The sequence below is a fragment of the Hibiscus syriacus genome, unplaced genomic scaffold, assembly GCF_006381635.1.
Source record: "Hibiscus syriacus cultivar Baekdansim isolate YM2019G1 unplaced genomic scaffold, ASM638163v2 tig00111409_pilon, whole genome shotgun sequence".
In the NCBI taxonomy this organism is placed as follows: domain Eukaryota; kingdom Viridiplantae; phylum Streptophyta; class Magnoliopsida; order Malvales; family Malvaceae; genus Hibiscus; species Hibiscus syriacus.
Genome location: NW_024063086.1, coordinates 2,215,589 through 2,287,677, shown reverse-complemented (window position 1 = coordinate 2,287,677; position 72,089 = coordinate 2,215,589). Strand labels below are relative to the sequence as shown.

The 72,089-nt window shown below is 33.8% G+C and overlaps 1 long non-coding RNA gene across 1 annotated transcript; it reads right to left on the bottom strand.

Moving 5' to 3' along the window:
* Positions 1-13,269: 13,269 nt before the first annotated feature.
* Positions 13,270-40,941, bottom strand: LOC120162890. The gene is made up of 5 exons (XR_005519585.1): positions 40,930-40,941; positions 27,461-27,468; positions 20,801-20,816; positions 19,471-19,476; positions 13,270-13,382 (listed from the first exon to the last, which is right to left on the bottom strand). It is a non-coding gene; the product is annotated as an uncharacterized LOC120162890 (long non-coding RNA).
* Between the last annotated feature and the right edge of the window lie 31,148 nt (positions 40,942-72,089).

The following is a 72,089-nucleotide window of genomic DNA, read 5'->3' as shown; positions in this document are numbered from 1 at the left end:
TCAGGTAACCCATACCAAGGCATATCATGTCTCCTAGATTGGCAAGTATCAGATCTCCAATCAGTGAACTTCTTGCTCAGATAATAGATAACTCTTTTCTTTTTTCTAGACTCATTATGTAGCCTTTACACATATCTCAAAGAATTTTCAAAGACGTTTAGCCTATCAAGAACTTGTGCCACTATTACATATGTATTAAATACTAACATGATTTGATAAGATCACGAAAAGATGCCTTTGGAATCTTGGAGCAACTCTGCTAGCTCTTACATCATTTCATGTGAAAAAAGTAAAGCCAATTTCTATCTCTCTTTTTTCTTTGTTCATTTAAAATCTCGATTACTTCATGGTTAGATAAGATATGTTCATTCTCCTTTTCCACCAGCCTCAATAGTTTGTTAGAAACATTACATTCTACCTAATTTTTGCACTCATAGATTTTTACTAAACACAAGCCGCTCAAAATTTATCTTATGATTAAAGTTCAGAAATATTCATGTTATTAATGATTAGGTCATCTGCAAAGAAAATTTGGAACAAATATATACATTTGGAAAAGTAATAGACATTTGTATACAATGAATGAAATAATAAAAAATGACAAAAATGAAATAAAAGAATGTAAAGAATGATAAAGAAAATAAAAATGTATAAAATGATTGCCACTTGAAAAATGAAGGAAAGCATCTTCAATTGCAAAAAAAGTCTAATTTACATAGAAGCCCTTCACAAAAGATTCCTTAATGCTCGCGGGGAAAAGCATAAGGGTTAATTTCGAGTATTACTCTAAATTTCATCTAAAAACTACAAGGAGATCTTCTGTAGTCCATTTGTTTAGTTATTCTTTAGGGAAATATGGTCAGATTTTAGTCAAATTTTCCAGCCTCAGCATCTTCAGGCTTCTTGCTGACATACAACTCTTGATCTTTCCTCTTCTCTTCTTCATCAGTTGCTTCCACCAGATATGGTTCAATATTAACTTTTCCAAAATGGAATGTATTCTTCATATGTCCCAAAAAGCTAACCTCTTTCTCATTTTCTTTCTTGTTTATCTCTTTCTTCCCTGGTTGAAAACTGGGCCCAAATTTTGATCCAAAACGATTTTCGTTGAGGATGATAGCCTTGGTTGGGTTTTGAACAAAAGTTGTTGTAGCGATTGGTAGAGTTTTTGGCAGAATCTTTGAAATTTTTAATGACCCACTTGTTATCAGAAAATTTGATATAGGTGTCTGAGATGTTTTGGGGCTTGCATTTGACCAATTTGTTCCCAACCCTATGGGTCAGTCTTGGATTACATCCACTAAAGCTTTCTTTCTTGGATTTTCTTTCTCCTTTTCTTATGCTCTGTAGCCTTTACATAACTTGACTACATTAATCTCTGTTCATAAAGAAATTTTTGGGCATTGAATTCTGGACTTTTTCTTCTCTACCTTGGATCTCTTAATTTCTCACTCGAGAGGATCTTGAAATTTTCCTTCAAGATTATTAGAAACCTTAGCTAAACATTCTGGGGTTTCAACCTGGTTTATCCAAAAAATCTCCTTATAGGACCATTTCTCATTCAAAGGCCATTGTGGAAGAGTCTGACAGTTTTTGGCTTTCTTGATCAATATTTGGGCTTCCTTTATGCCTCTCTACTTTGAGTGAGATCCATCTCTCATAAGGAGACCTTCGCCTTTCATTGCTTCTTCATTTGCTATTAATTCAATGATGCCTCCTGGGACCACATCTGATTCCTGGAGCTGATTCGAGTTACCTTGATCTTTATCAGGTTCTTGATCATTTATCGTTGTAATTTTGACCCCATTACTCTTATTCATAGTCTTTACAGCGGGATCCTCTAGTGGTTTTTCCCCATGAATAAAAATAGTCATCATATGCATACATCAATTTAGACATTTGTTCTCTTGACTAATCTTGGAATTTATTTCCTCGATCAATCATATCTTGGTGAGTATTGATAAGATACTCTAGGAGTTTCTCAATTCTAGTAACACATGCTAAAATCTCATACATGGCTATTATCATTCTCTAGAAAGACGAAGTTGCCTCCAATTTGTTTTTTAGAATTTTTGTCATGGGATACTCCACAAATTACTCCTAAATTTTCATGATCGAATAATTGTAAAAAATTTGAAACAAACAAAATAAAAATGCATAATGTAATAATGAAACTGCGAACATAACGATGCAAATATGCGAATGCAAATGCAACGAATGTGTTAATTCTAAATTAATTGTCATAAAACAACTTCAAAAATAGACAATGTCTCAATACACTTAGGCAAATGGAAACTAAAAATCACGTCATATTGCTCGACTTCTTTAATTTTGTTTGAATATGCAATGAAATAATCTTCTTTTAGCATTGGCTTGATGGAAAATTCCAACGCTTCGACTTCTTTTCCAGAAATGCATTTGTCGAGCGACCATATGCGACTGACATCATCCATTGTCTCGTGTTGGTTATTGTGATGCAAGCACGTTTTCAACTTTAAAGGTAGTACTCTTGAACATCCTTTTTATGTATTTACTTTATAATAACCTTATAATATATACTATTATATTACATATCATTCTAAGGATATTAGATATGAAGTTAAAGAATAACTTAGTATGAATACATCCTGCACATTGTTATTTTGTTATGTTAAGCATGTTAGGATAGCTTTATAATCATATTAAGCATGATTATTATTTATACATCAAGGCAGCATACTTATAATGCATTTCATTAGTTCATTTGCATTCATATTAGCTCTTAGGCTTTATACCTTACCTTACACATATTAGAAGATGATATAATTAGCTCATGACATTCAAACTTAGCTTACATTACCATATTCAAGCATGGCAGCAAGGTATTTAGCTCATATCAGCTCAATGCCATAGACTTGCCTTGTTTCCTTGCACATGTAGGTACATTGGAGCATAATAAACGTTAAGATAGCTTGGTGAATAATTTGGACTTCATATGTAGCTCACAATCAGCTTACAAAGTACAAGGCAGCTCATGGAACACTAAGGGAAGCTCGGTTCAGCTGGAAGAGCTTAATGCTAGCTAAACTTAGCTAGTTGGACTATTTGGAGCTGAGTTGCCAAAAGTGATGACAAAGGTAGCTGAATGTAGATGAACATAATATTGAGGAGCTCACAAGGACTTAGGTAGGAAGTTTGTTCACAAACAGCCCATGTTTGCTAGCTAGCTTCACAACTCAAGCTAGCTTGAAGAAGACACATGCACGCCCAAGAGAGAAAGCACATGACCAGCCATTATTCCATGCACAAGGCTGCACCACAAGGTTTCCTAGAACACCCATGTGCCTTGCATATGACCAGCCCCCATGTGCCTTGCATGAGGATCATTTAGACGCCAAGATGAAGAGTTCTCTCCCTATTCGGCCAAGCCATGTGTTTTGCATGTGAACAGCCCCATGTGCCTTGCATGTGGTTTATTTAGGCGCCAAGATGAAGAGCTCTCTCCCTATTCGGCCAAGCATCATTTCCCATTCAATTTGGTGCCAACTTGAGGGAACACAAGGACTATTCGGCCAAGGATTATTTCCCTCCATAAAGGACCAAAACATTATGTCATTTAGCATTTAATTATGTCATTTTATAGAGGCACAAGGGCTGGCCGAACCACCATGTATCCATTCGGCCATGCCCCTCCATTTCCTATAAATAGTAAATCACAATTCATTTGTAAACTGAACATTTTTATTAATCAAAGTGAGATTATTCTCTTCCTTAAGTCATGGTGACTTTTTATCGACTTATCAAGTATTTTATACTTGAGGCGTCAATCCTTTCTTTCATCTTGATACTTCTGGTTCCTAGTTCATATAACTAGTGGGTCAAAGTACTTAACACCACCCCTTGAAGAAACAATATAAAGATTGGGTCTTTGTTCTCTATAGCATTAGTTCTTCTTTGAGCGTTCTTCAAGATACTATCCTCACAACCATCCTTTTGTTTCATCGCCATAACCATAACCATTTCAATCATATTCCGCTTCCATCTCTCATTTATTAAATAGTCTACCTATTAAACCATACGTTTACCACCCTTAACCATTTTGTTTTGAGCCATTCACTTTGCAGGTTGTTTGCTTCCTTCCTAGATCCACAATCAAATGAGAAGGTAGAAGTACCTTACATCAAGCGGTAATCAGAGCTTTGGTGGAAGAAAGCAACGTGCAACAACAACAACGAAGAAAAATACAAAAAAAAAGAAGTGCAGTGAAGTGCAAAAGTGAAAGAAAGCAAGAAAAAAAATTTAGCAAAGAAAACAAAAGCACTCAAAAGAAGAAATTGAAAGCACTTGAAAAAGAAAGAAAGAAAATTTGGAAGCACTCATCAACAATTCTCATCACCAAGCCATTCAAGTAAGCCTTTAAATTTGATTATGGTGATAGAAGGTTGTAAAGTGACTTGTGTAAGTAACCCCTTTTGTTCTTTTCTTTCTATTTCTAAGTCACCCTTTCATTATATTTTGCTTTCCATTCCTACTAACCATTTGAAGCCGACGCCAAACAAGTAAAATTTACTCGATATAGTCTTGAGTAAAAGTTTTCTAGAACTTGAGACAAGAGAATCAAGAGGAAAAAGGCTGGAGCATGTGTGAGATCATAAGAGGACAAGTAAAAGCCATTAAAGTCCTAGAGTGCAAACACGAGCGGATTGAGTGACATCAAATTTTCTTGGAGTGACTCGTGAGGCTTTTTGAGAGTATATTCTGGTAAGGTCTTTTACATATCTTATTCTTTTCTTATTTCACTAACCATGTCTCGGAGTTCAGGACGATCCCCAGAAAGAGAAGCCCCTAACTTGCAGACACAAGCTATTATGCACGAAATGACAAGATTGTTGAAATTAGAATTGGAACCTTTGCAAGATCGTATGGATCAATTAGAAGCATCTTTAGGCAACCGTAGAGTAAACCGCCCTAGAATGGAAGAAGACTTAGAAGAGGAAGAGGCTGAAGTAACATCAGTAGCAAGGAGAGATGTTCATCGAAATCAAAATGACAACTTCAGCAACATCAAAGTGACTATTCCTCCATTTCAAGGACGAACTGATCCAGAAGCCTATCTTGATTGGGTAATCAAAATTGAACACATTTTTGAATGCCAAAACTATACGGAGCAAAAGAAGGTTAGGCTCGCTACTATGGAATTCGTGGACTATGCCTTAGTTTGGTGGGACCAATTGGTGAGTTCAAGAAAACGAAATGGTGAACGCCCCATCACAACATGGGATGAAATGAAGGCCATTATGAGGAAAACGTTTTTTCCTACTCACTATCACCGAGATCTTTATCATAAATTACAAAATTTGAAACAATGAAGCAAGAACGTTGAAGATTATTTCAAAGAAATGGAGATTGCCATGATCCGAGCCAATGTGGATGAAGATATAGAAGCAACAAAAGCAAGATTCTTATCTGGCCTAAATCTTGATATTGCTAACCTTGTTGAACTTCAGCATTATGTAGAGATTGAAGAAATGGTGCATGTGGCCATGAAAATTGAAAGACAACTCAAAAGAAAGTCCTACACTAGGAGCAGTCCAAATTCGGCCACCAAATGGAAGCAAGAACCTATTACTTTCCGAAAGCAAACTCCATTCTAAACAAAGGATCGTGCAGAAGTACCTAAAACTACACAAGTGGGCGAATCTAGCAAGGGTAAAGAAAAGCAAACCAGCACTTTTGAGAGATCAAGAGACATCAAATGTTTCAAGTGTTTTGTAAAAGGACATGTTGCTAGTCAATGTCCCAACCAAAATACCATGATGGTGCTTGACAATGGAGATATTGTATCAGATTCTGATGAGCCTATTTTTGACGAGGAACCTGAAACAATACAAGAAGAAGAAACGGAAGAAAATGCAGATCATGGTGAGATGCTTGTTTCAAAGAGGTGCCTACAATCACAAACATCCCAAGCATATATTCAAAGAAACAATATCTTTCATACAAGATGCCATGTCAAGGATAAGGTTTGCAAAATGATTATCGATGGAGGAAGTTGCACAAACGTAGCCAGCACTCTTATGGTTGAAAAACTTGGATTGGCAACGTCAAAACATCCTACTCCATATAAACTCCAATGGCTCAATGAAGGAGGTGAGTTAAATGTTACCAAACAGGTTCTAATTCCTTTCTCAGTTGGTAGGTACAAGGACGAGGTGCTTTGTGACATTGTCCCTGTGCATGCTAGCCACATCTTACTTGGGAGACCATGGCAGTATGACAAAAGGGCCATTCATGATTGTTTTCACAATCAATAAACTTTTAAGCATGATGGACGAAAGGTGACCTTGATACCTTTAACGTCAAAAGAAGTACAACAGGATCAATTGCATATGCGAAAGAGTGTACAAGCATGGCGCAAAGACAAAACTCTGACGAAAAATGAAGAGGAACTAAACAAGAAACCAAACTTTTTCATAGAGATACATGATGGTTCAATACTGAAAAATGAAGGGTCACCTACGAAAAGTGGTGATGTTTGGGACTTAAATTCACAACTCTTCGCCAATGATTTTAATCTACAAAATATAAGTACCCCTTCATATGAAACCTTTTCTCTCCTCACTTTTCAGGACAATTCACGTGAAAGGTCACTTCCAAAAGGGATATCCCTAGATAAAGATCATTCCCAAAAGGTACTGTTGGTAAATCATATTCCAAAGAAAGACCTAAAGGGAAATCTTACAAAAGGGTATATAATGGAAGAACACAAACGTTCAAAGGATACTTTCTTTTAGCAAAGAGGCATGAAGCTATGCAAGGACAAAATGGACTCGATTTGAGGACAAATCGCCCTAAAGAAGGGGGGTGATGTAAGCATGTTTTCAACTATAAAGGGAGTACTCTTGAACATCCTTTTTATGCATTTACTTTATAATAACCTTATAATATATACTATTATATTACATATCATTCTAAGGATATTAGATATGAAGTTAAAGAATAACTTAGTATGAATACATCCTGCACATTGTTATTTTGTTATGTTAAACATGTTAGGATAGCTTTATAATCATATTAAGCATGATTATTATTTATACATCAAGGCAACATACTTATAATGCATTTCATTAGTTCATTTGCATTCATATTAGCTCTTAGGCTTTATACCTTACCTTACACATATTAGGAGATGATATAATTAGCTCATGACATTCAAACTTAGCTTACATTACCATATTCATGCATGGCAGCAAGGTATTTAGCTCATATAAGCTCAATGCCATGGACTTACCTTGTTTCCTTGCACATGTAGGTACATTGGAGCATAATAAACGTTGAGATAGCTTGGTGAATAATTTGGACTTCATATGCAGCTCACAATCAGCTTACAAAGTACAAGGCAGCTCATGGAACACTAAGGGAAGCTCGGTTCAGCTGGAGGAGCTTAATGCTAGCTAAACTTAGCTAGTTGGACTATTTGGAGCTGAGTTGCCAAAAGTGATGACAAATGTAGCTGAATGTAGATGAACATAATATTGAGGAGCTCACAAGGACTTAGCTAGGAAATTTGTTCACAAACAGCCCATGTTTGCTAGCTAGCTTCACAACTCAAGCTAGCTTGAAGAAGACACATGCACGCCCAAGAGAGAAAGCACATGACCAGCCATTATTCCATGCACAAGGCTGCACCACAAGGTTTCCTAGAACACCCATGTGCCTTGCATATGACCAGCCCCCATGTGCCTTGCATAAGGATCATTTAGACGCCAAGATGAAGAGTTCTCTCCCTATTCGGCCAAGCCATGTGTTTTACATGTGAACAGCCCCATGTGCCTTGCATGTAGTTTATTTAGGCGCCAAGATGAAGAGCTCTCTCCCTATTCGGCGAAGCATCATTTCCCATTCAATTTGGCGCCAACTTGAGGGAACACAAGGACTATTCAGCCAAGGATTATTTCCCTCCATAAAGGACCAAAACATTTTGTCATTTAGCATTTAATTATTTCATTTTATAGAGGCACAAGGGCTAGCCGAACCACCATGTATCCATTCGGCCATGCCCCTCCATTTCCTATAAATAGAAAATCACAATTCATTTGTAATCAGACCATTTTTATTAATCAAAGTGAGATTATTCTCTTCCTTAAGTCCTGGTGACATTTTATTGACTTATCAAGTATTTTATACTTATGCCGTCAACCCTTTCTTTCATCTTGATACTTCTGGTTCCTAGTTCATATAATTAGTGGGTCAAAGTACTTAACACCACCCCTTGAAGAAACAATATAAAGATTGGGTCTTTGCTCTCTATAGCATTGGTTCTTCTTTGAGCGTTCTTCAAGATACTATCCTCACAACCATCCTTTTGTTTCATCGCCATAACCATAACCATTTCATCCATCTTCCGCTTCCATCTCTCATTTATTAAATAGCCTACCTATTAAACCATACGTTTAGCACCCTTAACCATTCTGTTTTGAGCCATACACTTTGCAGGTTGTTTTGCTTCCTTCCTAGATCCACAATCAAATGAGAAGGTAGAAGTACCTTACATCATATTGTTTTTGCTTGATGACTTCAAACATATTACTTCTTTTCTACTAGTTGCATCAATATTGTCGTAACACCCTTAAAAAGCTTATTTTACTACATCATTTGAGCTTCATGTATTCAAACTTGGTGTACCTTCTTCAACTACTTCCTAGAGCACCCCTCGGGACCACTAATACATTTTTGTAGTTATACTCTACCTCTTCGAGAGACATTGTCGTATTGAAAGACTTCTAATGTGACTATTAACTTGGGAATCAATACCTTCTATGACATGATATGTATGAAACATGTGTTAATTCCAAGGTACTTATCCTATAACAACTTTCAAAGAACTCACAAAGTCCCGGCATGTCAAAGCAGATAAAAAAATATCTACCCATTTGTGTGTCGTTGTCGTTTTAAAAGCCTTCTAATTTGATAATTACCCAGGAATTAACACCAGGTTTATGCACAAAATAAAGAAACATGACAAGGAAAAGATGTTAGTAAAAATAATAATCAAAGAAAGGAAATGTATGGTAGTGAAATATGAAAAGATTAAATTGAACTGGAAATGAACCATAAAAACAGTGAATAAAACACATAGAGGAAATTAAAACCCTAACCGCATAACTTCTAGTTCATATGCATTTATTCAAAAATTATTTATCGAATAAATTAAAATATGAAGGTTAGAGTTCATTTCTCCTTTGTGTACACTTATTTGGGTACCTATGGACATAATTTCATCATGGTCTTAGATCAAGTGGGTTTTTATAGTTTATTATATGTAGATTTTCGGTTCTATGAGTAAATGTACTCGAATTGTCCTTGTTGTTGCCCCCTTGGGTGAGATCCTCGCCCATTATAGGCATAAACAGGTCGATTTCAATTCGAGATAGCACATGTCCCTATGCCTGACACGAAGAATAAATCATCATGAAGAAATAGGGCATATGAACCCTTGAAGCTACTTGCTAGGTCTGACATGGAGAATAAATTCTCATGAAGACGTCGCTTTCACTCCCACTTAAAGTGGAAAGAGCTTGAGTATAGAGCTTATGTTATGCAATACAAGTGTCGTGTGTGAGGAGAAATTCTCAAACCTTTGACAAACAACTACACTAAAATCGAACTAAAACGAATCCAAAATTTTAATATCTGAAAATCAATCAAATACAAACATTAGTATAGAAGGATATAAAATAAAATAATATAATAAAAGAATTGAAAGAAATCAAAAGAATCGTGAATTAAATAAAATTGAATTCTCAATTTTCATCTATAGGGACAATATATAATCGATTTAGGGCTTGACCCTCTAACATCCCCAACAGAGTCTCCAAGCTTTCGTAACTGATTTTCAGTGATATGACGTGTCTCAACTTATTTGTGAAAAAATTGATTTTTGTAAAAGAAATGTTTTGGAGTCGCCATCGACCTTTTCGGTTAAGTAGGTCAAATACCCATAAACCGTCCGTTAAAAGAGTTTTTTAAGAAAACATCATTTTAAAAGATGCACCAATCTACGTGTAACCAGAAATTCATTATTTGTTAGTAATAAAAAAGGGGTTTGGGGGTCGATTACGCGTGGAGAATGATAAGTAACCCATAACTCCCAAAATTGGTACCCGTCGATTATAAATTATCTCTATCAATGGAAATCTAAGAATTCAAATATAAATTTAGGTTACAATCCTGTTATTCCAAATTCAAGACAGAAATTCTAAGGAGAAATAGAAAATATCCTAATATTTCCAATTAAAGAGTAAATAATCCCTAAAATACTTTAGGACGAATATTTCTCTTTTCAACTGAAATAAAAAGAATATAATAATTTCTCCCAAGAACTCGATATTAAAATAATTTGCTTCGATCAAAAGAATTAAGCCAATTTGGACAAATTTAATTAATCACGCTAGATAATGAAAGTTTAAACTAGAATGGCAAAAAATATAAACACAATAAAAAGCAAAGACCCAAAAATAAGTATCACACAAATATAGGTGCTTAAATAAAATCATAAATAACATAAGGATCAAAATGCAAGATAACAAAAATAAGGCATTCAATGTGATAAAAATATTAAACATGCATATATATATATATATATATATATATATATGGGACTAAAATAAAATAAACAGTAAATAAAGTTCAATAATTAAAGGACTAAAATTAAAGTACTAAAAAATGAAGGCAAAAAAAATAAAAGATAGGAAATTAAAGTAATGAAATTAAAGGACTGAAATTAAATAAATAAAAAGTAAAGGGTATAAATTTAAATGTGCGTGAAATTAAAATAATAAAAATAAAAGAGAAATAAAATAAAGTGTTAGTGTTAATTTTTAACATTTAACCCAAACCTTAAATAATGTGATTCGTACCCAAGGACGTGTCGTCGCAAGGTCGTACTATGGTTCGAACATAAAATAAATAAATAAATAAATAAATAAAAATTAACAGTTAGTGGTTAGTGTTAGAAATGTTATGAGAGTCCGGACCATAATAATGTAGGTCGTACCCCAGATCCGGTCACTGCAAGGTCGTATAATAATTCAAACAAATTAATAAAAATTAACAGTTAGGAGTTAACAGAGTCTAGACCATAATAATGTGGATCATGCCCCGGATCGTATCACCACAAGGTCGTATAAACATTTGAATATTAATAAGCAATCATTATTAAAGAATTAGTGATCAGAATAAAATAAAATCAGCAAGCTAACTTAAAAATAAACAGAAAAGCATATATGGTGACTAAAATTGGAACAACACAACATAATGATGTAATCAGAAACAAGCATCAAAATAAGGCTCCTAGTGACTAAAGTGTAAAAAGAAGGCTAAAGTTGGAGGAACTGCGGGTGATTAACTCACGAAATGGTGACCTAAATATAAAAATAAGCTAAAGGTATAGGGACCCTATCATGATTTACCCCTAAGAATGGTAACCAAAACGTAAATATATGCCTAAAGTATGAGGACCTAAGCTTAATTAACCCTTAACTTTGGTGACAAAAACATGAAGTACGCTGGAAATAGGGGACCTGGAGCCTAATTTACCTAAAAATTAAAACTAAAAACCCCTCTTTATTCTTTCCAATAGCACGATGAACCCAAAAAAACCTTTCTTTCATTCTTCTCTTCAAGCACCAAACTCCCCCTTTCATTTTATCTTCTTTCTCTCAACCCCTCTTTCTCCCCAACAATGGCTGGCCGAAACACCCATTTAACGTCGGCCACCAAAAGAGGGTTGCCACCTCCTAGCCAAACGACGACTGCGACCGAGACAAAGCAAAAGTAAAAAATGCTCACTCTCTTCCTCTCTATTTATATTTCCTTGCTACTAATTTTAAACTACATGTAGGGGTGTAAAAAGCTGACTCGGCCTGCAAAACTAACTGAAACCAACTTGAGTCAAAAACTATTTTTAACCTGCGCTGTAGCGATATGAAACCGACTCGAGACGGAACTGGTGTTTATCTGAATCTGAGTTGGACTTTGAAATTATGGATCCGAACCCGACTTGTATCCGACTGATATGAACCCGAAACCGAGATTGACCTGGTAAATAACTGCTATTACCCGACCTGTTTTCAACCTGACCTGTTTTCAACCTGACCTGTTTTTAACTTGACATTTTTTTAACCTGACCTGATATTTACCTGACTTATATATTACCATGGACGAAATTATAAGATTTTAATAAAATTATGAGTTTTTAAGTTTATGATGTAATTAAAAATTAATATAAATACTTTTTAAATGTTATAATAAAATATTTATTATGATAATTAAATTAATAAATAGACCTATTATATAAAATTATTTAAATGTATAATAGATAAAACATGATTAATAATGCAAAGGAAAATTAATATAGTTTAATTTATGTAAAGAAAAAAATATTAATAATGAAAGTATTTATTATGTAATATATATTAACGTTTTACATTATTAATATAAATAATTTTGGCAATACATTAGTTTACATAGACTCAATACATAAACCCACTCTTTTATTACAAATATATATTCATTAGTACTAGTCCATTTATATTAGGGTTTAAGGTTTAACGTTTAGGGTTTAAAGTTTAGGGTTTAGAGTTTATAATTAGGGTTTAAGATTTAGGATAATTTATATACTTTATTACTTTATATAGTTTATGCATAGTAAACTATATAAGTAATTTACTTTATATAGTTTATATATATATTCTTTCATTGGTGCTACTGCTTCGGATAGCAAAAGCCTTCATGTCTTTCATTGGTGCTATCTGTCTATCGTTTACCCTACTATTTCGAAGCCATTTTTATCTTCTTCTCTGTTCCTTGAAATCGTAATCAATATACCCACTTCTCAGATTCATCTTATAAGCTAAGCTCTCAAAGTAAATCGAGCTTGCAGAGATCTTCTTCCCGCTTGGCTATTAGATCGTTTTTCTCCTGTTATTTTCGTTAAATTTTTGCTTTGTCTTAGATCCTTGTTTTGGTAAACATTTTGCAGATTTGGGTGGTTTTCTGTTTGTTTTTTAAGTTTTAAGTGTGTGTGTGTATTTTTAAAGATCTCTCTCTCCTCAACAATTCACAGCCACATCTCCATTAATCTCTCATAATTCCCCATTTCTCTCATGTTTTCCATTTCACATTTATTTAGTTCCTCTTTAAAAATCTTTCCTGGATTCCTTCTTCCCCCTCCAAGTGTTCCCCCTCCATTTGAAAGTTTTATCACTTGTTTTCAATTTTTTTTCAATTATCATAGACGAGAACTATAGTACTCCAGTTCGTTAGATTTGATTGATTATATTTCTCTGATCTGTCTGTTTTCTATTCGAAATCTGTAATATTAGGGTAAAGTTAGGGAAATTCTCCAATATTCATTGGAGTTGCTTGGGCTTTTTGCTTTTTACTTTTTGCAGGTGAACGTTACCGGTAACCACATTAAAGTTCCACAGATTAACCTTCGCCGAAAAATAACCCCGCCGAAAAACAGCAACTACTTCCTACTTGTCGGCCAGGTACATATAATGGTCGGCCAGGTATTAAAACGTTTTATGCTAGTGTTTTACACAATTTACCTTATAATTGTATATAAACCTACTTATTATCATTATTAACCAAATTACTAGCAATAAAATTAGTATTCAATTCAAATTTTTCAAAAAAAAAGGTTTTGAAATTTACAGTAAACATTAGAACGTTTTTCATAAATCAACAATCAATATTATTCTTTTTTCTTCCCTTTTAACACTAGGCTTTAAGCAATTAAAAGTATTCATAAATATTTACCCACGCATAATAATAATAAAATATTATTCTATTTCCCCCTTTTAACACTAGGCTTTTAGCAATAAAAATGACAATAGTATTTTATAAATTAAAATCCTATTAAGTATCCAACTAGGCTTCTTAGTACCCCTCAATTCTCTAGCGTTTTATTGGTGCATCTTCTGTCTTCTTTGGATTCCTTTTTCATAGTTCCTCATAGCTTCGGCTATAGATGATTACTTGAGGTCATGTCCTTCTTTTAGATCCCATAGGGCGTATAGGGGGCGAGCTCGACAGAGTGGTGTCAAGGAGACTAGTCTTAGAGTTTGTATGTTGAGTGTAGGCACTTTAAATGCTAGGCTGCTGGAGCTGACTGACGTACTAAGTAATAGGAAAATAGATTTTGCATGTATTCAAGAGACTAGGTGGAAAGGGGCTCACGCCAGAGAGTGTAACAGGTACAAGTTGTGGTATTCAGGCGTAAATAACGCTAGAAATAGGGTGAGTATCTTGGTATCCTCTAGGCTCAAGGAAAATGTAGTTGAAGTTTATAGATACCGTGATAGGATCATGATGATTAAGGTTATTATAGAAGCGAAAGTGGTGAATGTCCTTTCAGTGTACGCCCCACATATTGGCCTAGGGGAGGGTGAAAAACGTTGCTTCTGGGATTCGTTAGATAATGTACTTAGGATCATTCTGGAGGACCAAAGAGTTTTCATAGGGGGAGACATCAATGGGGGTACGTTGCTTGAATTTTCTACTGCACACGATATAGTGGTCACTAACTCATTCTTTAACAAGAGAGATGTGAACTTGATTATGTTCTATAGCGGGGGACATTGTACCCAAATCGACTACATCCTGGTTCGAAATCGGGATCGATGGGCTTGCATTGATTGTAAGGTGTTCCCTGAAGAAGAATGTGCATCACAACATAGATTTTTGGTTTTGGTGTTCCGCGTACGCCACGGGAGGATCACTCATGGGAGGGCTAAACTAGGTAAACCTAGGATCCTTTGGAAGAACTTACATGGAGCGACAACTGATGACTTTAGGAGTAAGGTTTTGTCTCATATAGGTTTTGGAACTACAAACTCAAATAATACAGATATGTTATGGAAAAATATGGCAAATTCGATCAGAGAAGTGGGCAAAAACACACTTGGGTTGTCGACAGGGAAGGTCAAGTAACATAAAGAATCGTGGTGGTGGAACGACGAAGTCCAAAATAAGGTGATGACAAAGCAAACTTGCTTCAAGGAGTTGCTACAATACAATGACGACGAAGAAAGATCGAGAGCTAAACAAATATACAAGGAGGCAAAGCGGGAAGCTAAGAAAACAGTGGCTAAAGCAAAGGATAAGCATACAAGGAAATGTACAAAAGATTAAACACAAATGAAGGACAAAACGACATCTTCAGGCTTGTAAAATCCAGCGAGAATATGAAAAGGATCTAGGTAGCATTAGGTTTATTAAGGACAACTATGGTGTTCTTTTAGTGAAAGATCATGATATTAAGAGGGTTTGGGGTAGTTACTTCTTTGGCTTATTTAATAACAATGCCTCTCCCTGTAGAGATAGTAACGTTGATGGGTCAGTCGACCATCATACAACGGCTAATGAATGCCATACAAGTAGGATTGGGATTGAGGAAGTCAAAATGACCCTTAGAAAGATGGGGATGGACAAAGCTGTCGGTCCATATCAAATTCCTATCACTGTATGGTTGACCCTAGGAGATGAGGGAGTTAACTGGTTGACTAATATTTTAATATTATTTAAGAGACTGCCAAGATGCCAGAGGAGTGGAGAGAGTCTACGGTGATACAATCTATAAGAATAAAGGAGATTCCCAACGTTATGGTAACTACAGAGGTATTAAACTACTCAGCCATACCATGAAGCTATGGGAAAGAGTGATAGAGGCTAGGTTGAGACAGGTTACTAGGGTTTCGGAAAACCAATTTGGCTTTATGCCAGGCAGGTCGACTAGGAGGGGATTCATCTACTTCGACGGCTTATGGAGAAATATAGGGAAAAAATAGAGATCTTCACATGGCGTTCATTGACCTTGAGAAGGCGTATGATAGCATACCCCGCGATACGATCTGGAAGACCTTGAAAACGAGACGGATCCCAACTTCTTATATCCAGGCGATTCATGATATGTATTGTAGATCTACTACATATGTCAGGACTACAGTTGGTGACACCGAGGCATTCCCGGTGGAAATCGGACTCCACTAGGGTCGGCTCTTAGCCCTTACATCTTCACCTTGATTATGGACGACATCTATTGTGCGACACCAGACGGTGTTCCATGGTGTATGCTTTTCGCTGACGACATTATCCTAGTTGCTGAAATAAAAAATGAGTTGAAGAGTAGACTGACTACCTGGAAGACTGCTTTGGAAGAAAAAGGTCTAAGGATCAATATTGAAAAGACAGAGTATTTATGTTCAAACTTTAGTGGGAACCAAAACAATGAAGATGTAGAAGTATGCATCGAAGGACACGTTCTCCCCTCAAAGGATTGTTTCAAGTACCTAGGGTCTATGATACATAAAGATGGGGGTGTAGATGATGATGTTACACACCGTATAAAGGCGGGATGGCTAAAGTGGAGGGCTGCTACTGGAGTTTTGTGTGACAATAAGGTGCCTCTAAAACGTAAGGGGAAATTTTATAGAATGACAATAAGACCAGTGTTGCTATACGGATCATAATGTTGGGCAATCAAGAAGGATCACGTAAGGAGGATAGAAGCCGCAGAGATGAGAATGCTTCAATGGGCATGTGGTAGGACTTTGTCGGACATGACACCAAACTCTACAATTAGGATGTCATTGGGGGTGGTGCCTGTATCTGAAAAATTGAGGGAGCGAATACTACGGTGGTTTGGGCATGTCCTTAGGCGACAATCGTCGGATGCGGTCAGGAGGGTAGAGTTGATTACAACTGACGGTGCGAGAAGGAGAGGACGACCAAGGAGGAAGTGGGTAGATTGCTTGAGATCTTATTTGAAGGATTTATCCCTTACCGAGGACATGACCTCTGACAGGAAAGTATGGAGACATAAGACCAGGGTAGCCAAGTAGTGTGTGTCACAACCATAGGGTGTAGCATCTTTGTCTACTTTTAATACCTTTGTAGTATTATCCATGACTTCTACTTTTTATAAGTTTATGTCATTGGAAATTATGAAAGCTTAAAACTAGGGTAGCGGAGTAGTGTTGCCTTAGTTTAGGTTTTAACCCATTTGACTTTATTCCTTCTCGTACCTTGCTATCGCTGACTACTATGTATCCTTCTCTTCATGTTTCCTCTTTTTAAATTTAATCGGGACTTACGTTTCTGTCTATATACAGAGATTTTTACGCAGGGATTTATTTGTAGGGATAACTTCTCATTACAGACGCGCATATAAAGACTGCATATGAAGATTGTTCACATATGTATTTATTTATTTATTTATACATGCATTGTATTTTATCTTTATTTTCAAGTTTCTGACTGCCAGAGGTCTTCCACGGAAGCTGCTCTCAATCTAGCGTTGGGGGCAGCCTACTACCCTACCTCCCCCTTACCTCATTGCATATGGGAATAGGGTTTTGTTATTGTTGTTGTTGTTGTATATAAAACATGATTAATTAAGTGTTAAATAATTAGTTTTTTGATCGATTTTAGGGTTTATGATTTAAACCTAATAATTTATTACTTTATTACTACAAATAGGGGTGGGAATAGGTTAGGCCGGCCTACAGGGGCCTACGACCTGGCCTACATAAAGCCTGGCCTGCATTGGCCTATTTAATAAAATGGCTAGGCTCGGGCTTTTTTAAAAGCCTATTAAATTAAATAGATTTGGCTTAGACTTATTAAAAAGTCTTATAAACCTGATAGGTCGGCCTATATATATATATATATACTTGTATTATTTTTTGGGTACTCGTACCAATATATATGTGTCATTGCATTGAACAGAACACAAGGTATAATTAATATATATATTTTTGAAACTAGCAGACTTTGATTACACACTAAATAGACTAAAAGCTCAGTTGAAGAATCGGTGTGTCCGAGAGAAGACAAGAACCGTTAGGACGCACATGGGTTTTTGGGCGCCAATAGCCATTGGATTGGTTCTACTCAGAAGTCTTCACGTGGCACAATGAAAATAATATAGCCCTTGAAATTGTTAACCCCGAAATATACACCCTGGAAACAATGAGTACAAAAGTTCAAAAATAAAATTATAAAAAATGGTCGTATTGGAATTTGGTCTGATTGCAAAGTATGATCATCCAGTAAAATATAAGCTAGTAAAGTTACATTTTTAAACTGTTTTTTTATTGGCGTGGGTAACAACAAAAATAATTAGTATGTCACATTGCATATTATATGGTTCATAAATAGTAGTACATGTCATATTAATTTCATTTGCATAATTAGTATTTTAGTTGCATGTTAGGTTAATTCACATTAATAGCCCATTTATTTTATTGTTAAGTAATAATAAAACACAAAAATAAGTCCATTTGCAATAGTGCTTGTCCATTTACATTAGTTTACATATGTCCAATACATAAGCCCACTCTTTTATTACAAATATATATGCATTAGTGCTAGTCCATTTACATTAAGGTTTATAGTTTATGGTTTAGTGTTTATGATTTAAAGTTTAGGATGTATAGTTTATGATTTAGGGTTTAGGGTTTCTATAAACTATATATTTTATTACTTTATATAGTTTATGCATAGTATTTCTATAAACTATATAAGTAATTTACTTTATATATATATACGTGGTTTATACATACGTATTATATAAAATTATTTAATAAAATTAAAAAATTATTTAAATGTAAATTATATAAAACATGATTAATTAGATGTTAAATAATTAGTATGTCACATTGCATATTATATGGTTCATAAATAGTAGTACATGTCATATTAATTTCATTTGCATAATTAGTATTTTAGTTGCATGTTAGGTTAATTCACATTAATAGCACATTTATTTTGTTGTTATGAATAAGTAATAATAAAACCAAAAAATAAGTCCATTTGCATTAGTGTTTGTCCATTTACATTAGTTTACATAGGCCCAATACATAAACTCACTCTTTTATTACAAATATATATACATTAGTGCTAGTCCATTTACATTAGTGCTAGTCTATTTACATTAGGGTTTATGGTTTAGGGTTTTGTGTTTTGCGTGTATGGTTTAAAGTTTAGGGTTTATAGTTTAAGGTTTAGGGTTTAGGTTTTTTTAATAAACTATATACTTTATTACTTTATATAGTTTATGCATAGTATTTCTATAATATATATATATATATATATATATATATATATATATATATAATCTATAGATTACTTATATTAGTTATACATACATATATATACTATATTAATATAAATTATAATTTATAAACTATATATTTTATATAGTTTATATATATATAGTTTATATACATACATACATACATACATAGAAAATTAAAAGTAATTAGAATGTATACAAGAATAAATTGCATCGAATTGAAAATTCAAGAAGATATTTACAATTAAACCATGACTAAAATGAAAGAAATAAAAAATCAAAAAACAAGTGGAAAAATTATTAGTGTTGGAGGAGCATGAGCCTAATTAACCCAAAATATCATGTTGGACACTATCCTTGGCTCTAACTTCCCAAAATTTTCTATTCCCTCTAAATTTCCCAATTTCCCTCTAAATTCTCAATTTCCCTATATTCTCAAAATTTCTCAATTTCCCTCTAAATTCCCAAATAAAATCAAATTTTTTCACAAAAAAAAATTCTTTCTTTTAAAAAGTTTTCTCACACCACTCACTTTGAATAATATATATATATATATATATATAAATTATAGTTTATAAACTATATACTTTTTATAGTTTATACATATATAGTTTACATATGTAGTTTATATATATAGTTCATATAAACATAATTTATATATATAGCATATAATAATTATATAGTTTATAATATAAATATAGTTTTTATATATAATTATATAAAAACTTATATATATATATATATATATATATATATATATATATATATATATATATATATATATATATATATATATATATATTGTTTTCAATTTTTTAAATAAATGCAATTTTCTATATTTTTCATTATTTATTCACATTTTACATTTATTTCAATTTAATCCTTTTATATTTTTTTAATTTATTTCATTTTTAAGTCTTTCACATTTATATGTATTCAATTTAGTCCTTAAATTTATATTTGCATCTTCATTTGGCCCATTGTTAGTTGTTATTTATATTTTTGTAACTAGCCCATAACTTTAAATGTGTTTAATTTAGTCATTTTATATTAATTTAAACCTCAAATTTTAAATTTATTTCGATTTAGTCCCTTACCTATGTGTATTGTTTAATTTATATTTTAAAATTTTATTTGTAATTTTTCATTTCTTCAATTTTGTCCTTAAATTTATATTTTTTACAAAACTAATCCATGAATATTTATTTTTGTCTTAATTTACTCGAAATCATATACAATTACAACTTGCAATTCAACAATCACGAAAGATGACAAAATAATTAATCTAAAAATAGAAACAACCCGACCTGAACTCAATCCGTATCCGGTAAACATCCGACCTGATTTTTATCTGTCAATGATGTGACCCGATCTGAACGAGATCCGACTGAAGTCCACCCGAACCTGAATTTACCTGTTCTTTATCTGCTTCGGACCTGAACTGTTTTGACCTGAACTGACACAATCCGAACTGAAAATGACCTGACCTGAACCCGATCTGGATCTGGTGTCAAATCAACCTGAGTTGACTTGTATCCGATTTTACCCGACCTGCCAAGATCTGATTGAAACCTATCCGATTCTCTGATTTTACAACCTTAACTACATGTATACATAGAAAATAAAAGAAAAAGGAAAATGGAAGCAAATTCAAACGAACATTTGCAAAAAATCTAGAACCTCTCTTTTTTTTTTACTTTTTTCCCGAAAAATATCCCCTTCAAGTTCTATTTTGGGGTTTTTTTTATAGAATCCCTTACATGTGTGAAAAATAAAAAATAAATTATTTGGTGCAGCTGGCCTGGAAGGTTGCTGGCGATTGGTGATGACATGTGGTGTTGGTTATGGCAGGGCGGTATGGGTTGCTTTCATGATGATTTTTTTATTAATAATAATAACAATAAAATAAAATGTTTGGGGTAAAAATTGGTGGTTACAAAGTTCATAATCAAAGTTATATTATTTGATATTGATTTAAAATTTGCATAGATTTGATGCATAGCCTAATCTACGAGTCATGTGAGATGCTTAAAAAGAAAATACGACATTAGCTCAATGCCATTAGTAAAAGGACAGTGTTGCTATATGTATTTAAACATACGCAAACTAATTTACTTCAGTGGTTAAAGGAATCGTTGTTGTTCTTAGAAGTCATGAGTTCAAGCACCAACGATTGCAAGGGTGATTGAACGTTCATTGTCAAATAGTTGAGAGTATTTAAAATATATATTAATTTGTAGTCTCCTATTTAGCTTAATAAAAAAAATTGTCATCAAACATAATACAACTATGACGAGCCAAATAAATTTGGCTAATTACTTCTCTTCCGAATATCTTGTTGTAAAATCATGAGATTATTTTACCTTTTCATATTCAATGGGACCTGCTTTCCTTGAAAACCACAAGATAAGTTCCATTTCCCCATCTAATCAATCATCATCAAACTTTTTTATAGTTACAAAATGAAAAGAAAACTTGAAGAGGATTGTAACTCTAATAATGAACAAACCCCTTCAAATATGATACACTTGCTATAAATATTTCTCAATCGGTTATATGTTAAAGGGTAAACAAGCCATTATAAATAATCGACACCGTAAACATAGAATTTTCGTATGCCATTTTGACATTGGTACTATCAAAGAGTATCGATACTATAGGATTGACTATTGGTACCCTCTACTTGATATCGATACTCCCTACTTTAAAGTTAAAGTCAAAGTTTGACATTTAAATTATTAGTGAGATTAAGGGGATGACTTGAAACAAAAGACCTAGCCTAAATAGAGACATGCATGTACTAATGCGTTAACTGAGAATTCTGAAGAATTCTGAAAATGAAATTGAGCAATGAAATAATAAGGTATAAGCTACGTCAAGTCCAATAACGCGTTAACTGAGAAATGGAAATTCTTAAAGCTCGAACGCATTAAGTTACTAAAAACTAATACTCCCAAGTATAATGTTCTAGAGAACGAGCCACAAATTGATATGAGAGAAAGTGTTCATGTCGAGACGTTTCTTTGCCCTAGCGACGGAGAGTGTAAATAGTACACCCCAGACGGTGTAACTAGTCTCGAAAAAGTAAGTGCTTATCTTCCATGAATCAAATGAAACATCAAGTTGTAGAGTCGCCACCGATATTTTTATATGGTGATATTGGTCACCAAAATTTTATATTATTTTAATAAAAATTCCTAAGAATAATATTAAAATAATACAACTCGGGTCTGCTTTACCAGACAAATGAGTTCGGAAGTCTGTTACGTATGGGGAAGGATTAGCACCCCAAAACGCCCAAAATTAGTATCGTTATTTATTAATTAGTGTCTTTGCAGTAAATTATAAACTTGTATTTATAAATATCAAGTAATACTTAATATAAATATTACTAGTCCTATTATAATATTTAATATCAAAACTATATAGATTATATTTAAAATTAACCTAATATACAAAAGTACTGTAATAATTAATCCTATAATAATAAATAGTGATTAAAAAATAAAATAGTAAAATTAACTAACCTAATTTGAAATAATATCAAAATTATATGATTAATTAGATAATTTACCCTAATTACTAATATACGATTAAAATGAAACTTATTAATATTTAAGGACTAAACATGTGATTTACCTATATATATATATATATATATATATATATATATATATATATGGCTAAAATAATAATAATTAAAATTGAAAAGGCGAATTAAAAGGGGTAAAAACATGTTTCGTGACTAAAATGGAATGCTTACAAAACCAGGAGGAGTGCGGATATAATTTACCCATCCCCTATTTACACAGAAACCCCTCTCTTAAAACAACACCGTATAGGAGAGGGTTTATATTGCCCAAGTTTGACCCTTAAGAGCCAAGTGCTCTTATTTCTCTCGTCTCCCTCTCTCTCTAAACCGAGAGATGCTCTGGCATCTCTCTAAAAACCCTCGCCTGAGAGAGACCGGTCACCGGTTGGCCGTCGAGTGCCGCTGTCAAACACCACCACCGGTCGCCACCCATGGTGGCTAAAAAATACAAAAACTTCCCAAAATGTAGACCTGAACGTCCTCTACCCAAATATGACCTCTATTTTACCTAAAAGCCTCATGATAACCCTAAATCTAAATAAAACAAAAGTTTTACCTCGGTTTCAACTCAAATCTTTGGCGTTTTGGCTTCCGGCGAGGTAAAATATCTCAACTTATTCTCTTTATTTAATGCTTTTGTCGCTGTTTCTGTGTTGGCTTGTGGATATTTGTGTTGCTCTCCTCTCTTGCTGTATGTTCTTTCTTGCTGCCTTTGTCTCTTTGTTTGCAGGTGATGGTCGCCTTTTAAAGGCTTCCATAGTGCTTCCTTCGGACCGGTCACAAGGGTGCCCTTCAGTGAGTCACCGAAGCTACAGTGGTGACTCACCCTAGGGTTGCGACGTGTGCGGCTGGTGTTGATCTTCTAGAGCCTTCTGGTGAGATGACGACGGCATGGCAATCTTCAGTTGGAATAGTGGAGGCGATGACCGAACAGTGGCCCTAGGGTTTTGATACCCTATGGTTTCTACTGGCTGGCTATGAACCTTTAGATCTTCATCTGGATTGGACAGCTACGGCGTGCTGGCGGCTGGAGATGATAAGCAGACGCGGGCCTGTTTTATACAGGTCTGGCTCGGGTTGTTGGGCCTAGATAAGATCTGTTGGTTTGAGTCTGGATCGGTCTCGGGTTTGGCTTGGGTTAAACTTGTAATCGGGCTCCCGAGTTATCAATTGGGCCTCCAAATTTGTAAATGGGCCTTCGGGCTACATAAATAATAATATTTATAATATAATATTATTATATATATATAATAACGTATATAATACATGTCACTCGGACGAAAACGACTATCGACAACTGCCCCTCTTTGCTTATTTTTATGTAAACAAGAATAAAGAAAAGATAAAAAGACAAGTTTTCGCCGAGTGAACTTCTTGTTTTGTTGGGAATTCGTTCCACTACTCTTTCTTGGAGATTGAATTTTAATTTGATCATGCTCTTGATTCACTACTCTTGTGTGAAGGATGAGGATGACTTGCAAATTATTTGCTTCACTACTCTTTCGTGAATGCTGAATTTGCATGACTTCATTATTCTTTCATGAAGGCTTCATACTTTGCAGAAAAAAATCCGTTCCACTACTCTTCCGTGGAGAGCGAATTTTGATCTTGTTCTTGCTCTTGCTGCACTACTCTTCTGTGAAGATTGATCTGGAATGACTTGAATAGAATCTGTTTCACTACTCTTAAGTGAACTTCAGACTCAAACTTGGATTACTTCACTACTCTTCCGTGAAGTTCTCATACTTTGCTGACAAATCTGTTCCACTACTCTTCCATGGAGTTCAGATTTGGAATGACTTGAACATAATCTGTTTCACTACTCTTCCGTGAAGTTCAGACTCAAACTTGGATTAATCCACTACTCTTCCGTGAAGTTCTCATACTTTGCTGAAAAATTTGTTCCACTACTCTTCCCTGGAGAGCGAATTTTGATCTTGTTCTTGCTCTTGCTTCACTACTCTTCCGCGAAGACTAAAAATGATTGACTTGAGAAAAATCTAATTTATCTACTCTTATGTGAATATCAGATTGATTTGATTCCACTACTCTTTCGTGGAGGTTTCATAAATGACTTTAAGGATTCACCATCTTGTTTGAAAGACATACAGATGACCCGAAGGCTTTACAAATGACCCTAAGGCTTTACAAATGACCCGGAGGCTTTACAAATGACCTGGAGGCTTTACAAATAACCCGAAGGCTTTACAAATGACCTGAAGGCTTTAATTTTCTAGAACATTAAATGAGAAACTTTGAAAATGGCTTTCTCATTTTCTTGTGAAAACATCCTACCCTGAGGTTTTACAAATGACCCGGAGACTTTATATATTACCTGAAGGTTTTGATTTTCTAGAACATTAAATGAGAAACTTTAAAAATGGATTTCTCATTTTCATGCAAAAACATCATACCCTGAGGTTTTACAGATGACCTGGAGGCTTTATAAATTCATGGAAATAATTTACTGGGTAAGAAACTTCTTACTTTTCAACAATTTCATTTTTAGCAAAGATTAAATGAGAAACGTTGAAAATCGTATTCTCATTTTTCAAAACAACTTGTTGGTTGTGAATGCCCCAATACTTTTTCTGTGTGGATTGCATTCATCTATTCATCAGATGTTTACCTCTCCAAACATGACTCCTGTGATTTGGATTCTACCTTATACTCGTAAGGTATTTGTCCCTGTATCTTTCTCATAAAAATGTATTTATATAAATTAAATGAAATGCATGATCCTTATGCAAATAATATTCTTACAAATGTATGTATGCAAAATATCGGTTCAATCCTCAATTGACTCCAAAGTTCGCTTTCTTCCACTCAATTATTCCTTTTCACTTCTGAATAACCATCTGGTCAACTTGTATCTTGATATCTTTTTTTATTTTCAGAAGAACTGTGTCATTTATGGGACTCTTGCCATACTTGAAATTATGACCTTGTTGCCCTACTTTTCTTGATAACACCAGCTGTCTTTACCTGAACTTGCGTAGAAATCCGGTAAAGCTTTTGTCTTTGAAAAGAGAATATATCATCTTTGAAAAGAGAATCTATCATCCTTCAGAATATAGCTATGAATATGCCAAATTCAACAGAGATTAATCAGGATGTCAGCCATGTATGTTCTGATTTGACTCTTGAAACATATCATATGAAGGATTTATCCTAATTCCTTTCATGCCTCAATATATCTTGAAATAACTCATAAGAGGATTTATCCTAATTCCTTTCATGTCTCCATATTTAATCAGATCTTGAACAAGGTTCTTCAAACCATAACCCATCGTTCAATCTTAGTTGGTTCCACTAGTTTCTTGTTGTTAAAGTTCCAACATTTCTTCATGGAAATAAATCTTCATCATTTCTAATTTTTGACCTTTGGAGTGTGAAGAAAAACTTCCTCTTTTATCAATAGATAGAATTCCCCATGATCGTAACATTGGTTCAGCACCATAATTACTGGTTCGTAAAACATTCGGCAACATATTCATCATTTCCTATGGCTTCTGTGGGGATGATGTAATCGCATGGTGGACAAAACAGTGATGTATAGTCAACTCGATGGTCACCATTTTACCATTTTCATTCTTCATACCTTTTTGTTTTAGGAGAATGATTTTTCCTTAGAATGATAACGGTTCAGCATGCCCTAGCATTTTTCTAATACAAATGCTAATGATGTGATTGTTTGGAATACCCGGTTGGATCATTTTTGTCTTAAAAGGGCCTTCATCATTCCCCAACATTCTAAGTTGTAAGGTTCACTCTTAATGTCCGTTAATGCTTCTCATGAGGTCTAATTTTGTTAATGCCCCCTTATAGGTATACATGTGGCTTCCTTGATGCAAAATCTTGTAATCTTGAATGCTCTCATTCCAATGTTACTAAACAACAATGTTCTTAAGTAATTTTAGGGATTCTCTTCATGTTATCACAAACTTAAGAGATGATCAATCCTTCTGACAGAAATGTTTGAGATATGTACCTCTTCCAAATAAGGTAATCACCTTCTTCTTGACTGTTTGCCCCAAAGGGAATGGTATAAGTTTGGTTCTTCAAATTTTTGATTTCTCATGCCACTTACTTTCAAGAATATGAAATGTTTCATTATTCTAGCCTTGCTCATTTTTTCAATGAGGGAATAATCAACTTGACTCAAGATTCTTTCTCATTTGAGACCATCCTGTTTGAAAATGTTCTTCCTCATTTCTTATCAAAGAATAAAATAATTTTGTAAAATATTGCATCTTACAGGTTCACAATAGAATCATATCATAAGCATGAGTTCAAAGAATATCAAAAGAATCAACCACTTTTACTATTTCAGAGTTATAGTTCTTTGACAAGTATCAAGATTGATAGGTTAGTTTTAGGTTGGCTTCCCTATTTTCTATGGTTATATGTCAGTGAATATGTTACTTCTCTCTCGTTCTTTTGTGAACATTGCCACATGCCTCACTTTCTTTGACTTGGTATCTTTAACTGGATGCGTACAAAATGACACAATTTAACATAATAGTTACTAAACCTTTTGGAGTACCTCCATTTTAATTCTCTGAAATCTTTTATTTTATTCAAAGTAGTGTGAAAACATCGATCTAATAAAGAGATTCCTTTGTGCACATGTGTAAAATATACTATAACATGTATTATTTAGGATGAATTTTTCTTTCACAACCTTTTACAATTTTTGGCTAGTTGAATTCAACTTTATTGACATTAGCCTTTATTGGGGTAATTACATATATGACTCTTACTTTTTAAAAGGACTTGTTATAGTCTATGTGTTTAGTGAAAATTAGAAAATCTCATTACCAAACTTCAAGTTCCGAGCAACCAACTTTAGACTAGATTTGTCAAAGTTTCATCGTCGAACCTCATCAATAGAAAAGTAATCTAGCTAGCTTTGCAATGTCACAAAAGATGCCCCACGTTGTATGCTTCTAAATATCAATACCAAGCCTTTTGCCTAATTCCTCACATTGGAGAAGGCTCTCTCATTTTTCTGGGAAGGTAGTATTTAGGATACATTTCTTATGAGGTAAGGTCAGAGTCATTTTTTTATGGTATTCAATCTTGATACTTTTCCAAAAATGTATAACTCTAATTGTAAAGAGCTTTTAATCTAATGATACTCAAAGAATTGCAATATTGCAAAATTGATTAAATACTCATAACCTTAAAAACAACAGATTTTTATTACAAAAGAGGAGAAAGGAACAGGAACATATTTAAACAAGATGCTACAAAATAAAAAGTACAATAGTGGTAAATAACAACTTCCACTGCCCCATTATTCTTTGGATATTGGGTGTGTAATCATACCAGGATTTTTGTCGATATTTGACCCCCATTTCTTGATAATTTCTTGGGTAGCTTCTTTGGATGAGCTTTTAGGTACAAAAATCTCATCTTTCTCCTGAACTATTTCTTGATCAAATCCTACCATTATCTTTTCTGACTGGCAACTGGGCTCAGTTTGAATTTAAGAACAAATCTCTTTAGTGGCGATTGTTGTATCCTGATTCTGGATGTTTTTTTTGCAGCTATACTTAGAGTAGCATTCACTAAATTGCCCTCTGTTTCTCTTGATTTCAAAAGAACTGATATGGGTATCTCAAGGTTGTATCTACCTTGTTTCTTTTTAAACCTGTAGGCCAGTCTTAGATTACCTTTCATTTTGCTTTTTCATTTCTTATTCTTGCATCACCTTTTAGCTTGAGAGAAGTATCGAGAGTTAAATCTATCATACATACTTCATTTTTCTTAGCTTCGCCTTGTCCTTCATTTGTTTTGACACTATCAACTTCATTCTTGGGGTTAACTCCCAAATGTTTAATCACAATGGATTGATCGTTGGCATCCACTTCTATAATTACATGAGTCAGAATATCTTGAACTCTTCGTTTGAATTTGCCACAATTTTCAATGGAGTGTCATCGGATTCCAGCATAATATTCACAAAAAACCTTTTTATTATACCATTTTGGGTAAGGAGGTATCAAAGGTTTAACCAGACATAGAGCAATAAGCTGGACTTTGTGTAATTTGGCATATAACTTGCTGCATGAGATTGAAGGAAAACATGGTAGAGATTCCCTTGATATGATCGTTTCTTTGCTATTGCTTTCCTGAAAATGTTTGCTTTGAATGTCTGACTTTTGACTATCATCTTGAGAGAGGTGATGACTTGAAAATTTCTCTTTCTCAATCATCTTTGAGTTTCTGAGGAGCTTAGGTTTCCCATTTTCGAAACATAATAACCTTTCTACCATAGGGTCTTGGACTTTTAATTTCAGCATTATGCAACTTTCTGTAGAATGACCAAAATCTCCAGAATGATAATTGCATGGATTCTTGATATTTTTCCAATTTGGATGCAAATAAGTACTATGAGGGATGGGTGTCACAAGACCACTTTCAAAAAGAAATGATAACAACTCTGAATATGAAATTGGAATTGGAAAGAGATGTGTTATCATTTTTCCTTCTTGCCATTTTTATCCATTTTCAATGGGACTTGTTCCATGTTTCTTTTCTTTGAACCAACTTTGATGTCCATGTTATCTGTATATTTCTTGATTCGTGAAAATGAGTTGGATTTCTATATTCAACAAGTTCTTGGTCATTTTTCCTCGAACATTTTATCCCCATATTGTAGAGTAACCATCATACTCATCATTTTAGACATCTGTTCCCTGGACTCAGCTTGGAACCTTCTTGTTTCTTCAAGCATTTCTTATTGGATTTCCGCAAGTTATTGTATTCTCTCAATCCTTCCAACTCGAACTAATATTCCATTCATTGATTTCAATCCCTTTTTTAAAACCCGCCCCTGACTTTTAGAACTCCTGATTCCAAAATCTTTCACTGATTACTCCCATACTTTCATGATTAACACATGTTATTATGCTATACAAAATATGAATGTATATATGAATGTAAATGTATGAAAGGTGTAATTCAAGAGTAATTATCTTAAAACAATTTTATTAAACATAAAAAGGGGTTTTCCATACATCCAAATGATCATTACATATAAGGGATAACTTTCCCTCCTAATTTCTCTATCTCCTTAAAAATCCAAGTTAATTTCCATTCACACTCAGAAGTTGATTTTCCATTTTTATTCAGCTCCCTTGTAAAAGCAACTAAGTCCACCAGCTTGTGGGCTACCTTGCTTGCTTGAGCAGCAGCTTTCTTCATGTCATCTTCTTTTTCTTAAATCTTACTTGCCATTTCCTGAATTTGTAAACAATGCTGCTCATTTTCTTTTATCAGAGAACCTTTATGTTTGAGAAGTTCTTGTACCAAATCTCCATATTCATCCACCATTTTCATTAATGTGTGGTTATGAGATCTAGTGGATTTTAATTCAGTATTAATCTCACATTGATGAATCAGATATAAAGTTTCCATGTTGTCTACATCCTTCTTCAATATCTGGTTTTCAGCTTGACATTTTTCCAAATTTTTTATTGCTGCATTGTATATGTCTTCAGCAATTTGAAAGTCATATGAGAATTTCTTTGCTTGATCCTCATGTATCTTTTTCAATAGCCAGCATCATTCTTTTGTTTAATGATTTCTGCTATCCATTCTTCTGGGACATTTCCTAGTCCAACATCTTTCAAGGTTTGACTGACTTTTCGGAAATCATCAAGCATGGCTTCAACCTCTGTGCTCAATTTCTTGTTTTCATCTGTCCAAAAATGGGCTTGAGCTTTATAAAAATTATCTCCCTTGTGACTGCTTCTATTGATACTTTTACTATAAAAAGCTTTCGGTATCAGTCTAACAGGATTTTTATGTGCATATCCCTCCATGATTTTAAAAGCTTCTTCAAGATACCATTCTTTAGTTGCTCCATAGTTGACTTGATCATGAAACCCTTTGTCCATAATGAAAGACTTTGATTTTGATAATCACTCTTGAATCAACAACCTTGAGTATGTTATGATTATGCAAATGCAAACAGAACAATTAATGTATGCATTTTCAGAATATATACAAAAATTGTTTAGTAAGGAAAATCATATCATAACATCATGCTTTCTAGTTCCATGCTTTATTTAGAAAAATAACCTAACCACGTGATTTCTAGTTCGCATGTATTTATTCAGAAAATAAGATAATATTAAAAAAAACTCAACAAGCTTTTCCTTGTGTACTTAATTTTACAAGACTCAATCAGGTAAGGCTCCACCTAAACTTAAGGTCAACGAATTGTCCTTTTTTGGTGTCCTCTTGGACTGCCAAGCCCTCAATCCTAGTCCATTACAGACTTTCGGATTAAGTTCAATTTGAAGGAGCATACTTCCTTATGTCCATACGGAGGTGAAAACCACATGATGAACATAAGGTGTGAGCTCAAAGAATGGTCCCCTATCCCATACGGAGGTGAAAGCCACACGAGGGAGTAGTTTCTCATTCACTTAAACAGTATAAGAGTGGGGTTTTAGCTCATGTCATGAATGTAGTGCACAGTGGGTGAGGAAAAACATAAAATAAAATTAATACAATCCTATTATTCTATTCTAATGACTTAAAATTAAATCTGTAAACAAAAAAAGCAAAAGTTAGTAAAATAATTAAAATTAATTAAAACAAAATTAAAACAAATTTATTATTTACTGAAAAGATGAATAATTAATAAATTGGTGGATGGACTCTCATTTTTTTTAAAAAAAAAACGTTTCTCTGCCCTGGAGACAGAGAGTGCAAATAGTACACCCCAGACGGTGTAACTAGTCTCGAAAAAATAAGTGCTTATCTTCCATGAATCATATGAAACACCAAGTTGTAGAGTCGCCACCAAATTTTTTATATGGTGAGATTGGTCACCGAAATGTTATATTATTTTAATAAAAATTCATAAGAATAATATTAAAATAATAAAACTCGAGTCTGTTTTACGAGAAAAAAGAGTTCGGGAGTCGATTACGTATGGGGAAGGATTAGCACCCCAAAACGCCCAAAATTGACACCGTTATTTATTAATTAGTGTCTTTGCAGTAAATTATAAACTTGTATTTATAAATATAAAGTAATATTTAATATAAATATTACTAGTCCTATTATAATATTTAATATTAAAACTATATATATTATATTTAAAATTAACCTAATATACAAAAGTACTGTAATAATTAATCCTGTAATAATAAATAGTGATTAAAAATAAAATAGTAAAATTAACTAACCTAATTTGAAATAATATCAAAATTATATGCTTAATTAGATAATTTACCCTAATTCCTAATATAGGATTAAAATGAAACTTATTAATATTTAAGAACTAAACATGTGATTTAACTTAAATATATGTATATATGGCTAAAATAATAATAATTAAAACTGAAAAGCCGAATTAAAAGGGGTAAAAACCTGTTTCATGAGAAAAATGGAATGCTTGCAAAACCAGGAGGAGTGCGGATGTAATTTACCCATCCCCCTATTTATACATAAACCTCTCTCCCAAAACGATGTCGTATGGGAGAGGGTATATATGGCCCAAGTTTGGCCCTAAAGAGCCAAGTACTCTCATTTCTCTCATCTCCCTCTCTCTAAACCAAGAGACGCTCTGGAATCTCTCTAAAAACCCTCGCTTGAGAGAGACCGTTCACCGGTCAGTCGTCGAGTTCCGCCATCAACCACCACCACCAGCAACTACCCATTGTGGCCGAAAAATATGAAAACTTCCCAAAATATAGATCTGAACCTCCTCTACTCAAATCCGACCTCTATTTTACCTAAAAGCCTTCTAAAAAGCTTAAATCAAAATAAAAATGAGAGTTTTGCCTCGTTTCAACTCGAATCTTCGACGTTTTGTCTTCCGGCGAGGTAAGATCTCTCAACTTCTTCTCTTTATTTGTTGCGTTTGTCGTTGTTTCTGTGTTGGCTTGTGGATATTTGTGTTGTTCTCCTTTCTTGCTATGTGTTCTTGCTTGTTGCATCTGTCTCTTTGTTTGCAGGTGATGGTCGCCTTTTATAGCCTTCCACAGTGCTTCCTTCGAATCGGTCACAAGGGTGCCCTTCGGTGAGTCACCGAAGCTACGGTGGTGACTCACCCTAGGGTTGTAACGTGTGCGGCTGGTGTTGATCTTCTAGAGCCTTTTGGTAAGTTTTGGGATATGGAGGCGTCTTGGCAATCTTCGGTTAGAGCAGTGGAGGCAGTGGCTGAACATTGGTCCTAGGGTTATGATACCTTAGGGTTTCTGCTGGCTGGCTATGAACCCTTGGATCTTCATCTGAATCGGACGGCTATGGCGTGCTGGCGGCTAGAGATGATGAGCATAAAACCCTAGATGGGTTTCTCGCGGGCTTACTGGATATAGGTTTGGCTCGGGTTACTGGGCCTGGATCAGATCTGTTGGATTTGAGTCTGGATCGGGCTCGGGTTTGGGTTGGGTTAAACTTGTAATCGGGCTCTCGAGTTATCAATTAGGCCTCTAAATTTATAAATGGTCCTTCAGGCTATATAAATAATAATATTTATAATATAATATTATTATATTTATATAATAACGTATATAATACACGTCACTCAGACAAAAACAACTGTCGACAGTTCCCATTTGATTGATTGTGAAATGATACTTGTGTAGTAAAGCTAGGCCTTATATGAAAAGTGTGATGTGTTTGTATATAGTGTGTATCTATGTATAGTGATAAATTGTTGTATTATCCAAACATACTTAACTTGATTCTATGTGAAACCAGATAAATCTTTCATGTAAATTACTATGATTGATCTTCTTGAACAATTGGACAATCACATAAAACATTGTGATGATGTAATCTGGATTCCTTTGTAAAATCAATGCTTGAATGATGTATGAGATTGGACAGTCACATAATACATTGTGTGGGGGAAATTGTTATTGATGCTTTTTGAAATCAGGATTCCCTGTTATGGCTACCCGATTGCTAAGTAATACCATATACCAATGTTGTTTATACATATATGTTGGGACCTCCGGCACACCTTGTGGCGCATCCAAAAAAAATGATCGAATTATCACCCCTAGAAATTCATGTACAAGGATAGAATCAAGCTAAAAAGGGATGAAAAATGACCTTTTAAAATTATGAAAACATAAAGATATTGTTGCAAATCTAATTACCTAAGCATGATGTTGGTTCTCAAGCTGCAATAATAGTGTCACGAGCTCTATTTAGTCCTCCCAAAATTTGATTTTCTAAATGGTTCAAATAATTTTATAAAAAGTCCATTGGGGGCTGCTCTCTTTATATATCTTTTAAAATAATAATTCAACTCCAATTAGATTTTTGTGATATATCTATTTTAATTGACTTATACATTTTAAATTTAAAATAGTTATAAGGGTAAAGTATAGTAATGGTCACTGAACTTTTCTAAAGCTTTCATTTAGGTCACCCAACTTTTAAAATTTGCAATACAGTGCTCCAACATTTAGTCCGTTTGCAATATGGTCCCCGAACGTAACCGGTTGTTTATCGCCATTACACCACCATTAGTATGTTTGCAATATGATCACTAAACTTTTCAGGTGCTTGTATTGAGGCCCCCAACTTTTAAAACTTGCAACATAGTCCTCAGTTTCCAAAACAAGTAAAAAAATCCAATTCATTCACGATATATCAGTCCCCTAATCAACATGAACTTATTAAAAAGAATAAGCTCACATGACGCCGAAAACCACAGGTCAGATCAATTCAATTCCCAGAAAACTAGTATCAGTAGTCTCTCGGATTGAGCCTAGCTATTTCACTATGTCAATACTCATAACCAATTCTGTAATTTAAATAAAAACCAAACAAGAAGATAAAAAAAAATTTAGCCTAGGACCCTCTTTCACTTCTATTCTGATAGACTGAATATCTTTCGTAAGGAGTACAAAAAGTTTTTATTAAGAAGAAAGAAAAAAATAGATGGTTTTAGTTCAAAACTAACACTGGATATCCAGATCATTGACAAGCAGTTCCAGAAACATAAAAAATTCAATAAAAAACACACAATGCGAGCTAAAAATGGGAATTTGAAAAAAAAGAAAAGCTTACTTCAGGATAGCCCAAAAGAGAAAATAAATACCTACTTGCAAGTGAGGGGAGGGTCTAAGAAAAAACGCAATCGGTGTTGTGTTCCAACAATTCTTCCTCCATTTTTTTCTTTGTAAATAAAAAGCTGAAAGATAGAGCACTGTTTGGGTTTACAATTTATATGGAGGAAAATTGAAGAACAAAAACCAACCGAGAGTGCATGTGAGCAAAAGAGACTAAGAGGTGAATGCACTGTTTGGGATTTCATTATATTTGATCATATGTTGGAAAATATTTAACCACAAGGATTTCAAAAACATTTTTCATTAACATTTTAGTAAGGAGGAGTTTTGCCAAAAACAATTTTCAAATGTTTTGTTATATCAAAAAGGGGGAGATTGTTGAACTATATTTTGATATAACAATTAGGGCAAAATGTTTTTGGACTTGAATTGAATTTATTCAAAGTTTTCAAAAATAATTCAAAGTCCTTAAAAGCTTGGAATTAAGCACAAAATAATTTTCTTGATAAGTAGTACCGATATTGTTCTTACAGTATCGATACCAATTGAACAAGTACCAATACTGTTCATATGGTATTGATACCAAAGGTAAGGGATGTATCTATACTCACTAGGTAGTACCGATACTACCAGCTTTCCTTAAATTTCAGAATGCAAAAATGGTATCGATACCCAAAGGAGTACCGATACTACTATGTATAGTAGTACCAATACCATTGTCGTAGTATCGATACCATAAGGCCCCAACGACTAGTAACAGCTAGTTGATTTAAATATAACAAAGGTAGTACCGATACTCCCTTTAGGAGTACCGATACCCCTTGGTCTGGGTAACTTTATTTTGTAAGAAAATTGATCCCCAACAACTCCAAACAACCTCCAACGACTAGAAACGACCACAACAACATTCCAACACATAAATACAAGTTCAAGACACTTGAAGAAGGGTTAGAACACCTATCCAAGAAATCAAACATAAGAGAAGAGTTTTTCATTCTTATTTTAATTTCTCTTGTAAATATTTGTGAGCTTTCAATTTGTAAACACCTACCTTGTAGAGGTTATTCTATTTACTTCTTTTTATCCTTGTAAAGGGTTTTTGGTTTTATCTTATCCATTGAAAAGATAGGGAGTGTAAAGGTTATCTCTTTGTCCTTGACAAAAGAAAGAACAAATTAGTGAATTTGTTAGAAAATCCTTGGTGAGGAGCTAAAGTAGTGGATGTAGACTTGGTTGATAAGTTGAATCACTTTAAATACTTGTGCCAAATTGTCTTATCTATTTGTTCTCCTTACTCCCTAAATTTAATTCTATCTTTTAAACCCCTTTGCATTTTTTCGGTTGTCCATTGATCCTCTTCATTAATCATAATAATTGGTATCAGAGCTTAACTCATTTAGAAGGTTTAACCACCTTGAGACGTTTCTAGAAGAATCTCTACCAATTCCTAACACAACTAAGAAGAAATGGCTTCAACCTCCGGTGCATACTACATTAAAGATTCACAATCGGTCAACAAGCCACCCTACTTCAATGGAGCAAATTCTGCCTATTAGAAGAATATGATGATGTTCTTAATTAAATCAAATGATCTAGAAGCTTGGAACTCGATCATGAAAGGCTACACCATTCCAACCGACGAGATGGACGATTGGAGTGATGGAGAGAAGAAGAAGTTCCAACTCAATGCTAAGGCTATGCACATTCTCTTTTGTGCATTAGGCCCGAATGAATACGGAAGAGTCTCCTCTTGTTCCAATGCCAAGGAGATCTGGGATAAGCTCCAAGTCACTCATGAGGAAACCGATGAAGTGAGGGAAACCAATGAAGACATCAAAGCTATGACGGATAGATTTTTCGTGATTGTCAACGGTCTCAAAGGATTTGGAGAAGTCATATCCAATGAGAATTTAGTGAGGAAGATAATCTACTCTCTTCTAAAGTCTTGGAAATCGAAGAAGACGGCGATTATCGAAGCTAGAGACCTAAAGTCTCTCACTCTTGATGAGCTAATTGGTTCTCTACTTACCCATGAGTTGATGGTGAATGAAGAGGAAGAAGATGAAGATAAGAAAAAAAAGAAGAAGAAAGAGGTAGGCATTGTCTTCAAGTCCACCAATGAGAGCTATGAAGACTCAAGTGAAGAGGTGGATGAAGATGATGATGATGAAGAAGAGATGGATAATCTCTTCAACAAGTTCAAGAGATTCATGTCTTCCAAGGAAGTGAAGCATAAATCAATCAAGAGGAAGGGTCTCCCTGTGTGCTTCAATTTTCAAAGAAAGGGGAATGTCAAGTATGAATGTCATCTCCTAAAGAAGAAGGGATCATCAAAGAAAAAGGCATTTGAGGCAGCTTGGAGTGATGAATATGAAGTAGCCAACCTATGCCTCATGGCCATCGAAGATGATTGCGATGTATCTTCTAACTCAAATGATTTAAATTCACAATCTTTTAATGAGTTACAAGATGCTTATATTGAGTTGTATTTTGAATTTGAGACCATGAATTCCAAATATAAGAAATTAGTTTCAAAATTTTCTAGTTGAAAATGATTTGATTTTGAAAGCCAAAGTTGATATCGAAAATCAAAATGAAATTTTGAAAAATGATTTAGAGATTTCAAAAGTTAAAATCAATGATTTAGAAAAAGAAAATTTTGATTTAAAAGTTAAGCTTGAGAGCTTAACAAAAGAAAAAGAAATAATTTCTAAAAACAACTCATTTTGTTTGAAATGGCAAAATGCTCACATTGCCATTTTATGGCCACATGGAACATTCTTGTCCTTTTAAAAAGGAAAATGATTTAAAATTAGATAAATATGGGTTCCTAAGGGAACAAGGGGCATTGAAACTAACGTTCAAGGATCCAAAGCAATTTGGATACCAAAATCTACTTAAATGTCTCTTGTAGGTGTGTGGGAGCATTGGTGATGAAGATGAAGAAATTGAGATGCTCTAGCCACACTCGAAAAAGGAATGGGTAACCTCTAAGCTTAAATGCTTTTGATTTTGATTATTTGGTTGCTCATTTTGATTTAAGCATGCATGAGTTTTGATTTTAATGATTTGATGTTTTTCATCTCTTGTGTGTTAAAAATATGTTATGATGAACATTTTAAAGTTTTAATGATTTTTCATATTTTTTTAGTTCATCATAATGAATTTTGGTCAAAATTGATTTTAATGCAAATGATATCTCTCTAACAATTGATATAAACTTTTCAAATGCTTTGATTTTACAAATTTTAAAATTTTTGACCTAAAATTAAATGTGTATGCATGTGTTTTAAAATGTTAAAGATATCTCTCTAACAATTGATATCTAATTCTACAAATGCATAACATTTTTGAAAAGCTTTATGCATATGTACTTAATTTCAACTATTGATATTGCATAAAGTATTTTATACTTGGATATATTGAATTTCATGAGCTACTAACATATTTGTTACTATTTGTTGAAATTCAATTTTGTTTAAGTGTTGAGATTTTAAAGCTAAATTCTGTTTGGAATGCACTTTTTGTGGGAGAGCATTGACTTTTTAAATGTTTTTTAATGTAAAAAATACTATCCATCGTTATGTTTGAACTTCAAAGTTGAATTCTTTTTGATTTAACAAAAAAGGGGGAGAAGTATTGGTTTGAAAAATTAAATTTCTTGATGAAAAGGGGGAGCTGAACATTTTCACATATTTTCCAACAATTGATACCTTTTTCATTAACATTTTAGTAAGAGGGAGTTTTGCCAAAAACATTTTTCAAATGTTTTGTTATATCAAAAAGGGGGAGATTGTTGAACTATATTTTGATATAACAATTAGGGCAAAATGTTTTTGGACTTGAATTCAATTTATTCGAAGTTTTCAATGTTTTCAAAAATAATTCAAAGTCCTTAAAAGCTTGGAATTGAGCACAAAACAATTTTCTGGACAAGTAGTACCGATATTGTTCTTACAGTATTGATACCAATTGAACAAGTACCGATATTGTTCATATGGTACTGATACCAAAGGTAAGGGAAGTATTGATACTCACTAGGTAGTACTGATACTACCAGCTTTGCTCAAATTTCAAAATGCAAAAATGGTATCGATACCCAAAGGAGTACCGATACTACTATGTATAGTAGTATCGATACCATATGGCCCCAACAGCTAGTTGATTTAAATATAACAAAGGTAGTACCGATACTCCATTTAGGAGTATCGATACCCCTTGGTCTGGGAAACTTTATTTTGCACGAAAATTAATCCCCAACGGCTCCAAACAACATCCAACGGCTAGAAACGGCTACAACAACATTCCAATACATAAATACAAGTTCAAGACACTGTAATAAGGGTTAGAACACCTATCCAAGCAATCAAACACAAGAGAAGAGTTTTCCATTCTTATTTTCAATTCTCTTGTAAATAATTGTGTTTTTGTGAGCTTTCAATTTGTAAACACCTACCTTGTAAAGGTTATTCTGTTTATTTCTTTTTTTCCCTTGTAAAGGTTTTTGGTTCTATCTTAGCCATTGAAAAGATAGGGAGTGTAAAAGTTATCTCTTTGTCCTTGAAAAAAAGAAAGAACAAATTAGTGAATTTGTTAAAAAAATCCTTGGTGAGGAGCTAAGGTAGTGGATGTAGACTTGGTTGATAAGTCGAACCACTTTAAATACTTATGCCAAATTATCTTATCTTTTTGTTCTCCTTACTCCCTAAATTTAATTCTATCTTTTAAACCCCATTCTTTTTCGATTGTCCATTGATCCTCTTCGTTAATCCTAACAAATTGAATTATACGTTTTATATTTGAAAGAGTTATAATTAAAATAATTGTTATCTTTTAATATTTAAATATAATTTATAATTACAAAAATAATTTTGATAAAATAATTTATAATTAAAATTCTATGTGTATCAGGTACTTCTATTAGTTTTAACTAAATTATATATTTGTGTACAATAAGTTTATATATAAATATATAATTTAATAAATAATTATTCTTTTCAATCATAGGGTATGACTTTGTAGGTTCATGTAACGTTAACAATAATCTTAGAACAATTCTAAAATTACAAATAATGGTGACATCAAGCAATGCACCATAACTACCTAATTTACATGAATTCATGGTTCGATATAATATTTACATGACTAACTTTTCATGTTGTAGATGCCCATTTTGTCCAGATCGAAACCTTACTATTATTAATTATTATTTATTTAACTATATTATTTTTATTATTATTGCAAGCCAAATTACAAGCCCACAATTGGGTCCCAATTACAAAGGGTCATCCGGCCCAATTAATCCAGCAAGCCCAAACAAGCAAAGAAAAAACCCTAACCTAATTTGGGTTTGAAACCCTAGTTTCCAACCACCGCCGCTCATGCCAAGAGCCTCTCCCACTGCCACCGCTTCCATCATCACTGTTCCGGTCATATGTTCCCGACGATCCTGCTATCATTTTAGCTACTTCACCATCACCACCTCAAAAAAATAGTAAACCCAAACAATTAGAAAAATAAAAAAATCAAAAGCCATCATCAACGGTGAAAATCCAACCAAACCCATACCAAACTTGCTAAAACAATTGGATTTAGTCGGATTGGGGATCCAAATTTTAATGAGTTTTTAGGGAAATCATTTCCCTAAAACATGGCCACACCAAACAGACAAGGAGAAGCATAATATTTGAGCAGAAAAAGAAAGGGGTTCGAAAAAGAAATAAAGAAAGAAAAAAATGAGAGATCCAAAAAAACAGAGGGAACAAAAATAAAATAAAAAGAGAAAATGAGAGAAAAAGGAATCACCTGAGTTTTCTTGGTGGCCTCATCATCTGTGGTTCGTTAGAAAGCTTCCATCTCCGTCACCGGGAAGCTGAAAAGACACTGGATTTCTTTATTTTGAAAGGTATAAACTTAAATCTGTGCGTTTTGGCTGAGTTTTAGGAAAAAGGGTCTTGGTTTCGGGGTTAGGAGGAAGAGAATATCATTTTGGTAGGTGTTGTTTCTTCTTCAGCCCCCTTGAACGGCGATAGAGCATGTCGGCGACCGAAGCTTCTCCTCTCTGATGGAGATAAGTTGAGAGAGTATTAAGAACTCTCATTCTCCATCTTTATTTTAAAATAAAAAATGGAAAATGAAATGGTTGTGGGTTTTTAACCTTAAACTAAGGCTTATATACCCCTCATAAAACTAAATCGTTTTAGGGGTGATGGGCATGCGTTTAGGCGCTAAGGGATATCTATTTAATGGGCCATCCAATGTTTGTAATATTTTCATTTTAGTCACCAAATGCAGTTTTTTATCTTTGACTTCAAACTTCTTATTTTCTTCATGTTATGTCTTAGTCCTTAATTGTTTGTTAGGCCTTATTTTTATGCCTATTTAAATTTTATGCCTTTAATTTTACAAAGCTTTCATTTCAGTCTCGTATGTTATTTATGGTTTATTTCCATTCCTAATGCTTGTATTGTCTAATATTTAATTTTGTACGCATTATTTCTTACAATTTTGTTGTTTGGTCTTTAAAGTTGCTATCCTTTTCAATTTAGTTACTAGTTGATATAGCTTGTCTAAATTTATGTAATTTTACATTCTAGTATTCGATATATATATATATATATATATTTCAGTCCATTGTTCTAGATATGCAAATACATTTTATTTTATTTCCAGATTAATGTCTAAGTTTATGGGTTCGTAATAAATATACTTTATATGTCATTGTGTAGAATTAATTGTACATATATGCTATATTATTAATCTTTGCATACTAAGTATAATATAATATAATAAATAATATTTTATATATATAGTAATTATACTATTTTTTATGCATGCTATGTTTGTAAATGTGTAATTTGGTGCATATTGTCTAGGTTCTATTTTAATTAATTTGTACGAAGCCCTCATAAGCTCAACATGACTCGAATCAAAATAATTTGACTAAGTGTAATATTCGTTCATTTTAAGATTGTTGTGAAGTGACTGTCTTAACGTATAAGAAAGTTGATTTCGATAATTTTAAAATGAAAGTGTATCCCATTAAGTGAAACAAACAAAAATGATTACATTTAAAAGTTGGGACTAAGAAAAAGATCATGTTCTTTTAATTAAATTCACCAAGAAAAGATTGTTAGATCGGATCTAAGGTCCCATCTCGATGTATTTAAATAATTGAACATCCTTATTCTCATTAAATGTTGGTAAAATAATTAATTAATCATATTTATTTGATATATGTTTGTAATTTTTCTTTTATTTTGTATGTATTTTTAATGGGATCTCAAAATAAATAGCACTCAAATTAATATTGAGTTTTAAATTGGAATTATAGTATTTCTTTATTTCTATTGGAGTAAGAATTGATTTCTCTAAGGTATAGAAGGTCTTTTCTTCTCGATAGGAAATAATTAAATATTATTGTGTTTCTTCCTAAAATTCAAAGAATGTGTTTTAAAAAGGAAAATCTTAAATTTAATTTGTTTCACTATTCTTTATTCATTTGAATTGGGAATTAATAATGTGTTTTAGATTGAAATTATAGTATTTCTTTATTTCGATTGGAGTAGGAATTGACTTCTTTAAGACATGAGAGGTCAATTCTTCTTGATAGGAAATAATTAAATATTACGATGTTTTATTCTAAAATTCAAAAGTGTTATTTGTATGGTATTTTGAATTAAATTAAACTCGAATTCGTAAATTGCATTGCAAAGACAACCAATTAATCGACTAGGTATCGATTTAGGACACTGTGGGGGTGTTAATCCTTCCCTACGCGTAACCGACTCCTGAACTCAAATTTTTGGTAAAGCATACCATAAAATTGTTGTTTTAATTAAAATTAATATTTTTTTATTAAATGAAAATATATATTTTAGGTTCCCAATCACACCCTAATCAAAGATTGGTGGTGACTCCTCGAACCATGTTTTGTTTTGGTTTTTTAAGAAGGCCCCAAAATTATTCGAGACGGGATCTTTTAAAAATTAAATCATTTCGACAGCTTGGCGACTCTGTTGGGGACCTTTTTTTAGAGAGTCGAGCCATTAGTCAATTAATTAATGTCTTTGCAATGAAAATTACAAATTCGTTATAATTTAGTTTTTGATACCTTGTTTAGTTTAAATAAATTTTATGTTTATGATTTGATTAACCACTAAATAATTGTACTAATTTGTTTGCTAATGTTTTCAGATTAAATATGTCTTAAAGGGATTTGAGAACTCTGTTTTGTGTTGGTTGTGTGTTTTTTCCACTTTTCCTCACACACTGCAAAACTGCATTTGCATAACATGAGCTAAAACCCCACTCCGTCCTATTTAAGTATGAGTGAGAAACTACTCTCTCGTGTGGTTTTCACCTCTATATGGGATAGTGGATCGCTCCTGGGGCTCAAGCTTTATGGTCCTCGTGATGGTTTTCACCTTCGTATGGACATAAGGAAGTGTGTTCGCTCGAATTGAACTCGATCCGAAAGCCAGTGATGGGCCAGGATTAAGGGTCTAGTAGCCTAAGGGGCACTAACAAGGACAATTCAAGAACCTTTTACTTTAGAGCCAAACTCAACATATAGTAAACCTAGAACCCAAGTAAAGCTTAACCCAAACCTTAAGAATCCCGTGAGGAAAGTACACAAAGAAAAGTTTTTTTTAGCCTTTTAAATTTTTGAAATATAATTTTGTTTTTCGAATAAATGTATGCAAACTAGAGACCATGTGGTTAGGTTTATTTTTTTCGAATAAACATGCGAACTAGATGGCATGAGATTAGGATTTTTATGTTAAACAAAGCATGTGGGTAGAAATCATGTTTGGTTAGGATCTGCTAAAACATGATTGGGTAGCCAACATGTGGGGTAGGTTTTGTTGACAAATTATATTACGCCCGATTAATTTCTTTATGATTATTGACTAATTTCTTTTTCCTTTTTCTTTTATTTTGTCTTCATTTTTGCATTGCACTATTCATTCCATTGTGTTGATCCGTGATTGATATACATATAGAAGGCTAGTAATATGGAATGAATGATTCAAAAAGAGGTAAAAGATAATGTAGATGTTCTAAGATAGTTCGAGCAGTCCCATCTTACAAATGGAGATAGCTTACAGTATGGATACGTGCCATATCTGATTGGGTACACCCACATCAATGTTCGTCAAAATGACTTGAGAGAGTTGAAAGAGATCTGGTAAAATATGAAGCAGTCAATAAGCAGTTGCTTTATCAGCACTATGGTGACATCTCCTATCTCCTAGATGTTCCGATTGACCGAATTTGTTTAGGGCTCTTGCCTTATTCTAGAATCCCGCCTACATTTGCTTTACTATGGGTCATTAGAAGCATAAAAAAGAAAGGAGATAGTGAGTGCATCATCTAGACTGCTCTGAGAGAAGTAATTGATTGTCATCCTAATAAGAGAAAGAAGATGAGTTTGTTTGCTTTGAATATTTATGGGTCTGTCATATTTTTAAAGGTCCTAGGCATGTGGATGTGTCAGTAGTTGATCTATTTGAAAGATTGGACAGACATGTGGAACCTGTGCTGTCTATTTTTGTAGAGACGTTATGTTTCTTAAATTCCTGTAGAAGAGAAGGAGAAGGACGATTCATAGGATGTGCACAACTGTTGCTTGTTTGGATCCTTAATCACTTCAAACACGTTGAGAGCGCACATGTTCGAGTATTCCTAGAAGAATTTTCTCCCTTGCAAGATTTCCTTTCTCAAGAATGGCCTGGGGATTTCACTGAAGAGAAATGGATGGTCATTTTCAAAGATATTAGAGATGGTGATATATTATGGCGAGCTTCGTGGAACATCTCTTTAAATATATTCTATAAATGTGGAGAACGAGATTGGGTTCCATTGCCAGGCATATGGGGTTCTATAGGATATGCTCGTTTACTAGTTTCCAGGCAATATGGGTCAAGACAGTTCATTCCTGCAACTTGGGATTTATCTGGGTCTGAGTTCATGCTTAAAGGAGAGCAGTATAAGAGTAAAGTCAAAGGGGTTGTTGATGCATGGAAGCAAACTAGTCGAGTAATCTCTTCACTTTCGACTTGAAGTTGTCACAAGAATATGAGGAATGGAGAAGCAATCAAGTTAATGATAATATTCCAATTGTCAATCCCAAAAATACTCAACCTATGGAACAACATCTTATAGTTGTATCATCTCCGTTAGAATTAGCCAGGTGTGATTTTGAGGCTGAAAAAAAATAGTGGAAGGAAACGTTAAGAAAGATGGGGGATGAGGTGTACCAAAAAAGTTTAGAAATCGATAACCAAAAAAGTAGAGTTGATCGAATTGAAAAAGTAGTTGATTTATAAAATAAACTCCGATTGGATTTTGATTATCTACAGTTATCATACCATTGAATGGTAAAATCTCAGATGGCCACTAGCTCAAGTAAATCACATGTTGAATGGAGACAAGAAGTGGCGAGTTTAAAAAGAGAAATTGGAGAAAGTAAAGAAGAGCTCAAACAGAGTAGGCATCAGGTAAAGTTACTTCCAAAAGAAAATAGTGCATTATAACAACAATTACAAGATAGTCAAGCCCAAAACGAGAAATGAAAGGGTAGGGTCTTGAGTTTAGAGTCAACTTTATAGCGATACCGAAGACGAGAAAGTAGTTCAAGCCGTGGGGAAGTTGAAAACTTGAGGAAACATGTGAATCAGCTTGATGTTATGATTCAAGATTTTTAGAGAAGGGTAAGTGAATTACCGATAGTCCCCTATGAAGGAGTTATATAGTGGTGCCATCGTTGGGAACAAGCTCAATCAAGAGTTAAACAAAGGGATGACCTCATCGCAAGCTACCTGTAACAAGCTCAAGGAGTAGCTCAGTATTCAGTTGACTTAGCACATGAAGTTGCTACAGTAAGAGAATGATTGGAACCTGAGACTGAAGAAGCTCAAAGTATTTTGGATTTACTTGGGCACATGCATCAATTAGGGAAAATAGATCAGGTCTACCTATGATATGTTTAAGCCTTGTAACCAAACTTCATTTCTAATATAAAAAGTTATTCTAAGGAATCATTCCAGAATCAACACCTAGCATTGTGCATTTATATTTTCTACATAGCATTTACTTTTCGCATTGCATTTTATTCATTAATAGTTATATTTTTCATATTCATTAATAAAATATCAGTATTAATAAAAAAATTGCATGGAAGAATACTGGAAACTTCTAAGCATCCATATAATACCTAAAAAAAGGCAATGGACAAGAGAATTGCCCAAATTGAGAGAACCCAGATTTAAATGCATGAGATTTTCAAGAAAGCTCAAGAGGAGATGCGTGAAAAAAATGTTGAAATCTTATAATGATATGATGGAAAAACTTGCAAGCATGTTGCAAGGAATGAATGCAAATCGGGAAGAGACTCCAACTGTCGATGCTACTATTGAATAACCTTTGTACCCTTAGCTTTGAACCACGGTCTGATCATGGAAAGGCTCCAATTGTTGGTGTTACCACTGAAGAACCCCTATAACCTCCTGGATTTACACCATCGCATGTTAGAAAACAACAATGAACGAATTCTTAGCAAGGAAGAGTGCACTTAAACTTACTTGGTACCTCCGTAAACCCACACCCAGTTGAAGATGTCCAAGATTTCGATGAGGATGAAAGAAAATAGAAGAATAAGGAACTTGAAGAGAAATGGAAACAACTGGAAGATGAAATCATGTCTATGAAAGAGGACACTAGCCTATATAGGATCAATGCCAAAGAGCTGAGTTTGGTTCCTGATATAGTGCTACCTCCCAAGTTCAAAGTTCCAGATTTTGAAAAATTCAATGGAACGGGATGTCCCTCTGCTCATATCACTATGTTCTATAGAAAATTGACTGGCTATGTAAGGGATGATAAATTATTGATCCATTGCTTCCAGGAAAGCTTAACAGGTTCAACCATCTATTGGTACAATCAATTGAGCAGGGTTCATATTAAGTCATAGAAAGATTTGGCTAAATCTTTTCTAGAGCAATATAAGCACGTGAAGGATTTAAGGCCTAATGGAATCATGCTGCAAAGCATGGAGAAAAAATCTAATTAAAGCTTCAGACATTATGCTCAGAGGTGGAGGGATGTGGTTGTACAAGTCCACCCGCCACTTGAAGAAGATGAAACCAACATGCTCTTTATAAACACTTTAAGAGCTCCTTTAAGCGGCCCAGCTCATAGGAAACTCATCCAAAAGTTTTGCTGATTTGGTTACACGAGGAGAGATGATTGAAATGGCAATCAATAGTGGGAGACTTGATGGATGAGTCTATTAAGAAACCGCCAGCAAAAAAGAAGGATAACGAAGTTAATAATATAAGAAAGCACGACTCTAATAACATCATTGTGTCTCGACCTCAAGCCACAGGATCATATATACAAAATTCTGCTAGGCAAGGGACCAGAGAGCCAAGACAAGAGAGAGAAGCTTCATTTTAACCCGATCCCCATGTACTACAAGGATTTGTTTCAGATTTTTATGATAAACATGTGGTGTCACCTTATCATACGTCACCAATGCAACCTCTCTATCCCAAATGGTACAATGTTAATGTCCAATGCGATTATCACGCAAGGGTTTCAGGAAATTCAATAGAGAATTATATTACCTTTAAGAAGATTGTCCAAAGGTTAAGGTAAAATACCGTCATCAATTTTGGTAATAGTGAACAACCAAATATGGCTTAGAATCCACAGCCAAACCATGCAGGTACAACGGTCAATGCAATTGCTGAGGAAAGAGGATCATAACAAAGGTGAGTGAGGTAAAGTCACTCGTGTTTTAGATATAAGGTCAGATGATCAAGTCAGACCTGTTGGTCTCTAACGTGGTTGATAAGAGTAAGCATGCATGCAATTATCACAAATGCGAGGGTCACACCATACAAGATTGTTCTTAGTTCCGAGCTTTGGTGCAAAGAATGATGGATGATAAGGAGATGGAATTTTACAAAGAAGCTGTTGAAGAAGAAGAATCAGGGGTTTATGCATCCAAGGGTTCTTCTAGGGGAGTTTAAAATGCCAAATTTCCTTTTTTCAACATACCAAAAACTCATGTGGAAGAAAAAGTAACTCCTAAGGTGGTAATCACACCCCCCGTCTTCGTTCCCTTACAATGACAAAAAATGAGTCCCTTGGAGATATGAGTGCAAGATGGATAATAAAGGTACTTCATAAATCGCCAAAGAATAAGTGGATGAAGTATGTCATTTCACCAGGAGTGAGAGATGTTATTCTCTCAATCAAACCAAAGAACTTGAGGAAAAAATTACCACCGATAAAGGGAAAAAAGTTGAATTACTACTGAAAGAGGATGAGCCAATCATTAATGAGCATGTGACAGAAAATGAGGCTATGGAATTTCTGAAGTTTTTGAAACATAGAGAATATAGCATCGTTTAATATTTGCATAAGCTACCTTCTCACATCTCAATCCTTGTTCTCCTGTTAAGCTCTAAGGCACACCGAGATGCTCTGTTGAAAGTCTTGAATCATATTTTCATGTCGAAGGATGTATACGTGGACAAGATAGATAGATTGGTTGCAAATATTCAAGCTGATAATTTTATCAATTTTTCCGATGGTGAGATCACATATGGGATGATAAGCAGCCATAAAGTTGTATATACTACTATTAGGTGCAAAGTGCATGTGTTATCCTGAGTGCTAGTAGATAATGGTTCTGCGTTGAATGTAATGACATTGGTAACTCTGAAGAAGTTGCCAACAGATAGTACACATATGAGGAATTGTCAGAATATTGTTCGAGCATTTAATGGAATGAAAAGATAAGTGATGGGGGAGATTGAGATCCCTTTGACCATAGGCTCATATACTTATGAGGTTGAGTTCCTTGTCATGGACATTATACCTACCTACAATTGCTTATTGGGAATGCCTTGGATCCATCAGGCAGGGGCAGTTCCATCCACGATGTACCAAAAACTCAAATTTATGATTCAAGGAAATTGATATGCATTAATACTAAGGAAGACATTATTTCTTTAGTGTACACTATTGTCTCATATGTTGAAATAGATGAGGAGGTTGTTGAATGCTCCTTTAGATCTTTATAATTTGTTAATGTCGTAATCATGGCTGGGGGGAGGAAGATATCAAAGCCAATACTATCTGACTATACTAAAATGGAACTAAAGTTGACTCTGGGAATGGGAGACAAGGTTGGAAAAGGTCTATAGAATCGCCTAAAGGGATCTGTTAATCCAATTTTTCCCATTGTCAAAAAAGATCGTTTTATCTTGGGGTATCAACCAACCTTGAAAGAGAAATTGAAGGATTTTAACTGGGAGCCAATGACTTTCCCGCCACTGCATGATACTTTGTATCTAAAGGTCATATGTTTCAAGGAAGCTATCCATCTAATGAACTAATTCTTGTAGATTCCTTGGGAGATATGGACATTAATGTGATATTGGATATTGAGGTTGAGGAATGAAGAGTTGTAGGCATATATCTCGCACTGCCAAACTTTGTGTTGAATAATTGGACTGCAGAGGAATTGCCTGTAGTTTATAAAGCTTTTTCAGAGTAATACACGAAAACTTTCCCTCTTGTCTAAACCCGAGGCAATAGGTGATCTTTTGTAAAGGGTTCATCTACTTGTTTTTAATTTTCAATGAAAGATGCATTAATTCACAAAGTGCCAAACATTCTCTCATGCATTTCTTCATTCTTTATTATTATATATATTATTTCATTCTATTTATCTTGATATGTTATAGATTCTCCTGTATATGTATATGTATATATATTCTCACGTTCATTATTCTTTTCATGGCCTCAAATATCAATAGTATGAATATCGATAACACTGACCCAGAGATTGATTTTGAGTTGCCCATATGTCAAGGGGAAATTGAGGGTTGTGATAATGATGAGGAATGTGACTTATTTCTGAACTTCTAAAAATGGTGGAAAGGGAAGATAAACATATTTTACCTCATGAAGAGTTCACTGAAACTTTGAATCTGGGATCAAATAAAGATAGGACATAAGTAAAAATTGGCACCACCCTATCTGTCGAGGGACGACGAAGTTTGATTGAACTACTTCAGAAGTAGAAGCATGTGTTTTCTTGGTCATATGAGGACATGTCGGGTTTAGATATTGAATTAGTAGTACATAAATTACCGATAAAGCCAGAGTATAAACATGTGCAAAAAAAGCTCAGAATGATGAGACTCGAGATGTTACTAGAAATTAAAGGAGTAAAAAAACATTTCAATGTTGGTTTTCTTAAAGTGGCAAAGTATCCTGAGTGGGTGGTAAACATTATTACAGTACCAAATAATGATGGAAAAGTTCGTATGTGCGTTGAGTACAGAGATATCAATAAGGCGAGCCTGAAGGACAATTTTCCTTTGCCACATATAAACACACTAGTGGACAATACTGCTGCAAATTCCTTGTTTTCATTTATGGATGGGTTCTCTGGTTACAATCAAATAAAGATGTACCCTGATGATATGGGAAAAACTACGTTTGTTACCATATGGGGCACATTTTGCTACAAGGTGATGTCGTTTGGGCTAAATAATACAGGGGCAACATACCAGAGAGCCATGGTAACACTGTTTCATGACATGATGCATAAAGAAATAGAAGTTTATGTTGATGATATGATTGTTAAGGCCAAAACACATCAAGAATACATAGATAATTTAAGGAAACTCTTCCAAAGATTGAGGAAATGCCAGCTAAAACTCAATACAAGTGTACCTTGATCGCTTGTAAATGCATATGCCAAGGCAAGAAAATCTGTGCAAGTATACACAATCGATGCAAGTAAATATAGTAGTGAGTGAGTATCGTCTCCATTGAGATTGGAGGGCTTTTCAAATATTGCTACAGCTAGGAATAGGTGTCATTAACTAATCTTAAATATATAAGTCTAATGATATAAACAAGGAAAATATGTAATGGCAAATAGTATGAACAGATTGAAAAAAGTATGGCCGAAGCAAGAAAAATTGTAAAGTGAAGTGAAAAGAAAAGTTTTGTCGAGGCAAGAAAAATATGCAAAGGTAAACAAATAAAAGTTTTCAAGGCTAAAGTTATCAAAACTCTATAAGTAAACTGGAAACCTCACACAATCAGACTTTTAACTAGGCATTTAGGTTGGTTTTACTACGGCAAGAAGTTATTTCATGCTAAGAATGATTTGGTATGCTATGCTTAGGCTGCCCGACAGGATTAATGAGTATTGTTAGACTATTTCTATGGCAAAACTACTCGACGTGAGCTATAACCCTTGGTTTGTCAAACTATTATTGTGGCAATACCCCTCAGAGTGAACTATAATCGTTATCTATCTTACTCAAGCGTCTATCCCTTTTAGTCAATTAAAACCCTCCTTTTATCTCTAAGGCAGGCAAGTTAGAACATCACCATCCCGGATCTACTCCATTGCTAACGTAGATATATCTTAATTCTCTCGAATCAAAGAATCTATTTCTAGAAAATGGCAATCTCTCGAAAGCTCTTACAAGGTCTAAAAATTTTTCTCCTAAGCCCCAGGCAATATCTCGAAGCTCTTACAGTGTCAAGGCAAAAGGTTAAAACAGTGAACAAAACAACATTTAACAAAAGCATACTTAATCATTCATTAACGGTAAAATAAAATATCATCCAAGCATTCCCAATACCAAATAAAATAGTTTATGGTGTGTGGTTAACATCATCCCAAAAATATTCATTAAGTACAAGCCCTTAGAAAAATAAAACATGAAGAACAAGAGGAAGAAAAACTCACAGAACAGAGCTCTATCGTGACATCAGACCACCACCATGACTACTCTAGTGCACCAACCTTTCTCGAGATCCTGGGTGCCGCCCCGACGAATCCTGAATATGGAGTGCTCTAAGGACGGACGAGTGGGGATGGTGGAAAAAATGACGTCGCGACTGCCTTTTTCCAAATGTAGGGTATTTTCTTTGTATGATTATCCCCTCTGCCTCCTCTTTTTGGCGGTTGTGATTGGGTATTTATTAAGGGAATTTTCCTTGGGTTTCATATCATTAAATATTCCCTAAATACCTGTGTTTTCTTGTCTAAGCTATAAATGGAAAGGTGGCTGGCTGTTGTCCGAATTTTGGGTGCTTGATTACACGTGAGGTAGATTGGACAGCTGACCATGTGACGTCAGTAATTCGTCAGATCTGCGTCAGACTTGCAAGGAAAATCTTTTCCTCACTGTCTTCGTCTTTTATGTTCCACTGGCCCTAGCAAATTAATTTATTTCGGCAAATAAATTCTTCCTCGGTCTTTTCATGAATCATCATAATCAACAAACAACCTTTCTCAGCAGCAATATTAGTTTAATCAAATAAACTTTGCCTCGGCAAAACATATCCACCACATGAAAATATGTCCTAAATGCAACTATACGCATCTAAAATGCTATGTCAATGGCTTTTAGACAATCAATAACTTAAGTAAAAAGACCTAAAATATAGTCTTTTTACGGAGTTATCATACCCCCAAACTTAAGCTATTGCTTGTCCTCAAGTAATGGATAATAAGCAGTAGAGAAATAAATCGCCATGGCAAAGCAAAAAATTAGGACAATCATGTGGTTTAAAATTTCAGCCCTTAGCAAAAAGTTTAGCCTCAACATGGTAGACTATACGAGAAGTCAAGTACCTTTCTTAGGTCATGATTCTTTGTCGGTGTGCGTGCGTGATTGTATAGCATTATATGCTTTAAAGTAATTGTAAAACTCATAAGTAAGCACTTCTATTTTTTCCAAGGCATCAAATTATTAATCAAGAATAGTTTCACTCCTTTTTTTTCAAAATGTAACTTCAACTTTTTTTCATACTTCAAGGGGAGTCAGTTCATCACACTACCATCCCACACACTAAGTGAAAGGGACCATACCTTCCACCCCCGAGTTAGTAAGGTAGAGTTTGTTTTTAGCATACTTTAAGGGGAGTCAGCTCATCACACTACTATCCCACACTCTAAGTGAAAGATAGCATACCTTCCACCCCTAAGCTAGTCAAGTAGAGTCATCCCGTGACTGTTTTCATTCACTCATATGCCAAGGTAACCATTTATTTAAGGGATTTTTCCAGGTCATGCCATCGCACAGAGGAATGTCCCTCCATAGTTATGCCGAATCATTTATATATAATTCAACACAATTCAACACATTAAGGAGTTTAATTTATCCTTTCAAAGATTTAATGCCACGACGCGCAAAAAGTTATTTCCTAAAAATTTTCTAAGCACCTTAATCAGAGAAAACATACAATCGTGTTCAAATAGTCACAAAGAATCAAGTCCTAAGGTCGGTTCTAGCCTTCAACAGTTGCGTAAAATAATTCTGGCCTATGCTATAAATTTTTCTTTCATCATTGGGCATCATCAATTTTTTCCAACAATTATCCTAACGAAACTCATGCCATGACAACAAATATTTCAACCAATTATTATCAAAAATGAAAAAACTAAGTATGGAGTACAACACCTCCCCCAAACTTGAGAGATGCATTGTCCTCAACGCATGAAGACTAAACTAAAGATGAAATGTAATGCAAGGTACATTGACTAACATCTACTTTGATGGTGGTGGGATTGTTTTACGCAGATTCCTCAGGTGGAGATGTTCAAACGTGATTTGTTGTCCTCTTCACGCGATGATTGATTAGAGGTGTTGCAATTCTTCGTGGTATTTGTGCATATGGGTGGACATCATCAGTAATGTCATATTTTGTCAACACCAATTGAGTATTCTTTCTAAGTGGGTGTAGTATCCACAGGGGATTTACTCTTGTACATATGTTCGAGAGCATGTTCTTATAAAAAAACTAATATTAAGGGTAAATAAAGAAATAAATCAAAGAAAAACAAACAAACAAACAAAAATTATTTTTTCCATGAAAAAATTAAAATAAAATAAATAAGGTTGAAATGATGCAAACTCCAAACATTCTGAACTGATATAGCAGTTTTATCGCGTTCGATTGGAGCACTAGTATATACCAAAATGCCCCACACATATAACAGTTCCACCTTCAAAATATTTTGCACAAGCAGTTCGTGTCTTTCACATATGAATTGTAGGACCTTTGCAGTAGTCCTCTTTCCTTTAAAGTGCTCTCCGCATGAGCCTGAATAGTAGTGGAATAGGATCTCTTCGTTATTCTTCTTCAATCATTGAGGAAAGGGTGGAGGGGTCTGACTTCATCTGTTGCAGGTGGGGGTGAAACTTTTGTCGTGGCAATAAATTTTCCACCATCAGTAGGACAACTTGTTGAACCCTCATCCTTTTCCTTCTCCTTAGGCAAGTCATATTGTTCAACAGTTTTAGCTTGACTTTCTTATTCTTCATGTGTAATGCCATAGCGAAACATTTCTTGCTTCATCCCCCCAAACTTATATTCCAGATTAATTTGGGTTTCATTCCTTAATGTAAGCGCATTGCATTGCTCGTTTCCATGAGGTTTAATGATCTTTGTATCACTAGAGAGGCTTCCTTACGAGCGAGAATGTAATGCCGTGACAATTTGGCTCACTTGGTTATTCAATACTCTCAATAATGTTCTATGACTTTGTAATAAAAGTTGCTTGACTTTGCAACATTGTGCCTCGGCTTTTAATTGTTGAAGAGTGTTCGTGCAGCAAGGCCTTAGTTGAAGTCGTGAAATAGAGGTCATAAAATCTTACAGTGAAGCTTCAAGGGAATTCGAATTTGAGGAATATGTTGAACCCTTGTTAATATTTTGCCAGGGCATCTGTTGATGCTGAAAATTTGTAGGTTCAAAAATACTTTGATGTGGCATGTTAAGGTTGCATACATGGTTGTTGTTGGTCCCTTGATTACCCCAGGAAAAATTTAGATGTTGTTGCCATCCAGGATTGTATGTATTAGAGTTGTTTCTTTTATTAAAATTGCCCATAAAATTGATGGACTCCTGGTTTTCTGGGCATTCAATATCATGATGGTTGTTGTGGAAAAAATTGCATGCTGAGCTAGTTACCTTGACTTCTTTCACATTGCTGGAACGCTGCAAATTTTTCAACATATTTGTTATGGCAGAAAGTTGGGCAGACACTGAATCCTTGGCATCAAGTTCAAAAGCCTCAGACACTTTTCTTCTAGTTCCAAGCCTTGTAGACAGGAATTGATAATCGTTATTGGCTATCCTATCAAGGATATCAAAGACTTCCTCAGGTGATTTGTCAAGCAGAGTACCATTCGTCGAGGCATCCAACATCATACGAGTGGGTGCGTTGACTCCATTATAGAACATCACAATTTGAGTCCAGTCGTAGAATCCATGATTGGTGCACTTGTGAAGCAAACTTTTATATCGGTCCTAGAATCCATACATAGACTCTTTATCGCCTTGGCAAAAAGATGTTATGGCATTCCTGAGATGGTTGTTCATATTGGGTGGATTATGCCATAGTAAAAATTATTTGCACAAATATACCCAAGACCTTATCTAGCCAGAAGGTAGTCCATTAAGCCATGCCCTGGCATGATCTTTTAAAGAATATGGAAATAACTTCAATTTAAGAATATATCTTCATGCACACCTTGCTGTTGAAAGGAGTCACAAACCTCCAAAAATGCTCGAACATGTTGTCTTGCATCCTCATGAGGAGCACCACTAAAATGTCCAATCAAGTCCAACATGTTGAACATAACCAATTTGAGCTCAAAGTGGTCTGCCTGAATCTTGGGAGCTAAAATAGCAGGCTTAAGGTCATCCAAGGTGGGACCTAAGTGATCTCTGATAGTTTATGGTCTTGCAGCATTATTTGCATTTTTATTTGCCATGATATTTAATTCTTTATGTTCCTCCACTTCATTTTGAACTTCGCATATAGCGCTTTGAGCTCCTTGAACATAACTTCTTTGAAAGAAATTTTTTTCAATCTCAGGTTCAAAATGAGATAATGGTTCCTTGGGACTTCTACAAGTTATACAACTACACAACACCTGAAAAGGGTAAACAAAAATTATGAACAAATCCATAAAAAATAATAAATAATAAAGAAACAAGATAATGCTATAACAAAACTTTTAAAAACACCAATTTTTAATCCCTGGCAACGGCGTCAAAAACTTGATCACTTGTAAATGCATATGCTAAGGCAAGCAAATCTGTGCAAGGATACACAATCGATGCAAGTAATATAGTAATGAGTGAGTATCGTCTCCATAGAGATTGAAGGGCTTCTAAATATTGCTATAGCTAGGAATGTATGTCACTAACTAATCCTAAGTATATAAGTCTAATGATATAAACAAGGAAAATATGTAATGGCAAATGGTATGAACAGAAGGAAAAAAGTATAGTCAAAGCAAGAAAAATTGTAAAGTGAAGTGAACAGAAACGTTTTGTCGAGGTAAGAAAAATATGAAAAGGTAAACAAATAAAAGTTGTCAAGGCTAAAGTTATCAAAACTCTATAAATAAACTGGAAAATTCTCACAATCAGACTTCTAACGGGGCACTTAGGTTGGTTTTACTATGGAGAGAAGTTATTTCATGATAAGAATGATTTTGTATGCTATGGTTAGGCTGCCTGACAGGATTACTGAGTATTCTTAGACGATTGCTATGGCAATACTACTCGGCGTGACCTACAACCCTTGGTTTGTCAAACTGTTATTGTGGCAATACCCCTCAGTGTGAACTATAGTTGTTGTCTATCAAACTCAATTGTCTATCCCTTTTAGTCGATTGAAACCCTCTCCTTATCTCTAAGGCAAGTAGGTTAGAACATCACCATCCCGAATCTATTCCATTGCTCACGTAGATATATCTTAATTCTATCGAATCTAAGAATCTATTTCTAGAAAAATGACAATCTCTCGAAAGCTCTTACAAGGTCTAAAATGTTTGCCTAGGCACCAGGCAATTTCTCGAATCTCTTACAGTGTCAAGGTAAAAGGTTAAAATAGTGAACAAAACAAAACTTAACAAAAACATACTTAATCATTCATTAACGGTAAAATAAAATATCATCTAAGCACTCCCAACACCAAATAAAACATTTTATGCTATGGTTAACATCATCCCAAAAATATTCATTAAGTACAAGCCCTTAGAAAAATAAAACATGAAGAACAAGAGAAAGAAAAACTCCCAAAACAGAGCTCTGTCGTGACATCAGACCACCACCATGACTGCTCCAGCACACCAGCCTCTCTCGAGGGCTTGGTTGTTGCCCTGGCGAAACCTGCCTATGGAGTACACCGAGGACGGACGAGTGGGGACAATGAAAAAAAGGACGCCGCAACTACCTTTTTCCAAACCTAGGGTATTTTCTCTATATTATTCTCCCCTCTGCCTCCTCTTTGTGGTGGTTGTGATTGGGTATTTATTAAGGGAATTTTCCTAGGGTTTCACTTCATTAAATATTCCCTAAATACCCATGTTTTCTTGTCCAAGCTATAAATGGAAAGGTGGTCGGTTGTTGTCAGAATCTTGGGGGATTGATTACACATGAGGTAGATTAGACAGCTGGCCATGTGACATCAACAGTTTGTCAGATCCACGTCAGACTTACAAGATAAATCTTGCCTTGGCAGGGAAAATATTTTCCTCACTGTCTTCATCTTCTGTGTTCCACTGGCCCTAGCAAATTAATTTGTTTCGGAAAATAAAGTCTTCCTCAGTCATTTCCTGCATCATCATAATCAACAAACAACCTTCTCATCAATAGCATCAATTTAATCAAATAAACTTTGCCTCGGCAAAACTTATCCACCACATGAAAATATGTCCTAAATGTAACTATATGCAACTAAAATGTTATGTCAATGGCTTTTAGACAATCAATAACTTAAGTAAAAAGACCTAAAATATAGTCTTTTTACGGAGTTATCATATCTTTGGAGTGACGTCTAGAAAGCTCTTAAGGTTTGTAGTGAGCAAAAAGGGGATTGAAATAAATCCATACAATGTCAAAGCTATTCAAATTTACCACACCCCCACAAACACAAAAAGAAGTTCGAGGATTCGTGAGGAGATTAAATTATATTACTTTGTTTATTTCATAATTAACTGAGAAATGTGATCTCATTTTTCGCATTCTCTACAAAAATAACACAAGTGCATGGAGTGATGATTGCCAAGAAGCTTTTGAAGAAACTAAGCGATATTTGTCAAATACCCTAGTCTTAGTATCACCTATCTCAGACAAACCATTAATTTTCTACTTGTCAGTCTTCGAGAATTCAATAGGGTGTGTATTAGGGTAGCATGACCAAATTGAGAAGAAAGAGAGCAATTTACTACCTCAGTAAAAAGTTTATTGATTGTGAGGTAAGATACTCATCGATCAAAAAGTTGTGTTGTGCTTTGGCTTGGACTACTAGAATGCTCAGGCAGTATATCTTATATCACACTACCTGGTTTATCTTTAGACTTGACCCTCTGAAATATATGATGAGTGTACTTACTTTATCTGAAAGATTGGCTCGTTGGCATATTTTATTTTATGAGTTTGACATCCAATATGTGATCTAGAAAGTAGTCAAAGAAAGTGTTATAGCATATTTTATCGCAAGTAGGGCTTCTAAAGATTATGAATCGTTGAGTTTTGATTTCCCAAATGAAGATCTGATGGCTATTTCAGTTGAAGAGGCATTTACTTCTACCAATGAACATTGGAAGTTAAACTTTGATGGTCTTTGAATCCCTTGGGGCACATAATTGTGGTGATTTTGGTCTCACCTAGTGGAGAACATTATTCTTTCACTAGTCAGTTGAATTTTGATTACACAAACAATATGACTAAGTATGAAGCGTGTGTTTTGGGTCTCGGAGCTGCCATTGAGTGTAAGGTAAAGATACTTAAAGTATATGGGGATTCAACTCTAGTAATTCATCAACATATAGGATAGTGGGAAACAAAAGATCCCAAGTTAGTGGAGTATCGTAAATTGGTCATGGAGATTATTAAATAATTTGAAAAAGTGACATTCAATTACTTCCTTAGAGAAAAAATCAAATTGCAGATGCCCTAGGCACTTTGGCAGCAGCCTTTAAAGTAAATGAACCTTTAAATATGATGCCCATTGCATGTGATGACAGCTCTGTGGCCATTCTCTATGTGAGGCATGGATTTCATTAGAAATATTTCGCCAAAGGCTTCAAATGGTCATCGTTTCATCTTGGTGGCAATAGACTACTTCACCAAATGGGTAGAAGAGGCTTCTTATGCAAATGTTACTCAGTCAACAGTCTGCAAGTTCCTAAATAAAGAAATCATCTGACGATATGGTTTACCAGAAAAAATCATCTCTGACATTACCTTTAACTTAAACAATAAGATGATGGAATTAGTATGTAAGTAGTTCAAGATAAAGCATCATAATTCCACCACTTATTACCCAAATATGAATGGGCCAATAGAGGCATACAATAAAAACATCAAGAGGCTTATAGAGAATAAGACTGAGACTTTAAAGACTGGTATGAGAAGTTACCATTTGCTATGTTTTCCTATCGAACTTTGATAAGGACATCAACTGGGGCAACCCCATTTTCTTTAGCCTATGGGATGGAAGATATGTTACCCATTGAGGTAGAAAGTTTTTCACTTCAAGTTTTATCAAAGGTTAAGCTAGATGAAGCAAAATAGGTACAAGCTAGATATGACCAACTGAATCCAATTGAGAAGAAAATATTAAAAGCTATCTATCATGGTCAGATGTACCAGAAATGTATGACGAGGGCACATGATAAGAAGGTTCATCCATGGGAGTTTCATGAAGGAGATCTAGTACTTAAAAAGGTTTTGCCAATTCAAAAATATTTCCGAGCTAAATGGATGCCAAATTGGGAGGGACTTTATATTGTGAAGAAAGCCTTTTTCTGGAGGAGCTTTGATCCTCGTCGAAATGGAAGGACTAGAGTTACCTAATTCTGTGAACTCCAAAGCTGTCAAGAAATACTTCGCCTGAAGAAAGGAAAATGAAAAAGGGAAAAAGGAAAAAATAGAGAAATAAATAAATAAAGAAAGAAAATAAAAAATAAAATAAAAAATAAAATAAAATAAATAAATAAAAGAAGGGTTCAAGATGAAAATTTGTAAAGGATGTGTTGAAACCAAAGGAGGTCTCAAGTTGAAAACTCGTAAAGGGTAGCTTAAGTATCATTCAAATTCAAGATTCATGCATGGTGGAGGTTTTGAATTGATTTTAAAGTTGAAAGAGTTTTTGATTTGAACAATCACATCAAATGGTGATCAGGGTTGGAACTGGAGATTGAAAAAGGCTCGATTAAAACAACCAGAAAATAAATTGAATGAATATGAAATCCAATATTGGTTTATGGCATCTAATATCTGGAGATTTGGTAGTACAGTGGAAACTTCACACCCTTACGCATTGTAACAATCCTTGAGATCCCTTTAACAGAAGCTACACTTGAGTCACTCTGTAGTGTGCTAGTTCAAAAGCATTCATTCTATTGATATCTGGGGACGCCTACTTCATTTTCTTTTACTTTTTTCAGTTAAAAGTTTTCCATGTATTTACCCAAAAAATATTTACATTTATAAAAATAAAAAGAGGTATTTTCCTTGTTAACACCCTGTTGCAAGCATCCTAATTTGAAAATAAAAATATGTAGATTAACTTGGGAAAATTGAGATCATTGTGTATTATTGTGCAAAAAGTTTTGGAAAAGTCAGGTGTTCCGAAGCTGAAAATGGTTTTATCATGAGGCTTACATAGTGATGGGCCACAACAAATTAAAACCTTGGGCTACATAAAAGGTTTCAGCAAGATGGGAATAATCCAAGACGTTCATCACTGATCAAGTAGCTGGTTAGGAATACTATCAGGTTTCAAGAAAGAAAAACTAAGGTCATATCCGACCAAAGAGTATGTGATCAATATTGTTAGTCGGAGTGAACTGGTGGTCATTTCTGTGTCCAATGATAGATTGGGTCACGAGGTGGTTGACGAAATAAGGTTCTCATTCGAAAAAGAAAATACACTAAAATTGCATCATTAAATACATTTTAGGCATAAATAGGATCATGACATTCATAAAATGCATGATGATGATAAATGCAATTGAATACTTGCAGGTCTTCAAACAGAAAGATAAAGGTTGAAGATGTTGAAACTCCAAGATAAAAGTAATCAATTCCCAAAAAGGGAGAGGATCAAATGACACTCAGGTTGAGACAGATTCCCATACTTAGTGATTGCAAGACGAGTTTACACAAGAGAAATCGATTTTCAAAGATTCTCTTGAATTTCAAACCTATAGGTATGACATTTTCAAATTCTCAAACATATACTAACAAGTGGTCATGTTTAATTTTTCAGATTCAATCTTCTTGAATACAAGTGAAACAAATCTACCTTGATTCAAACTTCCCTAAAGAGCAGTGGAATGAATCAATGTTTTCAGATCTGATCTACCCTGAAGAGCTGAGGAGCATATCCCTTTTTCAGATTTGATATTCCCAGAGAATCATTGGAACAAATCTACTTTGATTCAATCTTCCCTGAAAAGTAGTGAAATTAATCAATGTTTCCATATTTGATCTTCCCTGAGTAGCAGTGGGACAAATCTACCTCGATTTAATTTTCCCTGAAGAGTAGTGAAGTGAATCAACTTTTCCAGATCTGATCTACCTTGAAGAGCAGTGGAGCAGATCTCTTTTGAGATTTCATCTTCAAGAATCTCTCTTGAGATGTTTTTCATTTCTAGTCTTACTCGACTGGACAAAAACTCATTGTCTCTTCCTCTTTGCTCTATTCTTGTTAACACAAGAATGGTTAAAGAGGGGCAGTATAGACACCCATTTTGTCTGGATCGAAACCTTAATATTATTAATTATTATTTATTTAACTATATTACTTTTTCGTTTTATTATTTTATTATTTTTATTACTTTTATTATTATTGCAGGCCAAATTACAAGCTCAAAATTGGGCCCAATTACAAAGGGCCATCCGGTCCAAATTAAAGCCCAACAATCGACCCAAACAACCCAGCAAGTACAAACAAGCAAAGAAAAAAATACCCCAATTAGGGTTTGAAACCTTTCTTTCAACCGCCGTCGCTCAAGCCAAGAGTCTCTCATGTTGTCGTCGCTTCCGCCGCCACTCGTTCCCGATGATCTCGCTGCCGTTTCAGCTACTTCACTGTCACCAACTTAAAAAAAATTAAAAACAATCAATTAAAAAATAAAAAAAAATCAAAAGCCATCATCAACAGTGAAAATCCAACCAATCAAATAACAAACTTGCTAAAAAAATCATATTTAGTCTGATTGGGGATCCGAATTTTAATATTTTATGGGAAATAATCCTTATGACTTGGCCACACTAAACACGCAAGGAGAAGAAAAATATTTGGGTGAAAAAAGAAAGGGGGTTAAAAAAGGAATGAAGAAAAAAAAGTGAGAGATCTGAAAAAACAGAGAAAACAAAAATAAAAAAGGAAACAACCAAATAATAGAAAAATGAATCACCTAAGTTTTCTTGGTGGCCTCATCATCTTTGGTCCATCAGAAAGCTTCCATCTCCATCACCGGGAAGCCAAAAAGACATCATATTTCTTTGTTTTCGAAAGGTATAAACTTATATCTAGGCGTTTTGGCTAAGTTTTAGGAAAAGGGACTTGGTTTCGGGGTTAGAAGGAAGAAAATATCATTTTAGTAGGTGTTGTTTCTTCTCCAGCCACTGTGAACAGCGGCGGAGCACACCGGCGACCGGAGTTACTCCTCTCCGGTGGAGAGAAGTTGAGAGAGTTTTAAGAACTTTCTCTCCTTATTTTAAAACAAGAAAGTGGAAAATGAAATGGGTGTGGATTTTTAGCCTTAAACTTAGGCTTATATACCCCTTATGAAACTACGTCATTTTATGGGTGATGTGTATGAGTTAAGGCACTAAGAGATATCTACTTAAGAGGCCATCCAATGTTTTTAATATTTTTATTTTAGTCATTAAATGCAGCTTTCTCTCTTTGACTTCAAACTTCTTATTTTCTTCATGTTACGTTTTAGTCCTTAACTGTTTGTTAGGCCTTATTTTTTTGCCTATTTAAATTTTATGCCTTTAATTTTACAAAGCTTTCTTTTCAATCCCTCATGTTATTTATTGTTTAATTCCATTCCTAATGCTTGTATTGTATGATATTTATATTTCTATGCATTATTTCTTGCTATGTTGTTGTTTGGTCTTTAAAGTGATTGTCCTTTTCAATTTAGTTACTAGTTGATACAGCTTGTTTAAATTTATGTAATTTTAACCATTGTTCTAGATATGCGTATATATTTTCTTTTCTTTTCTTTTTTTTCCAGATTAATGTATAAGTGTATGGGTTCGTAATAAATATACTTTATGTGTCATTGTGTAGAAGTAATTGTACATATATTCTATATTATTAATCTTTGCATACTAAGTATAATATAATAATATAATAAATACTATTTTATATATATAGTAAGTGTTTGTAAATGTGTAATTTGGTGCATATCGATCAAGGTTCTATTTTAATTAATTTGTATGAAGCCCTTATAAGCCCAACCTTACTCGAATCAAAATAATTTGACTAAGGGTAATATTCGTTCATTTTAAGATTGTTGTGAAGTGACTGTCTTAACGTATAAGAAAGTTTCTTTCGATAATTTTAAAATGAAAGTGTATCACATTAAGTGAAACGAAAAAAAAATTGATTACATTTAAAATTTGAGACTGAGAAAAAGATCATATTCTTTTAATTAAATTCACCAAGAAAACACTGTTAGATCGAATCTAAGGTCTCGTATCGGTGTATTTAAATAATTGAACATCCTTATTATCATTAAAGGTTGGTAAAATAATTAATTAATCATATTTATTTGATATATGCTTGTAATTTTTGTTTTATTTTTGTATGTATTTTTAATGGGATCTCAAAATAAATAGCACTCCAATTAATATTGACTTTTATATTGGAATTATAGTATTTCTTTATTTATATTGGAGTAGGAATTGAATGCTCTAAGGTATAGAATGTCATTTCTTCTCGATGAGAAATAATTAAATACTATTGTGTTTCGTCCTAAAAGTTCAAAGAATGTGTTTTAAAAAGGAAAATCTTAAATTTAATTTGTTTCACTGTTCTTTATGCATTTGAATTGGGAATTAATAATGAGTTTTAGATTGGAATTCTAGTATTTCTTTATTTCGATTGGAGTAGGAATTGACTGTTTTAAGGCATGAAAGATCAATTCTTCTCGATAGGAAATAATTAAATATTACGGTGTTTCATTCTAAAATTCAAAAATATTAGTTGTATGGGATCTTGAATTAAATTAAACTCGAAATCGTAAATTTCATTGCAAAGACAACCAATTAATCGACTAGTTACTGATTTATGGCGTTGTGGGGGTGTTAATCCTTACCCGCGCGTAACCGACTCCCGAACTCAAATTTTTGGTAAAGCAGACAGTAAAATTGATGTTTTAATTAAAATTAATATTTTTTATTAAAATTACAATTTTTTGGTGCATAATCACACCCTAATAAAATATTGGTGGCGACTCCTCGAATCATGTTTCATTTTGTTTTTTTAATGAGACACCAAAATTATTCGAGATTAGATCTTTTGAAAATCACTTTTAAAAATTAAATTTGTGTTTTTTAAGTAATCGTTTCGACACATATATCAAATTTTTTTGTCATTTATATATAGATTTTACACAAGTCATGAAATAATCACACTTGTATAATTCATCTAATGTTTCTTGATATCTTAGGTAGACTATAATAAAAAAGTATGATATATCAACTTATTCGAGTATGACCATGCATTTCTAGTCTCACTCAATAAAGTGACCAAAGATTATGCTCATATTATGTAGAAGGGACAAATCATATTTTAATGATATCTACTAGCACTATCGTTACTTTCAAACACCGGCTCAACGGTATAATGTTTCAGACAGTGACTAGACGTCAAAATATAAACGAAGAATCGACCCACAAATACAACTTAAATGGTTATGGAATCAAATTTTATCATATCCTTGCTTTCAGCTTGGATTACCACCAATTTTTTAACATAAGAGGACAAGTTTGGAACATATGAATAGTCGAACGATTATTTTTTAACTTTTAATAGTCGAATGACTCAACAAAGTAGTGCACTATAGGTTGGGGACCATTTTATAATTTTTAATAGTCAAATGACTCAACAAAACAACATCCTATAACCAGTGGACCATTTGTGTACTTTACCTAAATAAATATTGGGAACTAGAGAATTAGGATTAAAATAATAGTTCATGGGATTTCTCCTGTATTCTTCTATTTTTTATATTAGTGAAATTTATCATTTTTTACCTATAATATATTTTCGGAAAAAAAAAATTATTTAAAATCTTGATATTTTTTATGGTCATAATGTTTGTCTTTACATTTTTACAAAATCCATATCTGATGCTCTATTAAAGAAGACTAGCTAAACATAATATTTATAACAACTATTCTTGAAAACATAAGAATGTATAAAAAGTCAATTACGATAAAACTGGCAATTGAACCCAACGAATGGTAACCAAACGGTCCATATAAGAATAACCGCGGGAAAAAAATCAAAAAATACGAGTAAAATTGCTTAAAGTATATCAAAGGTTGATAATATTATATGAATCAACTTATCTTAATGGTCAAAGGAATTGTTGTTATTCATAGACGTCAAGGATTCGAGTACCAGCTATATCTATCATTATTAAGAGTATTTAGAACATATATTGCTTTGTAATCACATTTAGCTTAATCAAAAAAAAATTGATAAGATTTGCCCTGCGGTAATATTCATGTGAGAATTTTTTTTTTACTACTTTGAAGTAAGTACAAAATAGTAAAAGGTCATGGTGGGAACCGAGTCATAGCTAAAGACTTTCTCAAATGCTTTATTTGCTGTAGTAAGAAAATTCAAAATCAACTTTTTAAAACGTTTAGTACCAAAAATGATGAACTCTATGCAAGAGTTATTCAATCAAATGTTTAATAAAATGACATAAAATTTTGATGGAATACTCATCCACTAAAACTAAAACTATGTATACTATTTAGGTTAATTTAGATTAATCAGAATAAAATTATGGAGAACTGGAAGGAAACTAAAAAATTCTAATAAAAAGAACATTCAAGAATATGAAGAGTTATTTGGTGTTGGAGGAAAATGAAAAAGAAAGATTTAAATTTTGTGTTTGAAAACTAGGGTTTAATTATTTCACAAAAAATAGGTTTTGGAAAATGATTTTTGTAAAATGAATTACAATTTATGAAAATCATTTTATGGTGTTTAGATGATATTGTGTAAATCATTTTCGACTAGTTGATAAATATTTAAAAATTATTTATTTTAAATATAAAATACAATAAATAAAATTATTATTTGAAAAATTTTAATATTATTATTTTTAAAATATTATAATAATACGTTCAATGTTATTTATGTCATATTATTATTAAAATAATAATAAATATAGTTTAATTTTTAATATTTTATTAAAAATGATATTATTAAAACATAATATTATTTATTATTAATATTATTTTGAGAGTTATATTATTATATTAATATTAAATACATAAAATAATATCATTTTAACTATTTATGCTTTAAAGTGAAAATATCATAATTACTTACGAAAAATCAGAACCTAAATCGTTTTTTAGAAAATGCAAAGGAAATCTTATTGATATGGAAAATAAATTACATTGACTAATATATTTTCCACCAACTAAATATTAAAAAAAATAAGAAAACGTTTTCAAAAAAAACTAAATACAGTAAAATAAACACATCCTAAAATTCTATATCCATTCAGTTTTGCCCGAACACTTCGTGAACTAAACTTTGTTGTTCATTAATTATGAGAACAAAAGTAAACTTTATATTTCTCAATTCGGTTTATTAGAAACTTGTTTTGTTATAGTGTCTGAGTATCCTATTCGCTTCCCAACATCACCACATATTTTGCTTGATTAGACAGGGAATTCATACCTTCAGTATTAAACAATTGTCTAACCAGAGGGTTTACCCAATTAGAGGTAGCCTTGGTTTCCTGTGTTGGGATCTTTTCTTGATTTCCTCTTTGAGCATCTTTAATTAATTAGCTGACCCTTATTCCCATATATAATGAGGTAAGGGGAGGTAGGATAGTAGATTGTCCCAACGCCAGGTTGATTTCCTCTTTGAGCATCTTTGTTAGCCCTTATTTCCTGTGCATCACTTTCTTCTCTCAACCAGAGGCTTTTCAGAATCATTCTTCGTAGAAGCACAACTTTTAATGAGGCATCTCATTGAGGTATTGCGCTTTTGTATTCTTTCATCAACCTTAAAGGGCAGAAACCTTCCCCGTGTTCTAGTTTTCCGCACAAATAACAAAACAATCTTAGTTTTTCATATTGGAAGGATACATATGTAAAATTCTCATTCCAGAGAGCTATTTTCTTCTTTCTTTCAGGAGTACGTATGTCAAGTCGCACTTGTACTCTTATGCTGCCTCTGCAACCAAGCGATACTGCCTTTGTGTCATATATCAAGAATTTTCCTATAAAATTTCCCACTTGTTCTGAAATAAACTCTACTGGTAGATCAATGATGTGGACCCAGAAATTGACTGTCTGTAATGGGACCGAGTTCGGAACTTCTCTCTGTTGTAATCTGTGAAAAATCAATATATGCGAATTGAAATACCAAGGTCCTTCGTTTTCTATTATGTCTGCATCTACTTCATGGTACAACCGGAATAAAAATAGCCAATCTCCTAATTCTATCATTGAAATAAATATATATATTTTACAAATATATTTAGTCGTATGCCATTTATTTTAATTTGATATATATATTGATTAATTTTACATTTTATAATTCAGTCCTAGAATTAATTACTTTTCTTTAAATTGACTTTTAGATTTAGGTTTTTTTCTAGTCCCTAAACTTAGTCCTTTAAGTTAGGTGAATTTTTTAAATGATTCCCGCCATTGCTCGGGGTTCCAATTTAAATATCTGATTCAACAAATTGTTAAAGTATAATAGAGATTAATATTAGAGCCTTTATTTTAGGTTTAATTTCATTTTAGTCTTTAAATTTAAGAAAATATTTAAAATGGTCCTCGTCGTTGCTTGGGGTTCCAAATTAATTATTCAATTCAATAAATTGCTAAAATTTGTTAGGTTTTAATATTATAGCCTACATTTTAGTTTTTATTCTATTACATTTCTTTAAAATCCATAATTTGATCATTTAGTTAGATAAAGCATTAATTTACACACTTAGTATAATTAGGTCCAATACTTAGTGTTTCGATTACATAATTCAATTTTAAAATTACACAATGTTCATTTATTTGGGATTAATAATGTATCTTTCGTCTTTGCTCAAGGGTGATCATTATTAATTCTTGAAATAAATCAACATCCTTTTCAAACTCGTGCATCATGATTTAAATATCATTAAGAAAATGTTTATTTATCAGGATTAATAATGAAACCTCCGCCTGTGCTCGGAAGTAATTATTATTGGTCTTAATAATCTTTTTAAAATTTGCATACATAGCAGATCTTAAATTAAATAAAACATCAAACTCAAAATTTCCAACTTTAAAACAAAAGGTAATTGACAAGTTACTAATTTTGGGCTTTGTGCGGGTGTTAATCATTCCCTAAGCGTAACTGACTCTCGAATCCAACTCGTGATTTCACAAACCAAAACATCGATATTTTAGTAAAATCAAAAGTTTTGTTAAAATTACCCAATTTTAGGTGTTACAATCTAACTTTAAAATGATTGGTGGTGACTCCAATATTTTTACAAGTATTTCAAAAAAAACCTATCAAGCCCGGCCCTAAAAATCGCTATGATGGCTTGGCGACTCCATTGGAAAAGTTTTTGTTTATAAAAAAATGAGTCAAGCCACAAGTAGATTACCCTTTGTTTTAAATTTTTATGCTTCGAGTTCAAATTTATTTAATTAACGATCTGTTATACTTTTCAAAAAATTCAAAAAAAGTATTCTCTTTGGTTACAAACTTTCTTAATTTGAATGAATTTATAATTGTTGCATATCATAGCTCTATACTTGAGGTTTATCCCTACTTGCCTAAGTGGGGGAAATGCTACACCACCAAAGAACACTATTTTCTTCATGTAGCTCTAGTAGAATACTTCTGGAACACATTCTTTATGTCTTCAAGGATATTGGTTTCATTTGATAGACATTTAGAAATGTATTCCCCTAAATTTAATTTGATCCGTAAAGCATGTAGTGAGCCAGGATCAAAGTTCTTATTCACCTTAGCATGTTTAAGAACAGTTTGGGTACCCTTTTTTTTAGAACTGAACCGTCATAAAGAGTGTTGAAAACATTTTGATATTTCGATATAACAAATTAAGATAAATGAATTTTAAGATTTTCCAAAAAGATTGTCTAAGTATATTCGATATAATTATTCGAATATCAAAATATTACTCTAAATCTTTCAAAAGTCATTTTTAATCCTTACTCAAGTGTAAAATTAAGTTTTAATCTTAAAATTATTTCAAAAAAATTTTACAAAGTATTTCGAACCGTTTCAAAGCCAAAAATTCCAGAATGTCCAGAGGGAACCGATTCCCCCCCAAGGGGGTACCGATTCCCCTGAATGGTTTTGCTCCGAGAAATTCCAGTATGCTCGGAGGGAACCGATTTTCCCCAGGGGGTATCGATTCCCCACACTGTTCAACGGTCAAATATTTGAATTTTACACTTAGGGAACCGATTCCTCAGGAGGGGTACCGATTCCCCCCATGCTCCAAGCTGTTTTATTAATGGTTTTCACACTTAAACGGCTCCATTGACTCCACTAATCATCCCCAACGTTCAGAATCAATTGAGGGAGTATTTAAACAAGTTCTGAAGCCTTTGATCAATAAGAAATCATAGAGAAACAAGATAGAAAGCATCAAACACCAAGTTTGTGCATATCAAGACAATTTTCCTTTCAATATTCATTTTGCTTTTAAGAACACCATTTGTGCTCATTTGTAATTATTTTTAGTGTTCTTTTCTTGTTCTAGAATTGTGCAAACAATCTACCTTGTGAGGATTTCCTTGTAAGTTTACAAATTTGTAATCTTCTCTTTGGGAAAGAGTGTTCTCAAGAATTGGGGTATATTCTTGAGGGTGTTGTAAGGTTATCTCTTTGGCCTCAAAAGAAAGAACAAATTAGTGAATTTGTTGAAAAATCCTTAGTTTGGATAGCTAAGGTAGTGGACGTAGACTTTGATTGAGAAAGTCGAATAACTCTAAATCGCTGTGCAATTACTTTCAATTTTCTGCAAAAGCTTCCACCAAATTTTTAATTGCCAATTTACCCCCCCTCTTGGCCAATTCCGTCAATCGATTAACTCAACAATTGGTATTAGAGCCTAACTCATTTGAAGGTTTAATTACCTCTTGAGTCGATTCGGGAAGAGTTACATTGATAATCAAAGTCATCAATGCCCTCCACTTCAAATTTCGACTCCGGTCTCGATTCGATGCCCTTCAACAAGCCTCCTTTCTTCAATAGAGCTAACTATGCCTATTGAAAAAATAGGATGATGTAATTCATTCAAGCAAGTGACATGGGAGCATGGAATGTCGTAGAAGAAGGATACATCAAGCCACTCACTCATCCAAGATTGTGGTGTGAAGGAGAGACAAGAATGTTCCAACTCAACTCCAAAGCCATCCATATCATATTTTGTGCTCTTGGACCAGATGAATACGGAAGAGTTTCATCTTGTACAACCGCCAAAGAAATATGGGACAAACTTCAAGTCACTCATGAAGGTACCGATGAGGTAAAGAAATCTAAAATTAGTATTCTAACGCATAGCTATGAAAATTTCAGGATGAAACCAAATGAAGATATCAAAGCTATGACGGATAGTTTTTCAACGATTGTAAATGGACTCAAATCATATGGAGAGATCATTTCAAATGAAAAGCTTGTGAGGAAGTTAGTCTACTCCCTTCCAAAATCGTGGCAATCAAAGAAGACGGCAATCATCGAGTCTAAGGATCTAACGTCCTTAACTCTTGAAGAACTAATCAGTTCTCTTCTCACTCATGAAATGATGCTTGAAGATGAAGTGGATCTCGATAAGATTGACGAGACACCAAAAGAGAAGGAGAAGAAGAAAAGCATTGGTGTTGCTCTCAAATCCACAAAAGATGAGAGTGATTCAAATGACGATGATGGTGACGAGGAAATGGAATTATTTGCCAAATGATTCAGAAAGTTGATGATGCCCAACCGAGGAAGAAAATTCAAACGTCATGAAGGCTTCAAAACTGAATCGAAGGAGAAAGACCTGATCATTTGCTATGAATGCAAAAAGTCAGAGCATGTCAAATATGATTGCCCACAATTGAAGAAAAAGGGTCAATCCAAAAAGAAGCACAAGGCTCATGTAGCTACATGGAGCGATGAAGAAGGTTCCGATGAAAAGGAACAAGAAGTTGCAAACTTGTGCTTGATGGCTATCGGGGAAGATTCTAAGGTAACCTCTAACTCATTCAATTTGGATAAATTATCTTATGATGAGTTATTAGAGGATTATAATGGGTTGGCTTCAGATTATAAAACTCTATTTTCAAAATACAAAAATGATATTTCAAAATTGAAAAACGAAAATAGTCTTATATCCAAGACCAACAATGAGCTTGAAAGTAAGATCAAAGAATTGCAAATCAAAATTAATGATTTTGAAAAGAAAAATATTGATTTGCATAACTTACTTTCAAAAGTTCATGATGATCATCAAAAGAAGATTGATGATCTTAAAACTTCTTTTAATAAGGTTAGAACAAAAAGTTTTGAAAAAGGTGAGAATTCAAAATCCAACTTTGTTAAGAAAAGTTCTAGAAGCTACAATCATAGAAGTCCTCAACGAACCTTGAATGGTAAAATTATTAGGAGTATATGGGTTCCTAAAGAATTCATTACTACTAAAGATAAGGATGTCCTTCATAAATGGATACCAAAGGGGACAAGGATTTTAGAAACTAATGAATATGAACCCAAAAGAAATTGGGTACCAAAAATTAGAAATTAATATATGTTTGTAGGAAAAGGAGCATTGCTACAAGACACGGGAAACAAATCCAAATTCATGGTACCTTGATAGTGGATGCTCGAGACACATGACCGGGGACAAAATCCGGTTCATAGAGCTTAACACCAAAAATGGAAGAAAAGTGACTTTTGGTGATAATTGAAAAGGTCACATTGAAGGTATAGGTACAATAGGTAATATCTCTTCCATAC